The following is a 72089-nucleotide window of genomic DNA, read 5'->3' as shown; positions in this document are numbered from 1 at the left end:
TAAGAGTTTGGAGGTGGGGAGCAGGTCATACAAAAAATGAGACACACAAAGAAATTGGGACGAGAATCAGGGAGAGTGAGGTCAAACAGGGGGAAGGACAGACTAGTCAGATGGGAGGGGAGGAAACTCCTGGTTCAGACTGACCATGTATGAGGTAACAGGAGAAGCAAGAGAAGGATACTGAGTTCAAATAAGTAGCCTGGTTAGAAACGCCAGCAAGAGGCACCTTAAATGAAGAGTCATGTACCCGCTTAGAGGTGTCCCACAGGAGCAGCTGGATGAAATTTATAGCTCGGTGATACACAAGAAGTCATGTTAAATAATGATAGTTCTTTGGTTTTAAAACATGGAAAATGGAAGCCAGGCTATTCTCTGTGGTACATGGTGGGAGGATGAGAGATAATCATCATAAATGGAAGACAGAGAAGTTCAGACTTGCAAGGAGAAACTTCCAGAGCAAGGACAGTCAAGCACAGGTTGCCCAGAGAGGCTGTGGAATCTCTGCCTTGGGCGTTTTCAAGACCCAAATGGAGAAAGCCCTGAGGAACCTGGTCTGACCACAGACACTGTCTGAACAGAGCTTTGGGAAGGGAATAGTTCCTGCTCTTTCACTAACCATTTAATTCCCCCAAGTTAAAAGCAAACAAGAGGGTAGCATGGGAAAGCAATTCAAAAAACTTGCCATCGGCAGGCATGGGATAACGGAGGGTTAAGTGGGAAACAATCTCCTCCTGCCTGGGGAGTCAGAAGCTCGCTCCAAGGTCACTTATTTGCTTCAAAAATTTTCCGGGAAGCTCACTTGCTATCATATGATTCATTTTTGCAACGTGGTTTAGTGGGCATGGTGGTGTTGGGTCGACGGTTGGATTTGATGATCTTAAAGGTCTTTTCCAACCTTAATCATTCTATGACTCTATGATTCTATTTCCTTTCCTACCAAACTGTTCAGAAGATAACCTTCCTCTCTCTCGCTCTGTTAGCTCAAACGCCAGTTTTTTTAGACAGATCCAAAGTTTCCAGTCCTTCTAGATACTGATAAACTATCAGCACAAAAAAACACCTCTGCTTCTCCCTGTTGCCTTTCATTAAAATCCAGAAAGCTACAAACCAACCTCAGTGAGTATTATCAAGTTTGTAATGTCAACCACGCAAAGCGTAGAAATGGCAGGAAAGCAATCTTCATCCAGCCTCCTGGTGCATGTGCAATAACACCCACATGTTTGGACTGAAGCCAATGTAGCACGTGAAGACCTTAAACAACCACAGCAGCCTCAAGATATGTATGTTGTTTTAAACCCTGGTGACTACCCCATAGCCTGGTGGGCTAAGTGCTCCATCAGCTGGGGTCTCCTGCTGCTGAAGAGTTCACGTTGCAAACTTATGCCCAAGTCTTAAATTCTAGGCTCCCCTTAAACCTGTCTGATGAGCTGGCAGGCAAGCAAACAGACTCTGCTCTGCAGCTGTTTCACCACAAATTGGTGAATGACATTCCCACAAAGCATTTCAGTTTTCACAACTCACTGATTTCTGGCAAAATTATCTTTGCTGGAAATTCCTACCCAGTTGTAGCTCCGAAGACACAACTGCATAAGTACAACAGGTGCTGTCCCTCTTCAGAAAGCACTGTACCCCACTATCGGATTTTACCCTGGCCCTTGACGGCTTTGATGATCTCCATTCTGTCAACTCTAATTGGAGAGAGACGGATGGGATTTGAGAAAGTTTAGGCACATTCCACCGGCGCTCTGAAGGCCAGGAGTAGCACGATGGATCTGAGCCAGTAACTTACTGGAAGCCAGCACAGGGCTCAGAGCGCGGGGTGTTGCGTTTGCTGTGACGAGTGCTGCCTGGTAGGTGGCCCACTGCATGCTCAACAAGCTGGAACTCCTTCAAAGCTCTCTCCTGCAACCCCACTGTTTGCCCAAGCAAATTGCTGGATTTCATTTTTGACACCGAAAGAAAAACAAGTTTCAACAGAACTAGATTCCCTCTTCTCACAAAGCGGCTCGTGCAGCCCTGCTTTTAGAAGCATGTATCACTGACATGAACGCAACTGCTTTTCCGCACAACAGCACTCTAAACAAAAAAAAAAACCCTAGTACACCGTTAATCATGACATAGTTAGTCATAGTGATGACAAATATTTAGCACACACCGTATGCGGCGTTGCCTTGGGAGGACTGGTGTTTGAATCCAGTGGCAGAGCGTAGTGTTCTTCCTCCCGCAAGGCAGCCAGAGCCGCACCTGGAGCCCAGGTAACAGGGCGTCCTGGCAGCACCGCCTGCTCCCTCCAGTCAGCACCGCTTGGGAGGCACTGAAGGCAAGTCCCAGGGTGAACCTTCCATTGCCTTTTCATAAAATCATGGATTTGGAGAAATCTGTTCCATAACCACAGTGTTTTCAGTTTGCCTTGTTCTTGAGTAATACGGGACACCACCAGCCACAGTTTGTATGGAATTGAGTACACACAGTATGTATAGTGCCAGTATTCCTCTTTCTTTACCAAGCAACAGGAACACCAGATTTAGTTTTTATTCTGAGGGATCTTTGAAAAGAGCACAAGACAGGCATTAGGGAAAGGCCAATATTTACATCCAGCAACTGAAGCATGATTTACAAAACAAAACCCCCAACGCCTCCGGTTAGCCAACCATTCTGTCGCTCAGAATTGCACTTCATTAAATCAGGATCATCATAAATGTTTATTTCAGTATTTTATGAAAGACATACAAAGTTTCACAGAATTACATGTACATATTTATATAAATATGTAATTTAGTTTATTACATATCACAGAAGGGGGCTTTTCCTCTCAAATAGCATGTATGCTTATCAAAACCAAAAAACCTAAGGTCAACAGTATAAGAAAACAGAATAAGCACAGTTGTCCAAGTATCATTAATTCTGTTCTGAAAATTTAAAATTATATATATAATGAGAACTATTAGTGAACTGTGAATGAACTAATCATACCTATGGTTGACTGAATTCATCAACTCAGTTTTAGTCTGAAACACATTCACTTGAGTTTATAAAGGAATCCAAATTTACTGTGAATGTTCTCTGCAAGCCCCAAATATCTGAAGGTATCTGAAGCAGACTAGATTAAATTCTGGTGAAAGATTTGTGCAATTAACTGAGCACAGTAAGGTTATGAGCAAAGACTGTTTTCAAAAAACGAAAGAAGATAGAGCTTCTCTCCCACATTTAGTATGGGAAAGCTCTTGCTGTTGTTATTAGTATTTCTGTATGAATAGTAACTTACTGGAAGCCAAGTCATATTAACAAGTCAGTTAATCATCCACAAACACAAATCTCTGCGCACATAGGTTTGAATATGCTATGCTATTATGCCACACTTAGAACATTCCTAACATTTTGACCATTGCTATTACTAGCTCCAGTGATTTTAAGAAAACTAGGATTTAATAATGAAAAAAATTCTTTTCAATTATATGGAACTGTAGATTTTCACCAATCCATGAGATGGATTCTTTACCTTATGTGAAACTACTGAAAACTTCTATTAATAAGTCAGGCCAAAATTGCCAACTCTATGTAAAAAGTTAGGCTTCTGATGCTGTATTAGGCATTTACATTAAAATGACCTTTCCAAAGACACTGAGATTGTGTAGCTCCTTTTCATTTTAGGGGACTTTTACTGTTAACGCTGAAAAGATATTCAGAAGACAAGTAGAATTTTAAATCATATTGAGACGATTAGCTTCAGGCACTTGTGTTTCAAAAGTTTCTGTTTTTAAATACACAGCCTGTTTTCCAGTATAAAAGCAGCCGTTTGAAAACATCCGTATTTAGATACTGCAGAGTCGAAGCATTAGCATGTCTACATTCAGCTTACATTTGCACAAGTATGTCAAAATGTTTTTTTAATTCCTCCTCGCACTTTAGCAGAAACATTCAAGAACTGACAGATTTGTGGGAAAAAACTCTCAAGTTGGCCATTAGCAAGAGTCAGTGATTTACATATAATTATCTAGACATCCACAACAGACCAATCTGCCAAATAAATGGAATGCTAATGTGACAGCTGACTTCTAATCTCCACATCTTTCTTACTATAATTTAAAAAATAACAGCAACAATGGGAAACAAGCATTGATATAAGGAGACTTAGAACTTTAATCCACCTAATTTAACAATCTATGAGAAGTATTTCAGTAAATTATTACTCACAAAACATCAAATTTTCAATGAAAAACATCTCCAGCCTCCAAGTCCATTGCTTACAGAATGGGAAAAACGCTTCATTACCTTTAATTTCACCAGAAAAGTTATTTGCATTGAATCAGCATCTCCAAGACGATGCTCAGGGAGAGCTGTTGCTTCCTGAGGGCCCATATGCTCTTACAGAGAACCTGGAGGTTTGTTCTCTCATATTCAAGACCACAAACTTTCAGCACTCCTTGTTTCTGCAGGAATTACTACGGATTTTGCACCATACTATCTTTGGTCCTTATTGACAAAGGTATTTAAAATACATAGCTCCTATTAAATCTAATGATTAATTGGATTTTTTTAATCGCTCTGCATGCTAAACCATACAATGTTATCCAGCCCTTGAGGGAACTAAACGGAGAATGCAGTGCTGCTCTTAGTAGTTACATAAATAGCCATGGATCATCAAGAAGCTTTCTATCCATGCCCTGCCAGCAATGGAAATTGGAGTCAGATCATGGTTTAATGAGATAATCTTCATGAGCAGATGCTAAATGCCCCTCAGTTAGAAACCACCGAACACAGCAAGTTAGAACAAGGATGACTTGAATATAAAAACCACCAAGGATATGCCTAAGTCCTAGAAGTTGCTGTACCTGTTGCACACAAGTGCAAGAGCAGGCAACCAGTTTATGCAGCCTTCTACCCGGTCTTACCTCTAATTTTGAAAGGAATCTTTTATAAGACAGAAATTTTATGTGCATTTTGTATAGGCAGCTGCAACGCTAGACTACAGCGGAGTAAGGGGCAGGCGGGGTGGGGTGCTCCAGGGAAGGTTTGTGGCAGCTCTTTGAAACACATTTTCTCGAAGAGGAACACCGAAGTGGGACTGGATTATTCAGGACTCTGGAGAATGACACTCAGTGTCCCCATAAACCCAAGATTTCTCTTTTTTGGGACACATGGCATACGTGTTTTCATATTATTCCTTCTCCATTTCCAAAATGGAAGTGGGTATTTGTGCAGTTAAAGATAAATATTCACGTGCTGTAACTATTATCACGGGTACATTCTTTATGGAAGACTTCCATTGAATGAACAGCCGTGTCTTCTGATGTATGTAGATGTATCTGACATACAGCATAGACACCAGGAGCTGCCATTTTTTGGACATGCAGGCTCACAGTGCAGGCTGTTAATCTGTATAACACAGCCTGCCCCAATCACCCTGCACAAACAGCTTTTTCTTTTTTTTTCTTTTTTTTTTTTTTTGCTTCCAGTCTGGTAGGATGGTCACTGTTTTTAGATTTCAAGGCTCTGGGGCTTTTTTCATTTCACTCTAATCCTTATTAATAAGCTTTCAGTATGCTAGTTAGTTTTATTTTTAAAAGTTACCAAATCTGGCCAAAAGCAGCGTTTCACTGCTTTGTATTCTTTAACAATTACTGTTACTCACAGAAGTACAAAGTTATCATGCGTTGTATTTTTTATAAATGCCCAAGTTCTTTTTTCCTTTCCCCCCCCAAAATAAATATTATCTTGCACACAATCCCATAATGAAGACAGACAAAAAACAGTTTAGGAACTATAGTCTCTTTTGTCTCATTTCTCCTCTGTTGAATTACACATTTTTCTATATGTAATATATAGAAAAAAAGAGACTAATTGGTGTTGTGGTATATGTGTGGAACATACTTCTTGAGCTCAACTTACAGTCCCTCCTCCGAACACTCTGCAAATCAGAAAAAGTTACCAGAATTTTAGGGCAAACAAAAAGTGAGCAAATACACAGCCTATACATATCAAAATTGGATCTTCAAAATGGTCTCCCTTTTATCCCCAAAAAATGAAATGAAACGGAGCAGTAGCCAATCTTGGAGCCTTGCGTATGCACAGCAAGTATGGTCCTTGTCCTCTTTTTTCTCTAGATATTCACTGAAGGTTCTTGGCTGCTCTGCAAGACTTGGGTCCTGCTAGAATACACTGGGATTGGCAAACAGTGATACCTCCTTGGTATGTAGCTCCTAACAGGTCTTAACACAACCTGCTATTCATTCTCATAGGTCTCTGTGTAACATCACCATGCCTCCACACTGAACTCTAAGAAAACTCAAAAATAATCTGAAGGGTATCTTCTATAAAACAAACATTTCCTTTCTCAAATATATGTTTCTGGTTCTGTCACAACCTTAGGAAGAAACATTATCTTTCAGAGTCTCCTTAGAAAGAGGAAGAAAGGGGTACCACCAAGGTTGTACTTGTTCAATCCCATGACTCCAAAATTTTTTTTATGTTGATTGAAGAGTACTTTCACCAGAGAGGTATGAGGATTAGAAGACAAAAAGCTCCAGCTATTTTCAGTGCAGAAATCTTAACCATTGATCTCATCTCTGAAATACAACTCAGTAATTTAGCAAACACTGCCTGTAGCTGCTTATCAGCAGTCCTCCTCAACATGGAAGATGCAGCGAGAAGACTGACATGACCTAACATTAGGATAATCAGCTTCTAGAAACACAAATAAATGTGCACGCATGAAAGTATGCAACTCGAGCTGAATGTCGTTAGCACATCTCATGAGAGCTGATTAAAACAGCCACTACTATAAAGCAACATTAGTGAAATAGAGTTGAAATAACGTAATGCTCACAGCTCAAAAGCAGTTATCTGTATCAACTTGCGTTATGATGTGATGACATTCAAATTCTGAACAGCCAAAAATTTGACAGCAGTTTAGATTTTTAGGCATCCATGGATATCGAATCACTTAATAATATAGCATACTAATAAAATATTTGGAGAACTTTGATTTTTTTCTAACTTAAAATCAGTAACAGAAAATAAAAAAATGAATCCTAGTGAATAGCTGAAAATGCACTGTAGATCAGACCATTAAAAGATTATATTCCATTTGATTGACATATAAGCATAAATTGTTTCTGGAGGAGCACTCATTAATACAATCTTATCAACCTCAAGAATTTGCGTACACATGGAAATTTCAAATATAGGCTTAAATAGCAAATCAAACACACACACACAGGCAAGACTCTTTAATAAATAACAAAAGCCTAGAATGGCAGGATGTTTTGAGCACCCTCTCAATTCCCCAAACACCAGAAATCTGCATTAGATGTAACATTTTATCTTTTAAGAAATGCTGCTTTTATATCTAGCATGTTAGTAAGTAACCGTAAAATCACTTCTTTGTATTCTCTGACAGATCCTGCTGTGCATTTTCTCTCCTGGATTACATAACCTGCGGAATGCAGATCAAGGACACGACTGATGATCTTTCGGTAATTAAAGCTCCCTAATGCTGCCAACACGAGTTCTACAGAGAGCGCGACGTAGAAAGTACCTTGCCCTTTTCTGAGCCCTTGCAATCTCTTATGCAGGCAGCAATCACAAGCCATTAGATTAGAGGGAAACAGAGAATACAATTTCTTTGTACTTTTGGGAAGAAACTGGAGGATATTACCGAGTTCATTTCAAAACTGGTGATGCCTGCAAACAATCCTCCTTATATACCCAACAAGTCCCTCCAAAGGGATTCATTAACCATAATAGCAGATTCTTAGGTTTAGCTTAAAAATTAAATCATTTTAATAAAAAAATAAAAAGGTAAGAGGCAGACAATTTTGAAGACATTTTTGAATACAGAAAGAACCAAAGAAAGTTCTGCCTCACCACACTTTATCGTTCAAACTGAAAAGAACAGATTCCAGAGATCTCTGTATTTAAAAGATGAAGCCTATGTTTGTTTGCATGGTAGTTGACTTGCATAGTTCATTTATAACAATCAATCAGTAGCAAAGCTGCTGCAAATGAACAACCCTTGAATACAGATTATGTAGAATATTAATTTCAATAATAATTGAGTACTTGGAGGCTGGCATGTAAAGAGACTAATGCATTATACATCTCACGCTATGCTGTGAGAGGTTAGAGGACTGTGAAGCCTTACAAGGCAGAAACCATAAAATGTGCATATTGCATTATCAAGAGGGGAAAAAAAAAAGGCTGAATTTCTAAGACATACGAACTTAACGATCAACCTAGCCAAATGCAGGGGGGAAAGTGGACAGCTAATGCTGTAAAGCCACTCTTTGAAAGCAAATAAACCGTATCTGGATTATTTAAACTTTAGAATAAAGTCACAAAAGTATCTGCAGTGTGATACTGCAGCCCACAGCTTATTAACATGTACTGAAATGAAGTTTTCTCCTCTTACGGATAAAGGGAACTGAAGAGATACATGTGCTGCTGGTTTAATCTATGAATAGTTTCAAATAACTGCTCTCAGGCAACTTAAAACAAACAAACAAAAAACACCACCACAAACAAACCCAAAACACCCAAACAAACAAACCAACCAACCAACCACCCAACCCTTCCTGGCATCCTCAGTTGTTGATGAGTTTTCAACACTTTCAAACAGCTCCCACTCTCAGTCTTTCAGCCGAAGCCCATTTCAGCCCTTGAACAAAGTCAGCAGTTAAACAGAAAAAAAGATGTCACCTCTTCATGTGTACAAAGTAGACAAAACTTTGCGTGTAAGAGAATTCATCCCTGTTCTTTTAATAATCCATGGTGTGGAGGTATAGTATGCTAAGGGACAACTACTCATTTTGAATGAACAGTTATGAAGAAAGTTATGAGGAAAGTTACGAGGATCTGTTTGACATTAACTGTACACAGTTAAGATTTTTCTGGTAAGGGAAAGTGGAAATTTCTGTAGAAAAAGCTAAGAAGAAACAAAACAAAGTATGTTCTGGTGAATGAGGACTGCTGAAGATTTCACATATCAAGATTTCTTTTAGTTACAAGGATGAGCTTAATAGCAAGATTATACAGGATCATCTTAAACCTACAGCTGAGAGACCAGACCAAATAGAAGATGATAAAGTTCCTTTAATTTTAATAACATAAATATGAAAGTAAGCAGAGGCCTCAGGTACTTCAGGATTTAAACTTCATAAACATCACCACAAAAAAGTGACCAAGCAATACAGACTTCCATCTGCATATGATCCAAATAGTGCATATGCAATAGTGCTTGTGGAAACACCGAGACAGAGACACAGGGAACAAGCCAGGATATCCTGTCTGGCTTCAAGATGCTGCTCCAGAAGGATGAAGATCTTCTGTGGATCTTGTCTTATACCTGCCAGTCCTATGCAGATGTCGAAGGGTATGGCAGAAGATCTGCAGCGGCATCAGATCCCTATGTGCTAACATCTAAATGTCACCTAGAGATATGCAATCTGATTTATGACAAACTTCTGTAATACAGTTCAATTTAACCATTTATAAATGGTACCTGAGCACCTAGAAGTCACTACAAAGACTATGGATGTGGTCATCACAAGTACAAATATAGCAGAGTATGAACTGTTTGTAAAACCAGAAGTACATATATTCATTACAAACAGTAGCGTATACTCTGAGTGAAGACTGACTTGATCGCAAATTATACATGGATACTGTAACCAGCTGCATCTTTATCTTCTGATGCTGGACTCCCGTTCTTTGGTCAGTCTCTCTCCTATGTTAGTGCTGTATTTTTCTTTCTTCTCCTATTTTTCTTTCCTTCTGTTTTCCATCGCACAAGGTGGGGATCCAAGAAATCCCTTAGATAACTCAGATGCATATTTTATAGCAAGGTACAGATTTTTTTTTGAGGAAATGGGAGTCAAGAAAGAACAGTATTTCAAAACACTGCCTTCTGTACCTCAGAAACCAACAACTTAAAAACTAATTCTAGAGAAGTACACCACCAAGAACATGGCTGCCACCAAACTATTTTCGTAACAACACATCTAGAAAGATATAGAACGCAGTGTATTTAAACACACTTCTCCCTCCATGGCTCAGGAAATTCCTTAATACAGGAAATTCCAGATACTTTTTAGGTTTGAAAACACTGAAAAGCACACAAGCAGCTGACTGACCACTCAGGCTCCACAAAGGATACAGTACTTACCTTTAGAGAACATACTTTATTTAATAGAAGTTTTTTGCTCCAATATACAAAATAGGGGACTGTAGTCCCAATTAACATTTACATAATTACACAGCAAATAATTTCCACCATTTACAACAACTGACAACTTTCCCACACTCCCCATTGTATTACAGCCAAGAAAAAAATCCTATAATGTTTTACAAACCAATCAGTTACATTTTGTACTTCCCTGCCTCTTTCCTTTTTTTTAAGTTGCAGTTTCTGATATCAGTTTAATTAAGAACTTACAATTATTTCAGCTGCACTAAAAGAAAAATGAAATATATAATTTGGAATACTATCTCAAAAACCCTATACAAAATAATAGTCAGTATCTTATAAAAATACATTGCAGGAGTAAAACCAGTGAAAGAACAAAAATGTTTTAAATTTTGTTAGGGTATAAAATATTCAGCAACTACCCTCAGCTTTTAACTACGCACAAAAAAAAAAAAAAAGAAAAAAAAAGACCAAACATTTTCAATCAGCAGAAAGTAATGTGACAGTTCTTTAACAATACTGTACCTTTTGTATGCAAAGGACTTCATCCTTCTAACATGCACCATTATCCAACTGATTCATCCCTTAACCTTTTTCTTACTGAAAGCTGAAAATTTTTAAATTATTTGAATCTTTTAAGAAAAATCCAATCATATTTTCTGCATCTCCCACAATATTTCAGCTTTACTTTACAATGCTGGTAGTTTAATCATGATACATCATTTTATATAAAAGAATTCTAGCCAAACCAAGGCTTTAGAAACTTTGCATTTTACAAAAGCAGTTTGTTACAGTATGACAGTTGCTAAATAGCCCAATTTATTTAGTGACCCTGTTAAAGATTTGTTCAACTGAGTGAATAGATGAAGTAATTTCCTGAGCTAAAAGATACAGGTAAGTAAATAATCGGTTATAGCAGCAGACAGGAAACATTCTTTTTTAAAAGTTGTAACAGTATCAATAAAATAACCTTAGAAAATTACAATAATGTAAAAGTCATCAGGTGAAGAGGGAGTGACAAGGACATCCAAGACCTGATTGCCATAATCTGGAATGTACATTCCATGACTTGCCAGAAATTACATTCAGCTACTGTCAGACAACATACTGGGAAGTGGAAGAATGTCAAACCAAAATAGTTCACATTTCTTACAGATCAGGTGTTTTCTCAAGATTTAATTCTTAATGCTATTGTTTCATAAACCTAAAGCAAGGTAAACTGCTTACTTTCAGAAATTTTCACTCTACAGGACTTAAGTATTATTACTTTTAAAGAAATGTGGTATCTTCAGTCTCATGAAATTCCAAGCCTAGTTCTTCTTATTACTCAGACTAATTTATACTTGAGACCTTGAGAGATAGTCACCCATGCCCTTGGGAACAGAAGTGGATCCATTTTGAGGAGAGGGAATAATATTCTTAAAATGGTTTACTTTGACTCAAATCATTCTGATTTGCTTAGAGTATGAACCATTAACAAATTCTTGAAGAACTATAAAGACCAGTATATCACCACTGCACTATCATTTTCTTATGATATGCATTCTTAAAGTCTTCTGTGTAATAGTTCGATCACTTTTTTTTCACTCATTAATGGAAAGAGGATATTCTAATTTAATTAAATAAAGTACCTCACTTAGATACCAGTTCCTCCAGAAGGAAATCTCTCTGGTGTTATTCATTTTTTATAGATATTGTAGGCATTGTTTTTAGAATTTATATTGGCTCTTCTTTAACATCTAAACATAATCAGTTTTAATTCAAATTAATATATAAAATTTCCAATACTTGTTAGAATAAAGGACAATACACAAGATCCTAAGTTACAATAATTTATAAATAAAAATAAACTATTACAAACCAAATCTTTCCCCATACGGAGACTAAAAGCCATAATCTTGACTGATTGTTCCCGATCATACATTATAAATAACGTAAGCTTCTTCAGAGAAGCAAAACATACTTGCCTCCCTGACACCAGTTTATATCTTCAATTAAACTACTACCATCAAGAAGGCAATTGTGTTGGGCCCAGATATATCTTCTTGCTTGCATGTTAACCCTCCCAATCTCATTCTTTTAAACTTAAGCACAGGAAACTAAGTTCACAAAGAGTCCTTTACCTTTTATACACAAAGTCTGTATAAAATACAGATTTCTAATGCTCCTATTGCACCAATCTGGCAGTGCAGTTAGAACCTGATTCAAATTCCACTGAAGTCCATGAAAGGTTCTCCAGTGACCTTAATGGGCTTTGAATTAGGACCACAGAGATAGTATTACCTAATGGAAAGCTCCTGCAAGAGTGGCTGGTATCTCTCTTTTTGCTTATGGGATGCAGTGGAGATGTGTAGTCAGCATGATACCTGAGCAAATAAAATGAAAATGATACAAAGGTTTTAAGAATCCCAAACTCTTTGCTTAGTTGTGTGCAAACTGTGCTACTGCCCCTGGAGCTCCCTGCTTTCCTTTTTTTCAGTGCTTGCTCCATTCCAAGATAGAGATGTGAGGCATAAAAATCTCTCTTCACCACAGATCCCCCTCAATCCCGAGACTGATAGAAGAGGATGTAACCAGACTCAGAGTTCTTTGAGATGTCTGACGTCAACCCGTAGAATTCTTCAATAGCTTGTGCATCAATTTTCTGTATGTAAAAGCCCAAAAAATTTAAAGTAAGAATATCTTGCATACACGTAACATTAAGCTCCACCCTAAAAACTACTGTCAAACAAAAATAACTTTATGTTAAAGTAATAAAATCCGAAGTGTTATGTTTTGGTTTCCCGTCTGCTATCAACTGCAGAGGGTAGCAGCTATATATATTTTATATATAAATTTTTACGTATTAAATGAACCTACTATGAGTGCAATCTTATGTGCATTGCTTGTGCACATTTCACGCAGAAAATTTTTAGACAATGTTATCCCATTGAGACTTTATTATCAATGTGAAGAATGTAAGTACAAACTATAATTTCTAAATCTAAGCAGTGTAAGCCAATCAAGTGCAGAAGAGAATAACGAGAAGGCAGAGAAAGAAGGCTAACTTTTTCCATGTTTTTCACACAGAATGTTTGCTTGTGATCCTGTTAGCTCAGAAAGCCTCCTATAACCAAGATTTTGGGGGAAAGATGCAAAACTTCTCTTGAGAAGGTCAAAAGAGTGTTGCCTGGTTTTCATTGTCATAATTTTCAGCTTCAAAAGAAACTGAAACTGAAAGCAAGCTCTCTTGCCACGTTTTATATCAAAGGCAATTAGGCTACAAACAACACAAAGGTAGAAAGATACATTTTCCTTCTCTCAGGAAAATTTTATTTCATCTCATTCCCATTATTTGGAATAAAACCTCTGTCAGGAAGGAGTGAGCCATTCCAACTTGATGAACCATGGGCCTAAAACTCAATGAGATGTTTTAGATTTAAGAACAAAAAGATTCTTTCCTTCCTCTTTAGAAGGGCTAAGAGAACAAAAAGATAAATTACTGCCAGGTGTTACTGCTTTGGAACTGGAGAGATTGTCCCTCATGTTTGTGAAATAAAATGAGATCTACTACAGCGCGCTCTGTTTTTCCGGGAGGAAAGTAAACTTTTCACCCTATCCAGACATTTCATTTTACTGTGTATCTTGATAATACACAGAGGCAATCCTTTTACTTTCCCAACAGCTCTGTATTTTCCATGTTTATAATTTCCTGTGTGAAAAAACATCCATATTGTGGCTTGGAGAGAACTCTTCAATACCCTTGACTCATCCTGCCAATTAACAATGTAAGTCCAATACTTGTCTCACTCATTTTTCTTCTTTTTAATTCTGCATTTCTTGTGTATTGTAAGGAAAATGTAAACTATTCATTTTATAGTTTTAATTAATTCAGATAAAGTTAGGAAAAGGACTTGGGCAGCACAACCATATTTCTGTTCATCCATAAGCACAGACAAGGGGAAAGAAGGGAAGATGACAGAATAAGCAAAAAACCTGAGATGATATAAGGACACCAGCAGTTTCTACTTTTTCTCTCAATAAAGAATAAAAGATAACTGATGAAACAAAAAGATGACAAAGTGAAACCTGGTGAAGGGAATTATGCTGTTTCAAGAAATTCGTTAGAAACTTTTTTTTTCTTTTAAATAAGAATAATGCCTGGAAGCATAGCTAATATTAGCAAGAATACCACCAAAAGCAAAAGGCTCCTGTTTCAGGGATTAACTTTTAAATTTTAGGGTGAAGTCTCAAAAATCTGAAGTTTCTGCCTATTTTGATATTTGTTGCACCTTCATCTGAAACAATCCAGGATACTCAAAAATAGACTACCAGACTGATCCATTCCATTAAATCATAAGTTCCTAGAAAATATGAACAAATGTCTTGCTCCAGGGAATTGCCCTCAGAAAAGAACTGCAGTAGAACAAATTTATCTGCATCTTTACTTGCCATGTCTTCTGGCCACAGAACAGCTTACTAAACAAGGGTGAAAGACAGTGGTCATAAACAAAGAAGCTTCTTTTAAGAAGTATAAAAACCAAAATGCAATTCAAAGTATTGTACAGTCAAATTGCAAGGCGCAGCTCTGCACTCACAGTTGTTGCTCATTTAGACTGGGCTTGAACCACCTTTTCATTAGCATACCAGTCCTTTTACTTTAAGTAATCATATACACAAGGGGGCTGCATGCGCTCTGGTTGGTATGAGAAAAAAGTCCAGAGCTACACAAAGCTTACCTCAACAATATCATCATCAAAAAGCAACCAAAAATCATGACTCTTCACTATTGCAATATAATGTCCTCTGTTAGGGCCACTGTAAAACAAAATTAGAAAAGAACACAGACAATAACACGCATGTATGCATAAATGTATTTCATTGAACTGTTTTTTTCTTGTAGAAAAGCAATACTTAACAGTAATTAAAATGGCTACCGCTACAATTTCTGCATGGACGTTTCTTTTTTTTTTTCCCCTCCACTTATATCGTCTTTGTAATAAGGTCTTACTTATCTCTACATCTAATATCATGCTAAAAACCAGACTATAATTTCAAATTATGAATAACCAGCACAGGCACTGAAAATACAAATGAAATTTTTTTAAAAAAGAGAGAGACGGAGAAATGAAATCAAGAAAACATTCTAGTGTTTCATAGGGACAGAACAGATCTCAAACTATTTCTGATCTTGAGAAAGAAAAAGCTGTAGAGCTGCTGTTCATCTACAGCCTTAATCAGGAATAATCTCTTTATTTGGTCCCCTATAAACAAAAACTGAATTAAGATGACGGTTTGGAAGTCTCAAGAATCCTCACAGCAATGAGAAGGGCTTCCAATTAAATTAAAAATGTTGTAATGCAGAGCTCTTCTCCACAACTATGACAGAAAAAAACAACTTTAGAAGTGTCCTATTTCTAATCAAATTTTAACTAAGGAAATAATACACTTTCTGAAATAGCTGACCCTTACAACTGAAAGCAGACCACTAATTAAAGCACTTCGGGAACTGCCTTAACCAGCTAACAGGACTCATACAATTTTTATGTCTAGATTAGGGAGGTAAGGTTGCCATCTGTGAGGGACATGTCTGTGTACCAAATCACATAACCCAATGAAAACAGGGTTCACCTCCTGCCATGGCACTGAGAATGGGCAAGTTCCCAAGACCACGGCTTGAATGAAGGAGACAGAAATGGCCAGAATTGGACAGAATGGTCAGAAACGGGACAGAATGGATTTTCCCTAAAATCCAGAACAAGAGTGTCCCAGAAAACCATGGATGGCCAAAGGTTTATTTTCCAAAACTGTCCTGGCCAACTTGAGATCTAGTCATCTTAACTGTACTATAATCCTAGGTCTATCCAGGGAGGAATGGGGGCGTGGGTGCAACAAAGGGCAGTAACTGGCAACCAGAGTCTGCCATTTTGAGGGACATCAAAAAGTTGGAAGAATGGGCTGATAAGAACCTCATGAAGTTTAACAAGTACGAATGCAAAGTCTTGTGCCAGACTAACTCCATCCAACAGCACGAGCTGCAAACTGGCTAGGTGGGCCCAGGAGGTCAACAAAGATGAGCTGTTAGCCAGCAGCACATCATTTTGGTGACAGGGCTGAGAGTATGTGGGGCTGTACTGTAAGAGTAGAGCCAGCAGTGAAGTGATAACTCCTGCCACTCTGCATTCTGGGACCCAGAACTGGACACAGGATTCCAGACATGACTTTGCCAGTTTAAGGGAGAGACTGATAAACTGGAGGAAGTCCAGTGGCAGGCCACTACATTTGTCAGAGGGCTACAGCACCACATGGATGAAGAGAGGCTGAGGGAACTGGCTTTATTCAGCCTGGAGAAGACTAAATGAGGAATCCAACTGCTGTCTTCCACTACCCAAAAAGGAAGAGTTATAAAGAAATCAGACCCAGGCTTTTCTCAGAAACGCACAGTGAAAGGGCAAGAGGCAGTGGTGACAAACTGCAGCAAGGGAAATTCTGACTGATGGCGGGGGGGAGCGGGCCGGAAATCACTGTGAGAACACTGATGGACTGTAACAAATTGCCCAAAGAGGCAGTGAAATCAGCATTCCTAGTAATGCAACTGAGCCCAGCGCAACCTCATCTAATGTCAGAGTTAGCCCTACTTTGAGCTTTAAGTAGCTGACCTCACAAAGTAAATAATTCTGTAATTCTAGATGTTTCTAGAATCATCATTCTGAACTTCGGGGCTTTTATCTGCTCAATTAGCAGTTTGTAGAGCATCTCTCATTTTAAGACTTGAAGCCACAAGAACATTTGTTGAATACAACAAAAGCAAATACAAATCTAACAATCATATTTTGAAAGCAAGGAAACAGTGTGATGAACAAAACTCATAATATATGGCTATATTTCAGAAAATGTTGCTCAAACCTTAAAAAAAATCCACCCTAAAGGAAATGCTTTATAAAGGAATCTGTTTTATAATGCTTTCCTTCCTAAGAAACTTTTTAAAAAATGATCTTTAAATATTATTAGAGTTATATGATACTGTGTGTTTTGTGGGTCTTTTTTAAACATAGGGGAGATCATACAAAGATCTGTGAAATACACTATTATCACTTTTCACAATGAACTATCACAGCAACAAAGCCACATGTTCTGTCAGGATTGGTAGCATCTTCCCACAGTGCTTTCTTCCCTAAGAAACTTTTATTTTAAGAGGTTTTTAAATGCTATTAGAGTTCTGTGATACCAGGTGTTTTATTTTTTAAATATAGTTACGTTTATACAAAAATCCCACGTGTAAAATAAGAGTTATTACCTTCCACAATGAACTACCACAGCAACAAGGTCATACATTCTGTCAGGATTGGTGGCATCTCCTGAGGTGTTAAATAAACGAAGCTCTAAAGGAAAAACTACTCTATAAGAGAGTTTTGTGTATCGATGCAGCTGATCCATGTATTTAAATCTCTTCAAATGGAGAGCTAGAATCATAGGCAGCTTTTTTACTTTCATCCTGAAAAAAAACAAACAAAAAAAAATCAGTATTTCCAATATTCACCCAAAACATTGTTGCTATCAACAAACAGGAAACCTGTCTTACTGAAGTCTTTAAAAAATTTTGCAGGCATTAGAAGAAGGTCAGATAATCTGCTGTTTAACAAATATGTCCCATCTTGCTAAACTAAAGGTGGGTTTTAAAAACTGAGAGAATTGCAAATGTATTTAAAATAAAAATCTCTAATACATAGCAACAACTACAGCCATGATGAACCCATATAAAAATTTAGACATAATGATGGCATAGCACAGAATTCAATTTTTAAACATACCAACCCATAGCCTTCCTGAATTCCCAAAAGCAAAACCTAGATCCCACTTGGTATACACTGGAGGTATTGCAACGAAGTTGTTCCAGAGATCCCGTTCCAGTTGAATTTCTCAGTAAACCAGCCAAGTCAAACAAGCTTTTTAAAACGAGCTTTGTTACACCGCTTTGTTACATATGTATTACTCGAAGTTTTCTTATCAAGCCATTCATTTAACACTGCCAAGGGATACAAATAGCCCACTGTTTATTCACCTTACCTCACACTACCCAAAGAAGATAATGCTGTGCTCTAGCACAATAATTTTGTACCAATATTGCAGCATTCTTTTATGGCAGTCAAAGCCAGAAAGTGATAATCTAGTTTTACTGAGGGCTCACTGTCCCCTTTCCCTAGTTTGAGGTATTGAGATCTTGCATCAGTGCCTACAAATTCCCATCAGCCAACACAGGTGGCCTGGCAGCAAACACAGCCTTCCACTCTCTGGGCAATACATCTGCCCACGCTAACAGAGCGACCAAGCCAGACTGCTCTGCTTCTTGGCACAGCCTTAGGTCACCACTGTGCTGAATTTTTCAAACTTCCTTCAGCCCCAAAAGGTAGCTCTGAAGTCTCAACAATACAGCGCAGGTTTCAGACATGTCTACTAAGACTGTATTTGCAGAGTGTCAGGAAAGATGGTTGTACAAGACGATCCTTTTTCAAAAGATAGGGGGCTGGGGACAAAATCCTTGAAAACTCACCTTCCTTTCCTTTTTCTCATTAAACTTAAGACTGATAGTAACCTGTAAGAAAACCTGCTAGACTAAAATTTTCTCCATGGCCTGCAAGGGAACTAGGAAATGAAAAAAGCAGACGAAGGGCAGAAAGATGACAGAAGCAACTATTTTTAGGGAGAGATAAATTTTTGTTATGCTACTGAGATATGGATATAACTTCTGCTCTATTTCTTTTTTCAAAATGAAGTCCTTTTCTTATAATGCAACTGTGTTTGTTAATATGTTAACCATGTTTCACTGGTGAAGAAATTCAGTACACCATCCTTGCTAGTTGAGTAGACACTATTACAGCTAAGCCCCATGTTATAGGGACGAAAGAAAATTATGACTGTAGTGAAACTGAACTTAAGCCCCACAAGAAAAGCAAAATATAAACAATAAAAGGTGTGTTTTGCCAATATGGCAGTATCTACAGTACAGGTTCATGTCAACACAGCTTATATTGGTCATGGATCACACTACCTCCCACACAGAAAAAGGGCTAAGGCAACAGAAAACAACAGGACAGACCTGGCTTCACAACCCTCTGATACACACCAATTAGTAAGCTTAGGCAATGTGTGAAGGCAGACTTTGCATACGAGATATGCCAAAAGCCATGTGCTGTATCTATGGTAAACCAAATAACCAGAATCAGTGGTATAACCAGTAGAGCACGTCAGTGTTCCCACCCCTACACAAAACCAAAGGTTTTTCAAAGGTGTAAACAAGACTAGAAGAATTATTAGGCAGACAAGAATTGGTTTTAAACACAATGAATTTCAGGCTTCCACGGAGCTTCTGATGCTTTTCAGGAGCACTGTCAAGCAGAAGTTTAGCACAACTAACTATGCGCTTTTAAGAAACCAGGAACTCAGTTAAACAAAAAAAGCCACAAGCTTTGAATGAATCTGAAAAAATCCTGAATCAGGAAAAAAGTGCTGTCAAACTCATTCTTATAGCAATCAGAACAAATATTTTATTATCAAGAAAAAAACAAGTTTAAAAAGTCACATGAAATCGATGACTTTTTATCATTACCCATAATTTTGATTAGTTGCTGGCAGTTTGTTTTAACTTGTCTTTTTAAATTATTTTTGGTCTTAAGACCATTCTTTACCTCGTTCATAAAATAAATAACGATGAAAGGAGTCACAAAATGCTTTTGCATGGATTCTGGTTGCTCATGGAAGTAGGCTCATTGAATTCAAGCAAGAGGAATGCAGCCAACTTACTCTTAGGTGGAAGAAAAGTGAGAAAAATTAAGGGAAAAAGACACACACAAGGAAATACAACAGTATTTTCATGAAATGTAAGGGTTATTTTTTTCCCCTCCCTAAGTCTGATGTACCTTTTATGTGCTTCTTGTTTACTGCGACATTCTTCACAGTAATATTTGTATTCACTGCACAGAGTTTCTGTATTGCTGAAACCCCTGAATAAAAAGAAAAAAAAGAAATGCTATAGATACTAGTTTCTTATCTGAAATATACATATAAACATGTAAAACAGAAACATAAATTTATATTCTTAAGTCTATACAAGCTAGAATTTTCTCAGCTTGTGAGCTTTTAGTTTTACTTCCTGCTTTCCAGGTAACAGATAAAAGACAAATTATGAAAATTCAGATTTTCACATGTACCTTAAACAATGAGTAATTGAAGTATTCTGCTCCACATCAACTGAAAGGTCTAAGAAGTCTTCATCTTTGCTGCTTATCTGCATGAAAAAAGAACCAACAGATTATAGTTAAAACAAGTTCTACTAATTTACCTCTGTTTTTCAGTACCATTTTATATTGACAGAATGCATCTTTTACCTTCTAACAGCCTTTTAAACATTGTTACAAGTGGCTTTTCAGAGATTTGCTAGATCTCTTATTTCCGATTTTGTTCGGGAACAGGGAAGTGTATATGTGTCTGTGAGGGTATATAATGCCAGTTGTCATTATGCTGTGATTTCAGCTTAACAATATTAATGCCAAGTTCCTTCTAGACCTCAGTCTCTTCAAAAGAATACAATCACTGGGAATCTTCTATTTAGTGATCTCACCTCTGTTCTTCCCCTATGATTCCCTCCAACTGAAAGTTATGTATTTGCATATTACAGTGTCCCTAACAAAGAGCACAAATATTTTGAAGCCTCTTCCTGGTTAGATTCATACTCTTAAATGAGCAGCAGAGAGAGCAAATTTGTTGGTAAATGAGAGCCTGGGACTTGGTCTGATAGAGGCAGAACAGTGCATAGCCATTTCTTACAAAAATGCAAGAATAACAACTAAAGTAAAAAAGAAATTCCTAGAAGCAGAGAATAAATTCCACCACAAATCCTGAAAAATGGTGATGGACAAAATCTGCAGCTGCCCTGAAAATTAGTTGTGTTATTAAAAGGTTTAGGAAATAGCCACCTGCAACCTTAACTTTTCTCTGCTAGTGTTTCCTCTCTGTATCTAGAGATACTCAGTGCCACTGATGAGAATGTCCTCTGTCTATCTTTTATGACTCCTAGGTACCAAAGTAAATGCTTTTAGAAAAGATGCCTGTTTCTTGATTGAAAGCAGGAAAAGTTAAACAGCTACAGGAGAACTAATGTACGTTGATCTTTAAAACATATGAGATTTATGTTCCCTTTTCAACTCAGAATAAAAATAAATTTGGAAGTTGTTCTCTGATTATCAAGAGATGAGAAACACACAGTTCCTAAGGGCAGCATACATAGAGAATAAAAACAGAGGTGGTCAAGACAACTATTTTTGAGAATTAATACCATAGGGCAAATCCAAAAACTTATGAAAGTAAGTTAAAAGCTACTTTTAATATTTGTGAGTGGACTGGGCAAGGATTCCTCCCGCTCTTCTGTACCTAATCTTTCAAAGAGTAAGTGTACATGTACAAAAAAAGCCACTATGTCAGTATATATCACATGTAGTACAACATTTAGATGCTGAAGTGTAATGTTTATACTTTTAAAGAGATCACAGAACATATATGGAAAAATTCCAATATGTTTTTAGGGTTGGAAAAAAAAGCCACCTGCATCTTCAGCGTGCTGCACATTTCCTGTCTCTGGGGATGTACTACGGTTTAGTTGTGTGAACAATTCTTCAAAATATACCATTGCAACGACTTTTGGAATTATCAAACTTGAATTCACAACATTAAGAACTCTGGTGGAAATCATCTTAGCCTAGGGATCAATAATGGCTCAGAAAGAAAAAAAAATCAGTTCTAGAAAAGAGTCTGCTACAGTCTTCAGCTAGGACAGCTGGAATTAAGGAGTCATGTGATCAGTGTTATTCAGACATGCAATTAGATAATTCTTCCTCTCTTGGTCTAATCAAAGAAAATTCCATCAAACAATAAAGATTTCACAGGCAGCTTTATCTCACACAGAAGCTGTAAGGGCAGGCAGGAGGCAGAGAAGAGGAAAGGGATGTGTTGTACTTGGTTAAAAAGAGATTGGTGCTGAAACCAGAAGTTCGCAAATGGAATTCTTCCATTTTTACTGATAATACTGCCTTAAAGAACCTCTCTCAGGTTAGCCAGTCCATTGTGCACCAGTCCATTGTGCACTTACTATCAGGAGGAACCGTTAAAGGTTTTACTGAAAGAATAGCCAAGTGTATTTTTTCCATCTATGTTGATGATTTATAAATTGCTATTTTTCATTTTTTAGATACTTTGAACATTAGTATTTGAACAGTACTTCTTTTTCAAACATTAACTCATACTGTTTTAATTAAAAATAAAAATGAAAAATGATAAAAAAGTCACCCTCCACTCTAACCAGCCCCACCCCCTACGTCTCTTGTAGAGGTTCTGTTTCAAATAAACATCACTAAGTTCCTTAGACTAAAGTAGCCCATGCTACGTATTTCAATCATCTACATAATGAAAAAAAGATGGACATGGTCAGAAAACCTCATCACTTGCAGAATCAAAGCCCTGACGTGTTCAAAAAGCCATCTGAGTGCCCTTAACAGGAGCATCTGAATAACAGTGAAGCATTTGGGTGTTCCAGCATTCTGGCTAAAGGTGATGGTATGTTGTTCTCACATCAAGGACATAATCTGCACTTGAACAGCTCAGCTGTAATCTGACAACCAATGCCACACAGAACAAAAAACTCAGAAGGCTAACACTCATGGAATCTGTATTTTGTTCAGTTTGGAATTTCACTAGCAATGTGAGTCAGCTCACTGACAAAAAAGCTTTTGCAACTGTAGGCTCCCATGTGTGCTAAGACAGAAACTATTTTTAAAAGAAGCTGCAAGAAAGGGCATGATTTATCTTGGCTTAAAAAAAAAAAAAAGAGGGGAAAAAAAAGTAGGGCATAGATAAGGCTTCTATTGTACCCCTGTAAGAGACCACTGAGATTTTCCATATTGCCTTCTCTCAGTCCAAAGTAGAATTGAGCCAAAGAATTTTATGCCTTGTAGAGTCATTTGAACACAAGAGCAAGACCATCAGCTGGAGAAAAACATTATTGATATGTTTGGTGCTTTTGACCCAAGACAATTTCCTGTTTTTCACTGTAGAAGTACTGCCCACATTTGTCTTTTCAAATTTAATCTTAATGAAGTCAATTACATTATTTTCTAGCTTACTGTTATTCTTTCCTTAAATTGTGAAAGAAATCTGTAAAACCAATGAGCTTCTAGATAGTTTCTATCAATTAGCCACAAAAATTTGTAACATTCACTTCATCATATTGCCTCTATCAAGGAAGCAGGAAAGTATCATAACAAGAAATCACATTAAAAGCAGTAAAGACAACTTACAACCTGTTTTGGAACTTGTTCATTTTGTAGTGTGGCTTGACCCACAACACAGACCTTTGTTAAAGAATCATACATACATTCCTTATATTCCACTGTCCATACTTAAACCGAGGAAAAATCTTCAGTCAGTTACTTTTTTATCTTAAAGATGGGCTAATGGGACAGTGTGTCCTGGAAAGAAGATCTTTTCTACAATCAGGACAATTGAAATTAGAATAAAATGCTATGCTGATTTTAGGAACATTGAGTAGGTTTGGCCAGTTAGAAGAGGAGCATTTTCACTTAGAGCAAAGATATATTATGCTTTATATTTAAGTATGCATTAAATTCCAACTTTAAATAAAAAAAATACTAAAGTTATTGCCTTATCATTAAGAAGCACTGATTCATCCTCTATTGCTGTACAATCTTCTACATGAGCTATATTCAAGTATTGATGACATTTTAACTTATATTTCTAAATACAAAAAGACTCTAAATGGCAACAGCTCCCAAAAACATTGAAGCAATCATGTATGCTCACTATATTTGAAAATAAGACACTATTCACAGTAATATTACTTATTTAATGAGTCTAAGTGTGTTTCTAAGTGCCCGTTTTCAGGTCACTGTGTTTTAATTAGACACAAGCTGATATATTGAATAGACAGAAGCTGGTAGTTTCCAGATTATCAAGGCTTGGAAAACAAAGGCCCTAATATACTAAAAACCAACGAGTATTAGAACAGTGAATTTAAAATTCAAGTGTCCAAGGAGGCACAATGGCAAACAGACATGGTGTATCCTGTTCAGCAGTAGCTAACAGAAAAACAGAACTGAGTAAAACCCTCAAAATTGTGATAGGCCTGATAACTAATAAAATATGCCGGCAAAGAGCGTATCAGCATTTTAAAATGGTATTAGGGACTATACCTAGATATACATTATGCCATAGTGAGGTAAGGTAATGATGTCAGTCATGTTGAGAGATTAAGATAAACTCATGTTTCAAGAAGAAAAAAAAAAAAACGTTCAAGAACTAAAAGAGAAGCAATTAAGAGTTGCCATGAAATTTTTATTAGGATGGGGCAATCTATCAGGAAAGAAAATACAGTAGCTATAAATCAGCACCTAAATTACTCAAAATACCATGATCTACTGAAGTCTGCAGTTACATTACATACGACATTAGGAAGCTATTTTCTTTGAAATAAGAGAGAGGTCGGTATTTCTAGAAGGCAAAGAAAATTACATGTGAAAAATATAGATTTAATCCAACTAATTCCCTCTTTCTAACGTCATGCTGAAATATGTGCATTACCTAGTTAAGGAAAATAGGTATTAAGAGTCATACCAAAAATACAGTCATTTAACTTTTTACAATATCTAAGGCATCGACCATGACAGAATTACTGTAATTTTCAAATTGTGCTGCTCTTTCTCTTTCTCAAGCTGGTAAAATTCAATTATAAGTTTTTCTGAAATACATGCTTTGTCCTATTTTAGAACTATTCTCAAAGAAAATTTTAGTATAGCTTACTCAAAGAAGGAGTCTCAGGGTCTAGTATTAGAAGAATCCCTGCAGACAGACATTTAAGAAAGGATTACTTTTCCTGCACATTATGTTCTTTGAGAAACCCAGTCTACTGTCTCAGCGCCAAAAGCCAACCATAGTATCTTCATTTCAATGGCTTTAAATTTAAAAACTAGAAATCGGTGGAAACTGATTCAGAATACTTATTTATGAAATGTATCACTAAGCATGACATTAAGTTATTAAGACTTTAAACTTGAGAACTCTACATCCCCAAGTAGCAGGTTTCATTGCTCTTAGGAACACAACAACTTAGAATTGTCTAATCTAAATTTTGAAGTTGATTATCATCACACTGACAAAAATTCAATTCAGCATTTTCCTAATGTTGACGTTTTCCTAGAATTCATGCATCAGCTGGTGAAATTTTCTCACTAACAAAGAAAAAAACCAAATGTTCATACAAACGTAAGATTTCTATCAAATCAACTAATCTAGTATGTTAGTCTGTTGAGATAAATCAATCGTGAAACATGAAGTTCTGAAACATGGAAGAATTCATTTTATGAAAATACATAGACTTACAGTTTCACATGTAAGACATCTGGTTTCATTAGTTAATGTTCCCTGAAAGATTTCATGAACCCAGGTTGGGTCTGGTGGGCTGTTATTTTCATTGTCGATGTTGCCATTAGGTAGGCGACCATTTTGTTTCTCTTGTTTTCTTTCCTCTTGCAAGATATCCGCAATTGTATTTAATAGATAGTTTAAGAACTCATGTGCATCCTGCTGCATGTAGTTATCAAAAAGTTCTACAAGATGAAACAACAGAAGATTTTTTAATTAATTGGCTAGTGCTATACTACAAAAAAGTTTTTAAAAGAAGTTGAATTCCAAACCCAGTCTTTATTTCACGTCTTGAATCATTCATGACAATACAACACTAACCCAAAACGCGTACTTCATAAACTAAGCCAAACTATAGGGGGTGGGAAGAGGGGAGGGCAAGTCAGCTTACATTCACAGAAATCTCTCAGCCGACAGAATTAACAGAAGAGTGAACAATTCTACAAAAAAACTACGGCATGATTCAACTCTCTAAACATAGTGCCACCTAAAATATCCTGTCCAGCCTCCAGATGCCAGTCCATGATGATTTGGATCTCCTACAGGGGCTATGCTATCTCTGCCAAGCTTAGGTCGATATCTTGGATAACACAGGGCATCTCAAATGGCATTAGATGTCATTTTCCAGAAATTAACTGAGAACTTATGACAGGAAATGTTTAATTGTCTGTATGTTCTATCTCAGGAAGAACATAAACAATAAATGCTCAAACGATTGCTTTATTTATTTTCACCTTTAGAGTTTTAAGTCCACTGCTGCTCTGTCATAAGCACAGTGTCATCAATACTAGAAGTGAAAATAAGATTAAGACTAAAAACTTACAGATACTGATATTTTTAAACAACTATTTTCTTTCTCAAAGCTCCTTAAGTATTCATAGAAGCCATGTCAAATTAGCCTAAAGTTTTAGCCACAGAAAGAGCAAACAGGTTTCAAATTAGGAGTTCAAGTAATAAATAGAACTGTCTTTCAAGTTCTGAAATATTGCTTCTGGAGATTGGTATATGTGGCACCTTTATTACTGGTGGATTTGTTGGATAGATAATAATGGATTTCACTATGCTTTCCACTTCATGTCCTCAGTTTGTCAACATTTAGAAGCATAATAGTTTCAGGATGAATTCAGTGGAAGGGGAATAGTTTTATTGGCACATACTTTCGATGTATAGCAATGATACAGTTTAAAGAATAAAGCTGAACTCTCTTAACGAGTCTGCTCTCTTGTTTATGTTCAAATTTGTACTACCCTGAAAACATCATTTATTGTAGTCCCCTGGGATATCAACTTGAGAAATCCTCTGCTGCTACAAATCCTCACATTAAGAATGGGACTAAGAAAACCATAAAGGGATTGAACCAGTTATAGTAATAGTTACTTCTCTCTCTGACAGGAATTGTTACAATAGCCGCTCATTTAAAAAGCATTCTATATCACTGGCTAATATCATACAAGTCTCTTAATGTGCAATTAATTCAACTAATTATAGCTTGCAATTTGCTTGTAGTCCAAGAATATACTAAGAAACTGGCCTTCAGTGGAGGGATAGTCCCCAGGACTGGAAAGGCAAATGAAAAAGATACTCAGTGAAGCTTAAGTTTTGAAGTGCATACAGGGACTACATGGAAGCTTTACTACCGTTCACCTGATGACACCCAGGAGTAAACTTCAAATAGAAAAAAAAATATTCCTGAGTTATTAGCAGAGTAGGGAGAATGTGATGCTAATCTAGATCATTTGGAGAGGTTAAGTAGTGCAATAGGTCAGCCAAGAGTATGAACAGAGTAGTTTATTTAATGAACTACTACACTATTTTTGAGAATTAAGTTCAATTCTGAACCTAGCCAACTGTAAGGTCTTTCTTTAATCAAGTAAGTCAAGGCAGAACAAGAGCTATAAGTCTCTTGAGGCAAAACACTTCAGAGATTCTTCACAGTGTTACATCATGGACCTCTCAGGGTTATGTACCCAGTCTGTAAATTAGCATTACATATAACAGAATGAAAGCTACGCATTGTTCATTTTACGATTACAGGTATTTTAAGCAAACATAACAGTATACCTTTCAGCTGACTTCAACCCAGCAGTTGCTTCCCAGTCAGTTAAACTTTAAGGTCATTAATATATTTATGTTGTATTCAGACTTTGAAAATAAAGATGGAATAGCAGCACTGCAGTCTGGAATACATTAAGATTATGTTCTCGGTCATCACCCTGGTATAGCTGGATACTGAATGGAACAGAATCTAGATAGGTGTTGCATACCTACCTGATTCTTTAACTTTCTTTAAAGCTCCAAATTATATATTTTTGTGCTTTACACTAAGCACTTAATAGAATATATGAAGTCCATGTAATTGCTGCCTGACAATTTCTATTTGTAGAAAATATAAGAGTATCGTCATTAAAAGAGACCCCAAAAGGCAGCAAGAGCTGAACTTCCACATCTGATTTCTCTAAAGAAAATTCTCCAATTGACGACTTCTGCTTAGAATTTTAGTGTCATGACTCAAAAGAACACTTTCTAAAAAGAACTTAATGGGTCCTGTGGTTTACTTTCTGCTTTCCATTTGAACCATTCTCCGTGTCTGTCATAGTTGGTCAACATTCACTGACATAATGAACTATTTCTGTAAATGCACCAACATACAAGCACACCTACTCAAGTATACTTCCCGAAGAATTGAATGACAATTTTCTATTCTGCATAGGTATGAGACTGTACATTACCTGAGTGCGTTTTTTAAACAATATTATTACAACTCATAGTGTGCATTTGCTAGAGGGGTCACTTCAAATTAGTAATGTCATAATATTTTATTTCTTGTTTTTACTATAGAGATGGTCATCATAACATTTAAACACTTTTTTAGTCTGCTTATTGTCCTGGTTTCAGCTGGGATAGAGTTAATTTTCTTCTTAGAAGCTAGTGTGAGGCTGTGTTTTGGATTTGGGATGAAAAAATGTTGATAACATACTGATGTTTTCAGTTGTTGCTAAGCAGTCAGGGACTGTTCAGCTTCTCATGCTGGCCTGACAGCAAGTAGACTAGGGATACACAATAAGCTGGGAGAGGACACAGCCAGGACAGTTGATCCAGGCTGGCCAAAGGGATATTCCATACCATCCTCAGTATATAAAGCTGGGGGAAGAAGAAGGAAGGGGGGGACGTTTGGAGTGATGGGATTTGTCTTCCCAAGTAACCGTTATGTGTGACGGAGCCCTGCTTCCCTGGAGATGGCTGAACACCTGCCTGCTGATGATGTGGTGAATGAACTCCTTGTTTTGCTTTGCTTGCATGTGCAGCTTTTGCTTTACCTATTAAACTGTCTTTATCTCAGACCATGACTTTTCTCACTTTTACCCATCTGATTTCTCTCCCCCATCCCACCGGGGGGAGTGAGCGAGCGGCTGCGTGGGGCTTAGTTGCTGGCTGGGCTTAAACCACGACATTATATAGTCTTGGAGAGATTACAACAGTATGAACATGTGTATTGCAGCAGTGTTAAATACGGTACCTCATAGAGTTTATTTAAATCTAGTGCTTACTCTTTAGAAAAATTTTGTTATATTTTTATAAAAGTGTATCCAAGCTGAGTAGTAGATTAAAAGGTTTCATTTGTATTTTTAACATTGAATTATTTTCTAAAACATTTTGAGCAATTAGCCCTGTAGATAAGAAACAAGAAATGTTAAAAATCTCTGGAAATCTCTTGAAATTTAGGATATCAATTACACTTTAAAAATTAGCCAAAACTACTCAGTGATTTTAAAATTCGTTAATCCTTTAAAAAGCAGGTCAAGCTAAGTATTGCATAAATTCTAAATGAATTAAAAAATGTGTGGGTTTTTAAGCTACATTCTTGGAGGAAAGTGTTTTAACAGCTCAGTTTGGGAGTGATTCCTGTATTCAAAAAGTAATGTTTTTTTAAACACAGAACAAAAGCTTTACAGTGAATTTTGATTATAAAAATACAATTCATAGAGACGCAAAATCAGCAAGCGATTTCATAAGCAGCCACTGACAATACACTCAGTTCTACATGAAGAGAGACAGACAAGGATTCTCTCTCAAAACAGCTCTAGGGTTACACCCTTATTCTAGGGTCACCTCTTCTTTACACTGCAGGACCAAGAACACTTTCTATGCATAACAAATATGTAGGTATTCCACTACGTCAACTTCAGAATGAAAGCATAATTGCTATGATTATTACACAAGGAAAAAATTACCATTTTCTTTTCGCAATCTTGTTATAAATTTCTTGGGAGGTATTACTCCAACTTTTTTCTTCTGGGTGGCTATACTGTGGAAGAGATCAGCTAAGCATGTAAGGAGATTCTCTTTTTTTCTTGGTTGACTCTTGTATGCTAAGACTTTGTCTCGAAATGGTCGACAGAAATAAAGTGCCTGAAGAACTGAATTGCAGTAGCATGTATTCCCAAACTAAAAAAATAAGAGAGAGATTTATTGAGAGATTTATTAGCTTGCATTGTATCACTGTAGAGAGGTAAAATTAAATCCGAAGTGTAAGAGAATGCATAAGCAGGAGCAAATTTTCTGCAAGTCATTTCTACTTGACTTTAAGATAGTAAAGCTTATTTCTGTTTCACAGAGAATTAATAAGTACACTGTAAGTAAATGCAAGAAAAACCTAGGTAAATTTGAACAATACTGTATGATTTTGTCTCACTTGTAAATTTCATTTATTAGTGATATTTTGCATTTACTTGGATCAAAATGTTCAACAAATACCACTGATTTCCCAGTTCCCAAAATATGCCCAGGTGAAAATATCTACCCATCTACCATAAGTCAGTCACAACAGTAAAGAATAGGCACAGTATGACCTTGTACTGTGAAGAAATCCAGCTGCAAATTGAGAGCTTCTCAGACACCTCAGAAATTGGATTCTCCAAATCTTATTAGTTGTGATCAAAGTCAGAAATAACTACTTTAGCCTGTTCCTACATTTTCAGTTCTGATTTTAGGGTGACAGGATTGGCATTTAGGAGTTTTCTTAAAAGACTGCAACATGGCTTGTTCAGGATTCAAAGCTATGGCACAGGTGGTAGTTTCAAATTGAGACCGAAAGGAAAAGAACGCACAATTCGGACACGTGCATTTTGAAGGAGGCAGGCCACTAAATTGTAATGAGGCAGCTAGAAAAGCATCCATAACCCCCCTTTGTACCAAGACGCTCCAGATGTCCCTCTTCCCCAGACTCTTTCCAGCTCTTAGGCACTTGAGTCTTGTATCACTGACACCATCTCCAGCTCACCCCAACACTGCAAACCTCCCCATCACCTCAGAGAAGGCACCATGAGCTGTCAGTGGGTAGAGCCACTCATTTTATGCTGCCCTCCTCCAGTGAAACCTATTATCTAACACTGCAAGTGTGAGAAAAATCTTTACAAGGCCCTCAGCAAGTAATCCAACCTTTCAGCTGCAGCCACTCAACCTGCAAATTGAAGCCTAGACCTACTACACACATTCTGTAAAATGTGAAAATAATCTTCATATTTCTATTTTATATAAAGACAGTAGCACATACAGGTAGCAAATTGTAAGACTATATTGTGACTGGGAGACTGTTACATAGAAGAGTGCATTTGGAGATATTTTAAGAGTAGGTTCTTTCAACAGAGAAAAAGAACTAAAAGCTTTTACATCTTAGGAATAACAGGGAAGTAACTGCTTTTTGCTCTCTCCCGATTAAGACGATGACAAACAAAAGCACCGTGCAATTTAATCACAAAACTGGAAAGCAAATTGTTTTCCTTTATTTTAAATTAATGAAATATGAAGAACTACTTTCTAAATACCGAAGACACACTCAAAGAATTAGTAAGCGTATTTTTTAAAAAGGTATTAATAAGTCTTAAGATCTCCATATTAAAAAGTGAAGAAATTAACACGCATTATTTTTATTTCTTTAACCTAGGGAAAATGCTTGTATTAGCTTCTTTGTGGTCCAAATCTGCACTCAAGTAGGTCAATGAACTTAAGAGGAAAATAGGGACTTTTTTCCTTAAAGGAAGTAGACGAAATCACACAGTAGTTTATGCCAAAACACTTAATATTTTAAGCTAACTATTTTTAAGTTTATAATTAGAAATAGCCATAAAATGAGAACTACATTAAAATGTTAAGAAATTCTTAAAACTAAATCAAATAGGAAAAGTGCTAACATTTCTACAGCAAGTGTCAAAAGATGAAAAGGCAGCAAATTAGAAATTTCATAACATTCCAGTTTTAAAAAGGAACAGTCTGATGACATATTAATTAGAATGGCAAACATGCAGTGAGAGATGACCAAAATATAAAGCAACAGAGAACTCAGAACGCTGAACAAAATTCAGGACATTAATTTAATATGAATGTATGTTAACCTACATGCCTGTAGATAGGAAATAAAAGCAAGCTGATTAAGCTCAGAAAAGGTTTTCTTCAACCAAATTCAGAAAGACAGTAGGCAACAGAAGAGTTTGAAAACAAACTCCTGAAGAAAATGTAATTAGTTCACCTTTGTTTTATATCTAAAGCATCAATCTTCATCGCTTCAAAACCTAAAATCTTTTTAAAATAAAAGCTTCCAATCATTAAAAAATTATAATGATACACGTCCTAAGCTACAAGGGAGAAAACGTGGGGAGGTTTCCAGACTACTACTATTTGTTACACGAATAAATGCTGGTCTTACCACCATCATTACTTCACTTCCCATCTTTGACTCCAATCCAAAAGCACACCTCTCATTTAGAAAACACCCAAGACCTTGCTCCAGCCTCCCCATCCTCCCACTTCCTACTGAACACTTACACTTCACTTTCTAATTCTGCTTCTTCAATACTCAGCTCTCCTGCTAACCTGGCCAACAGACACCTTCCTTCTCCCCTCACTTCACCGTTGGCACTGCCTCAGAAGCACAACACTCGTGAGAAGATGTGCAAACGCTGCACTGTATTATAAGAACTTTGCAACCATAATCTGTCTGTTTTGTAGTGACAATGTAAACACTTTAACACCACTCTGAAATATGAAAATGCACAGCACTGGAAGCCCATCAAACTCTTCAAAACAAGGATATTTAGCTAGCTTTAGAACAATTAGTTAGCTTTATTCAAAATATAATTGTAGGAAAACAAAACGCTTGTGAAGTCTGCCTCAGAATAAGAGTAGAAAACTCTAAGACCAACCCTCATTGTAATTTTATACCTTAAGCTGTCAGCCTGTACAGGCTACTGAAACTCCTCTATCTCATTCAGGGGAAGGTAACAGAGACTATATAGAGTTATGTTAACCTATGTTTCCAACTGGTTTATTGCTTGCCTCCTTGTTTCTGAGAGGCCCACCTTAAGATGTGTATATATAGGAAAACTAAAAAACAAAATTTATCTTTTGTTCAGTTCATATTGTCCTTCTGCTCTAAATTCTGAGAAATCAGATTATTTCCTTTCACAAAAATACTGCACTCTGTATCTTTCCCACACACTTTTTTTTTTTTTTTTTTTAATTCCAAAATCAAAGTTATAGCACTCAAACCTGTGTGGAAATAAAAAGACAATCAGGAAAGATGCAACAAAAACACCATGCACTCACTAAGCCTTATAGTTTACTCTTCTGATGCAACATTCAACTAAGAAGAAACTTTGTTGTTGAACCCCACAGATCTACAAAAACGAACATGAGATCTAGATCTCAGATCTGCTTAAAACACTGTCCTTGTACAGTATTAGGGTTCCTCCCAGCTCTGATGCATTGGCAGCTCTGACAACTTTTATCTGTTGCAATGGGGCATGCCTGTAAATAGGATTTCTCCAAGACACAGAGATCCATTGCAAGAGACTGAATAACCACACTTTCTACTCTAGAAGTCTTGGAAAACTGCTGAAGTGCTACCAGAGTAGCTCTTACGAGATTATAAATGTTCATTATTTCATACTCATTAGATAAAATAATTGATTTAATTTGTGAAGCACATAGATTTGAACAGTTTGCATTACTGCATTGTAGAGGGAAAGAAGAATGATAGGCAGGCTTGGTGTTCCTGACTCCGCGTGTGCATGGGACGTCATACTAATAACATTTTCATCTTACCACGCATCTTAAATATTTCCTGCTGATTTAGTGAATGGTATTGTCCTTTCAAGCCTAAGATGAATTTTCCATTTAGAGCTTTCATTGACAGAATCAAACAACCCATCAACCATCTGGTCTTCCATATGCTTCCCATAATTGCCCTTTCTTAATTCTTCTTTTACTTCTCAAATTGTTCTTTCAGACATCCTCTGAATAATCCCTAGATTCCGCCATAAAGCTGGAGAGAAGATAAGATAATGCTTCTACCTTCTCTTCCACTACCTCTGGACAAATGCTATGTTTACCATTGATATATCTCTCTCTCAGAATTGTCATCTTTATCTAAATTCCTGTCCTGCATTCCAGACACCTCAAATGGCTAGCTATCACACAGCTAGAAGACAGTATTGATTTCCACATTATCTCCATTACCGTGGACAAAGTTAGGACAAACAAAATCAATAAACAAATTAGAAAAATTCAGCAGTAAATGTTAATGAACCTCTAAGAGCTTCACTTCTTGTAACTGCTATAAAACAATTAGAGAAATCAATGAAGGCAAAAATTGTTATTTCTACCATTTCTCAATCTAAGAGTGCTCTTATTTATCTAGTTATCTCATTTTTCATTTAATTATCATTAGCTCTGTTATTCTTTCTGAATGGCCATTGGCCATAGTTTGCTAATGAAGAGGTCACTGCCTTTCCTTTTCCTGATAAGATTTAAATTCTGCAAACTTGTTACACATTTATGGCATATATATACTGTGTTAGTAAACACAATCTGTGTAACAGATTTGAAAACCATCCAAGCAACAATATGACTGAATTTCCTTGGCCAGCCACTGTAAAACACAGCACCAGTGTTCTGTAGATGTAATGGAAACCCATTTTACTATTTGACCAAAGTTGTTTGAATTGTAACAATGAAACTTTATTGTTTGAAGCTAAAACAGGCAACACTCAGGTGCTACACAGAAAGTTAAGAGCACTCTGAGATACCTCAGCTGCCTACCTCTTATGTGTATGGTTGAGGGCAATGACTTAAAGACAGATCTCCCCTCAAATTTCCTACTCCCTCTAGAGTACACAAAGCCAGAATTTGTTGGTATTCATTATATATTAGTAAGATTGTCCTTTATTGAAACTTTTCTTAAGGGTACAAAGTATGTAAAACTTCAAGATTAGGCATGCTGTTAAGTCTTAAATCCTCTCTGGACTTGGACAAGAAATTAGGAAAACTGGTTATCTGTCAACAGAATAACAGATTTAAGAAAGGATAAGAACAGCTTTGATGGAAAGTCTAAGCTCTGCTACAGAACTAACCACAAGTATTAACAGTTAAACTACTGTGTTTCCTCTTTTCAGTGAAACAACATGTCATTGAAGGTATTTCAACTTTCATGAGAAAGGAAAAAAATTACAATTTAAGTCATGGCATCTGAGATGCATGTAAGTCAGCTTATCAGTAAGAGTGTTTACTGACTGCACAGTGTATACTGGGATTGCAGACTCTTGAACCACGTCAGTGCTAAAAACACAGAGTTAGAAACATATGTTATAGTAGCAGGACAGTATTGGAAGTAATTTGTTTCATTAAGAAAACCAAGAAAATAGCTCTTGTTAAATCACCTTGATTTAAATATGTACTTTCTGAAGCCCCAATAAAGAAAACCATTTAATATTTCATCTCAGAATAATGCAATTCCTAACAAGAGATACTTTTCATGGGTAATACCAGAAATTAAAATTTAAATTATTCCTTAAAACTAATGATTGAATCGAACAATTTGGTATGTTTTTTTCACTACTGCTTTTACCTTTGGGCTCAATATTTTTTAAACTCTTAATACAAACAGTAGATGTGAACAGTTCATATCACCAACAGTCTTTCACAGATTCTTTTCTTTTACTGTATTTATCCACTTAGACTGAACTACAAGCTACATATTTTAAACAGGTTTTTTTTTTTAAGACTTATACCTTTTAATAGCAAGGAAATTATTTTAAATATACCCTACGATTAGTAAAATGAAATGAAGTATTAAATACACAGTCCAATTTCAACAATTATTTCAGTAGCAAATACACTGACTATTGAAATACATTTCAATAACTATGTATATTCAATGACTGTATCTTTCAGTGTTTTAATTATGCACTCAGTCGCAGTCTGGTAATTTAACAAATCCACTCATGGCGTTTCAAAGCAATGAAGTTATGGACTGAAACTTACATTAACCAACCCAAAATAGTGCTCATTGACTGGAAATTGTTCCGGACCAATCTCTTTCTCCAAAGCTGAGGCATTGGCGCCCTAGAAAAATCAAAAGCAGTAAAATATTAGTGTTTCAACTACGTACACACTGAATTTAACTAGTTGAGAAAACAAAAAAAAAAATTTGGCAAGGATAAATGACTTGTCTCTGACAATTATAAAATTAGTAATACAGCCATGGGTGGCAGCTCATACACATCACAGGCATCTAAAACACAGTCACAACTATGAGTCTGGCCACAGCACACATCTGCTGCAAAGAGCAAGATCAAGAACCAGCTATGTTTTGTATCATTCGTACTGAGATACAGTAATGCTTTTCACTTTGTATTTCAGTCCTGATTCTTGTGTTTGCACACTGCCCAGTTAGCTCAATGAAATATTTCTATATCCCAGAAAACACTTGTTGATTTATTTCAATTTACCTACAGGGTAAAACAAAAGAAAACAAAAAAAAACCCAAACCCACCCAAACAAACAAACAAACAAAAAACCAAAAAAAACCCCCCACAAAACCAAAAAAACAAAAACCCTGGTCAAAACTATAGACCTTGCTAACACCAAACCAGTATCTTCAGTTCTCAGACCATAAGACTTCAGGTTTATTAAACTTACTTACGCTGAATCTCCCTCCAGTCAGGAGGGATGAAAGCAAAAATAAACGGAGACTAAATAGTGAAAACAGATGAAACATTTTCCTGTCTGTACTCTGGAGAGGGGGATAAACTGGAGTTTGTGACCCAGTTCAACAATCATACTTGGCAAATCAACCAAATTTGTTTAGTTAGTCTATTGCTTAATGCAAAGACAAACTCATAGGCAGGATAATATCAGCCATGAATGCAGAAAAATCAGTCCTTTTGAGTTCTCTGTTCATTTGCACTCTCAGGATGTTTAGATTGTCCACAAAATCATTTCACATAGGTCTTAAAGCAGACAGCAAGTCTTCTCTGCCAGAACTTAATACTTACATACGTATAATAAAGAACCCAAAACTCTTCCAGCACCAGAAAATTATTTCAACATAATCCAAAATACCTTAGAGATATGTTTCCAAATACCTTCTGTTCAAAAATATCTCAAAGTAAGTTGTATAATTTTCATGTATTTTCATGCAATTACACTGTTTTGATGTACTGCATTTATTAATTTCAGAGTGGAGCTTCTTTAATCACAATTGCATTAATACAGTATTGCAAAGCATGTGATGTAAGGCCAAATGGTGAGCTCCTCTTAGCAAGTGTAATTCTCATAGTGTAGCACATTTGAGAAAAAGTTAAGAAACGCAGATTGTTCATAAGAAGCAAAGAGACTGGTCTGTTCCACTTACACTGAAAATATAAAATGTTCAAAGTGCTTTGTTAAATACCTTGAACTTTGTAAAATTAAAAGATAGCAGCTCACTACAGCTAGTGCTGGTGCGCATTATAAATGCTGCAGCCTTTGCCCAACAAATCTGTTGGGTTTGATCCTCAAAAAGAAGTCAGAGAAGCTAACTGTGGTCACTCCGTGTTTCCAGCCAGTGCCTGTTGACTGAACTGGTGCAATAAACATTGAGTTTCAAAGGAAAGAGAGGTTTTTTAATTTGGAGACAGAAAAACCTCTACTCCGGAAAATTCAGGGAACAAAAAACCCTAGCTTTCTATGAGCTCTTACACTGATTGCTTTTAGAAAAAAAGCAAATGTATCCAACCCTAAATCCCTTTTGCTGCACACAATGACACTGAGACAGATAGATAGATAGATAGATATCTCCTCTATGAAACAAATACATGAACATGAATACTCCAGTCTAAAATCAGGCATAAGTGAAGATAAAATAGCACATAGTATAGAGCAAAGAATCTTAAAAACAGACACAACTCCTTCCCAACAAGTTCTTTCTTTACAGCAAAGATATAGCAAATAGCCCTTTACAAGAACAAAATTAAATCAAAATCACAAAAATAATTCAAAACAGCATGCAGGATTTCACAGTTTAATTACAGATAGGGGGAAGTGGGACAGAATTAAAATTAGGACTGTATCAAAATGTATAAAACTACAGTGAAACCATTATGTGGCATCTGTCATGACATGACTGTGGCACTGCAGAACTTGAGTGGTTACAAAATCCAGCCTAGTAGTTCTGAAACTGGAAACACAGGGTCAAAGGCCCATTAGGAGGTAACAGAACAGAGAAAAAGATAGTGTAGCTCCACACTTGAGACAGCACAGCTCTGCTCCATTCACAACATGGCCCCAGCTGCTTTTACATCAGTCCTGAAATTATCCAGTATGATAAAGCCTCACCTTTGCTGGGAATTTGGCTGCAGGGCTTACTACTTTAAAAGCTGTTCTCAAATAGTGATGTTGGTGGTAAGGAAAAGGGGTATAAAGCCTCATCATTTAAGATTAAAGCATTCCATGACTTTTGAATATTTAGTTTTGCAGCCTTATTGAAATACTCCCACGAGCTCTGGCAAGGTGGGTATTATTTACAAATAAACTAGGGAAAAAAAAGGAACTGAGGAGGCTTTTTAATCCTATTGTTAAAATCTCTACTTCATTAAAAATAAATAAATTCAAGAGACGGCTTTTAGGAAATTCTTTCTCTTTTCGAAGCTAGGGTGGAGTAGCTACTTTATTCTGTCTTTGGAAGGAAGAATATTACGGTGTGGACTTTGATGCTTCTGGTTTGCAGAGACCTGAACACTGTATTTAGTTTTCTAGCACAATAAAGATCCTGACTTGGCAATAAGAACGACATGCTAAGATACTCCAGTATTGTTGTGGTGTATTGTTATGGTTTTCTGATTATTCAAGGCTGTTTCATTCAAGGCTTAGCCTTTCATATGATTTCAAAGCACAGCATTACCTGTAGCTGAATGCAGTTGTTTATGAATGTTTTATTACTACAAACCAGCATAGATGGTTTACACCAATATAAAAAACCCCAAGCTACTTAGATTTCCGTCCACAACTCTCTTTTTGTCTGTCATAAAGGATGTTATTCCTCCCCACAACGTAATCATTTATACTGTGCAAAGGGTGTTGGTTGCACAGTGACAACATCGTATGCAGCAGGGGCTTGAAAGAGTACGCTAAAATGCATGTTCACATCTCACCCACAGAAGCTATTTAGAAACCTAACTATCCCTCGCTGCAAAACATTTCCCGTTCATTATTACAGTACACATTATCGGTCCCAGCTGACTCTGCCATTATGCAAATACAGACGCAGAGGAGAAGCACTGCGACACCACCAGCGGTTATGGTACCATATGAGCTTTTGGACAAGAGGTCAGCAGAGGATTAAGGCAGAAGAGGAGTCCATCTCTTTCCATCAGCCAAGATGGATTTACTGGGCTTGGGATCTAGACTTGGGAGATTTCAGCCTGTGATGTATGCTGCAGAGTATAGAATTTCTCCCTCTGCCACTTAATTAGGATTGTGGGAAGATCCCAAAATGAACCTCTTTTTTTCGGGCCTCTCTGAACAACCCATACAATAGGTGCTTGGTCCCCACACAGCAACTTGGTTTTGACACTGTGCAGGGGACAGAAAGGAACATCATCAACTTTGGTTAGTACACCCACCTCCAGTTTCCCTACCCTTCTGAGTGGAAGCACACAAGGTCACTACCCAGCAGTGGGAAGGAACAGAGGCACAACAGAAATAGAAAAAAAAAAAACTAGTATTGCAATAGTACTGGCATTCACCGGAGCGGAATCAAAGCCCAGAAAACACAATGGGAGAGGAAAATGTAGTATCTTTTAATTAAGTACAGTTGAATTTTCCTGATTTTCAAGTTTTACAGATACACATTCTCCAAAGTTCTAAAACAAACTGAAAAAAAACCCCCACACCCTGATATTGTATTTCAATCGAAAAGGGAGGGGAAAAAACATGCAGACATATGATAGGATTTTTCGTTTGTTTGTTTAGTTTTTCACTTGCCAAAGCAGTAATGTTGTTAAACGCCATTTCTGCTTTTATTATTGCCTTTTCTCACTGCCTCAGAGGTCACGCTATTGTGGTGCTACATGTCGAACTAGTACTCCTGAGACACACTACCAGCTAACATATGGATAAGCTAATTGGAGCCAATGTGTAAAGCAAATCTTTATAATCCGTGCTTATAATCCGACATACACACTTTGGGGTTTAGGAGGGTTTTGCCAGGTTACTTCGAGGCTGGCTCAGTGACTGAACACCCAGCTGCAGCTGAACTATGTTGTTTGATTTAGTTTCCTCCAAAAGGAAGCTAATTTGTGCACTCTAAGACCACTCCAAGATGCAAACCGAAGTATGGCAAATTGGGATACCTGAGACAGTCACTTCAGAATTGCACACACCTTATCTGAACTAAAACACTAACAAAAATGCACCCAGCACTTGCCTAAAGAAAAAAAAAACCAAACACCCTATATTAAAAATACTGTCTAAAAACATGTCAGCAAGCAGGCCAACAATTGAAGTTTTAAAGCATCCTACCTTGTTATCATCCAACACAGTAGGCAGCATTTATCTTACAAAGACTTGATTCATAACTAGCCTTATGTGCTTTGAAGATTACACTGCTGTTAGTCTTACTGGGGTGGCATTAAGGAGGGTGGATCATCCCTTTCTAGAATAAATATCAGTTGATAACTTTTCAGTAATTTGCTGTAACAGCTTTATCGAGTTGTAAATTTCCCAATTCAAACAAAAAATTTCACCTTTAAAGGTGAAATCAAAGAAATTGCTTATCTCAAAACTTATTTTTGTTGTCAAAATTCTGTAGATCCATTTCTCCCTTCACACATCACTGTGCAACATCCTTCCCTACAATGCCCTCCACCTCTCTTAAGAAGCAAGGAACAATAAATATAAGAGGTGACTCACATAACTAAACCATGTTGCATAGGTATATGTAAGTCAAATTTTTTAAACATGACCTTAGCTACAGGTAAGTGAACAACAACAAAAAACCCTACAAACCAGAACCTTTATTCTTCCTAGTGACAGAAAGGCATTACAAGTAAAAGGGAAAATGAGTAACGAGGAATAGCAATGTTTTCCTGAACAAGAATAAAGCATTACAAGTATAAAATTAATTTAATTATTTATAATTTGCAAAAATAAATCTCAGTATAGAAGCATCCATTTACCAGTGCTTTCACTTTTTTTTTTTTTGCACATATTAGAAGATTTTTCCTTGTCTGTGCCACTAGTGAAGGTGTACAGAATTTCATAGCCTACACTAATTAATGCACTGTGACTGATGGAATCCCCCGTTAAAGAAGAATTACATAATTCTACTCTTCCAGTTATGTTTTATCAGAATATGTGAATCCATACTTTTCCATGTGAATAGTCTGTTGTTTCAACTGCAATCAAAATGCAAACACATTTCTTCTAGCCCAGGAAGCGGAAGTGAAATATGCTGAGTGGGATTCAATAATCCTTGCTGTTCATTTATTTGCAAAAGAACACGTGTTAGTAATACACAACTTTATAATCTAACTATGAGATATTTGGATAGTTTCAGTTCATATTTTTAAATACTTACAAATAATGCTTTTTTCTTAACTAATTAGTTTAAGACACAGTCCTGCTTACTCTAATCATGTGCAGCTAAGACAGAAGGGGTTTTATTGAGTAGAAAGGGCAAGGAAAAGGATAGCATAGCACAAAATTACCTTCTCTTCACATTTGGTATGTCTACCACACCCATCTTTTTGAGCCCCACTGAGCATACACAATGTACTTTACAGCAACTAGAGATAGTCATACCTCCTTCTGTTTTGAATACTGAAGTCAAAGATAAGTTACTCTCACATATGAAGCTGAGACTCAGAGAATTAGGGCTCTGGGCTGGGCTCATTCGTGGAATGGATCTTCAAAACATGAAAAGATGTAATGACGCTTCTACAATTCTTCTGCAGTTGCTGCCAGACTTGAAATGGACTTTGTCTACTATCCCCAATACAGAATGAAATCATATTGCTAAAAACTAAAATACTGCCAACAAGATAAGTCATATTTATATTGTATAATTCCAGAAAATTCCTGGAGTAACGCTGCTCATGGTATCAGGTGCCTTTGCTTCAGTTTCCTCCAATCAGATGGATTTTCAATAGCATCGGTGCAATACATCTCATAATGACACTTATTAATTGGGGTCCCAAAAGATCAAACTATTACCTTCAAAGACTTTTAGTTACAGGTTGAATTACACCAGCAGACAAGATAGGAAGTCTGTGAGATGTATTTAAAAGAGGATCTGATGGTGACCTTAGAAATCTTTCACTGCCTAAAAAGTACCGACAGTTATAAGCATTATATTAATCTTCTAGGAAAATGAGACTTACGTAATCACCCAAAATGCAGGGGTGGGGGGAAGAAAAAAAAAACAACAACACATTTGCTCAACCACTTGTTGATAAACTGCACACCGTGGTGTGTTTTACATGCTTTTTTAACCCACATAATTCCTGTTTCATAAAAACAAGTATGTTACTTTTATAATTTCCCATTTTCATGGAATTATAAAAAGAATTTGAGTTTATGAAAAATGGTAAAAATGTTTTCCAGTTCCAGTCTACTTATAGATTAATAAGTTAATACAAACATTCTGGTTCTATGCTACAAAATCATCTAGGTTGGTTTTATGTCCCCTCAACTGAAAAATCAGATAGACCATATTGAAATAAATAATTTGTTAAAAGCATTTAGCTTTAGCAAACTTCCTACCCTAGGAAAACAAAAGTTACTCCCTGTACAGGGCTTTTATACACCTCTTTCCTTCAACAAATTTGAAGGAGAAAAGTAGACAATTCCAATTAATGGACAGGCATCCTTTTACGACATTTTTACAGAATCATTCCTAGAAGTTTTAATGCAATTTAGTTGCTTCAGTAGTTTAAAAAGTAAATACAAAGACTATATAAACAACCCATCTAAATATTCCAGCTTTGTCTAGTAATAGGATCAATTATTCCTACTGACACAGCTAAAAATTCTGTTGGCAAGACCGGAGTCCAAGTTTGTATTTCATTGTTTCTTTGTGTTTAGAACTTGCAAGATGAATATACATATACATACAGGTCAAAAGAAAAAGGACATTTATATAATTGAAGTTATCCAACTAAGTAGTATGCCAACCAAATAATTCTCTGTGCTGGTATAAATATTACTTTACAGCTACAAAACTTCGGGAGTTTTTATTTTGTGTCGCGTATCTGAAATTTGTTATATATTAATTTAGAGTCAAATTCATATTTTGATGTAAATTTAATACTAATGAATTTAGACAAATTTGTTTATTAAGCAGTGTCACAAGCCCAGTATTTTAAAGAGCAAATGTACAGACTCATCTTTTATTACCATATTGTAACATGTTACATCAAGAAAAATGATGATGACGAATGCCAGAATCATGCTTGAATCTTAAGTGTCGTATTTATCATGAAGTAGTCTCCTGATAAGAAGTCCAACAGATGAGTGGAACTCCCGACTGTGGTTTAAGCTCTTACCCCAACTGCCTCACAAATACTTCTCCAAAATTTAATGCTCTTGCAACAGAATCACCACAACAGAACACGTGCCCGAACACTCCAGTCCACTGATCAAGGCGGATTCAGGTCATGATGCCAGAGTGAAATGCAGTGGCTGAGACGCAGCACATGTTCCTTCTTGCCAACCCTGCTACATGAGCAAGTCCGACAGCTGGATAAAGGAATACCGTAACACTGCTATTTTCTCTGTGTTACTTTAGTCCTCTCCTCTTCTGCTTTCTTTTCTATCACCTCCTCACTTTGAAGCTATGGTTTTCAACAACTTTTCTTTCCTTGCTATAAATCTCAATTCTCACTTCTTCTCACAGCATGAGACTTCTGTACGCTTTCCTGTGGAATCTGTTAACCTTTGCATTTTTATAAAGCCCCTCTGCTACGACACCCGAGGTAGGTGCACTGCAACCTTCCCTCAGGTGGGCACTTCCAGGGTCCATTTCCTCTAAGCTTCCTTTTTTTCCCCACATGCTTATTTGAACTTAAGTACCTCCGAGACCTCTTCATCCTTGCCAAATGTAACTGAAATGGCAAAAGGGTACTGGTGACTCTGCCCTGAGACAGGAGACAGGCAAGGAAAGGATAACAGCCAGCCATTCAGCGTGACTCCACAAGTCTTACTCCTTTTCAAAAACAAACAAAAATTTGGATTGTAAGATAGATACAGACTTCTCATGCAGAACACACTGTTACATCATCCAGTTGACATCTAGCTACAAACTATGTATTTGATGTCAGTGTTGGGGAGCTGAATCAATCACTGAAGACATTCAGTGACACTGTCTTATCTACAGATATAAGATGCTAAACTGGCAGATAGTGAAGGGAACAGAGAGACAAATACTTGAAACATGAAGAAAAGATTTTAATGTCTAATGCTACAGCTTCTAGCATCATTTTTAAATCCCATTCAACTTTTTCAGGCTGTGCTAACATAATCAAACAGTTTCTAGAACACTGAAAAACAAGTACTACTACCATTACAACTCCCTGCTGTATGTCTGAGACTGACGTCTTTGTAGCTTTTAAGCTACAAAGATAATTTCTATCTACTCTTTACTTCAGCTACTACAAGACTTGATACCTTTCAACTGCTGGCAAGTGTTTGCTGGATTCTAGACAACAGAAGAAAAAGTCAGAAGTACTAGATTCAATCTCTATTTCATGGCGAGTATAGCTCGGGGCACATCTTCACTGCAGTTAGCATGGGTTACTTTACCACTTCTCAGCCGTGCATAAAAACCCCATATAATTCAGTCCGGTAAGACTTTGACTGCAGTTTAATGTATGGATGAGGGTAAAAGACCAAGTTCTACTTTTACTGCAAAGACATTAGTAAAAAAAGACCACATACTTTTAACCTCATCCATTTTGTTACAAGAACAGTGGCTAAACCACTCAAGGGCAAATGGATTTTCCAGTGCTTTTCCACAATCTCCAGCCATGTAATTAAGACTTACTGCAGCACAAGGAAGTGGTGCTGTAGAGCAAAGAAGTCCAAGGAAGCTCAAAGGGGACGCAACACTAGCAGGCAGTACTACAGGAAAAGCTCTACCATGTGTGAACACTGGAGCATGGATCAGTGAACTAACAAAGTGTACAAAAGAACCAACTCTTTGTAGACAGAATGTGCTCTTCTAAGATCATCTTAAAAAGCACCATGGCCAACAAACTAAAAATACTGGCTATCACTCTTCACTCACTCTTCACTGCACCCACACAACCTACCAGTACTGTAAAACATAGTACATCGCTTTCTAATATTCAGAGCTTGAATAACAAGGATAAGATGCATAAAATATAAGTGAGTCAGCAGAAGTGAAACTTGAATTTGGATACAAAAAAGGCAGTCATGAAATGCACGACTGTGATAGAAGAGCTTCTTCAACATAGTTCCACACTGCTCTGTTACGGATTGTAAGTGTATGGGCATGTTAGGTTTGTGTAGGCACAGACTGTCTCTTGACAAAAATTGCCTGTTATGAGCTTTGTACTAACCAAACACAGGAAGAGAAGCAACAGCCAGAGAGTTCTTGTAAGAAGCATGGAGAAAGGTAAGAAGACCTTGTAATAATTTTTAGGAAGTTGTCTGGCAGTTTATCAAACAGTGGGTTGACACAAAGAACTGCCAGGGGAAAAAAAAAAGTATTGCTCAGCAATTATACTCCTTTTTGTTTTTGCAAAATATACGCTTAAACATGAGTATGTGACTCTTGTTAAAATTAAAAAGATCTGCCTGACCGTAACCACATTGTTCTAAACAACTCCACAGTAAATACCAAGTGCTTCCTCCCACTATCTTTACTAAAATACTTTTAATAGATAATGTAAGGTTGTGCTTAAGTGTTGAAAAAAACTTTTACAGCAGGTATCCTATGCTAGTTGTCACATCTCACTGTACTGTTAAAGCTCATGCATCAGGAAGGCACAGGAAAAAAATCTTATGCCCAGAGTTTATCCACCCCAGTGCACATGATTATTATTGGACAGGTAATACCTAACTGCCATCAGAATTTCAGCTTCATGGATATAGGCACTTCAGTCAATCATAAGAACATTTTCAGTTGAAAAAATTGTTTCAGGATTGATTCAAATGTCAATGACATAATGTCAATAACTTAATGTCATTTCTAATAACCATACATACAGAATGACCTTAAACTAGCTGCTTGGCCAGTCCAGACCTTCAACTTCTATGCTGTCCAGAAGAAGAAAAATGAGGTCCCATCCCGGACCTGAATGAAGAGGCCAGCACTGACTTCATGTTGACACAAAGGCTAGCAGTCAACTGTGGGTGAAAAAATGTTTGCTAGAATTGCAATAAAATGAGACAATCGTCTAACTACTTCAGAGAATGAAAACTCCTGAAGTACATGGTATATGTCCTACCACGTTTGGCTGTATAAAGACCCTGGTATACAGCTCATGAATTAAAGAAGTCAGACTCTCCAAGTCCAAACAAAAAGATATGATCTCCCACATCACAAAAAAACATTATTCCAGCTGATCAACCACCACCCAAGCAATCTCATCCTATGGGTTTACAGAGCTTCATTCAAAATTCTCATGGGCCACCTCCGATGTGTCTGAGATGTTAAAGCCTCTTTGCAGTAAGATTTATGAAAATTATAAATCAGTTTCCAATAATATAAAATGTAAGCATTTCCCACTGCTTGAAATGCTTACATTTTATATTATTGGAAACTGATTTATGGTTTTCATATGTTATGAGACATTATAATCCCAATTCAGCAAATTAACAAAGCAGATGACAGAGTGCATTTTTCCCCTTAACCATCACTTCCCTTCCCCCGTGGAAACAGATTTGGGAACAAGAACTTTCATTTGGCCATGGAATAGGTCGAAAAGAGCACAAACGCTATGGACCATCAGTACATCTCTTCCAGGGCAAGTAGTAACTTCTACTGCCCAAGGGATATTTCCTTCCTTAAATTCAGCATTCCTCCATCAATGAACCCACTGAGCTCCCCACCACCCTAAAAAACCCCAAGAGAGCCCTCTCACACCTGTGTATCCACTTATAGTTCTGACTTATCGAGAGGGAGAGTAATGAAAAAGCGATCACTGGAAGAAGCCTCCTAACAGGGCCCGGATCGATGCAAACAAGTCACGCCAGCGCGTGGAGCGTGCGTGGCTGGGGGGCTCACGCGGGTGCTAACACTGTTGGGGTGACCCGCGGGGCGCCCGGCGACCCCAGCCCCCGAACTCGCAGAGCTGGGGACGGCTGCGAGGTGGATCGGGAGGAAGGAGGGCGCTTCCAGAAACCCTGCCCGGAACACGTACCCGCGGCAAGCAACCTCGACCTCGAGGCGATGCCCTGACGCTTGCTGCCCGCGGCCCCCGCCCGCCGCTTTCGGCACACTTCGGGGAAAAGCCGTGCTCAAACCCCACGCACTTTCATCCCGCTCACGGCCAGGGTTCCCCCCTCGCCCCCAGCCCAATCCCATCAGTGTCTGCATCCAGGTTGAGTCTCCCAAAGCCGATTAACCCCGCTCCGCTCTCGCTCCCGCTCCCGCCAGGGACGCCGCTCCCCACCGCCCCGTCCCCACGCCGCCGCACCACCCACCGCCGGGGCGCCGCGCAAACCCAGCCTCCCCCGCTGCCCGTCCCTCGCACGCCTGCCCGCAGCCCCTTCCACCGCCCCGCGTCCCCTCCCCCGGGCACCCGGCCGGGCAGGAGAGGGCCGCCCGGCCCCGGCCGCGGCCCCTCACTCACCATGGTACAGATGGAGGCGATTTTGGAGACTGTCATTAGGATTTCCATCCGCCCAGCGCCATCTTCCGCCCAATCACAGCGCCGAGCGGAGCGGAGCCGCGCTGGGCCGGGTGGCAGTGGGAGGGGAAGGGGAAGGGGAGGCCGGCGGCGGGGCAGCCCCGAACCGCCCCCGCCAGCCCCGACGGCCGGGCGCGCGGCTCCCAGCCGGCACCGCACAGTTTCGCTCCCCCTCGCCCCGCGCGCGACCAGCACCGCGCGAGCCCGCCCCGCCCCTCGCGGCCCCGCCTCTCTCCGGGACCTAGCGCCGCCGGGTCACCAGCCGGCTCGCCTCCCGCCCCTCAGCCTCGGCACTGCCTCGCGTGCCGCTCCCGCGCCCCGCCCCCGGGCAGGCCAGCTCCTCTCCGGGCCTGGCTCCGCCCCCCCGCCGCCTCCCGCGGCGCCTGGCGCTGCCGAAATAGGCATGCGCGACACGGAGGGGGCGGGGCGAGGGTGCGCGCAGGACCGTTTGTAGGGGCGGGGGCGGTCGCTCGCTCTCCTCGGGCGGGCCGTCGCGCCCCGCCGTGGCGGGGGGCGGGGGCTGGCGCTGGGTGTGAGAGCCCCTCCTGGCTGCTCAGGCTTTACTTTTCTTTTACCTCGCTTGTGTGGCCCAAGAGTTGAAATCTAACGGGCGGGCGCCGGGTGAGCGCTGGCAGGGGGAGAGCTGGTGGGGGGCTTAACTGGGTGTTTCCATAATGCAAGTGCTGAGCCGCTCCCGGGGAAAGGGTTCCCTTGCGGCCTGGAGAGGTGAGGAGAGCGAATAGGCAGAACTAGCTAAACGATAAAAGCAAATTTAAAAATAGAACTGAGAAGATTTTTTACTTCTATCAACCTGCTCACTCTGATGCCAAATTAACCTCAAAGTGTTATCAAAGCCGTTCCTCTAGTGCCCCTCCCAGGAGAGGGGGATGTGGAGAGGCACACACCTATGAATTCCTCTTTTTCTCATTTCGTCTCTAGATTACCAGCTCTTTGGTTTCCTTGAGTTTCAGATTTGCATGCCCCAGCCTCAGCCATCGTGGAAAATAAAGCTGATTTGTAGAGTAGTCATTTATGTCAACTACTTGAGGTGTCGACTTGGGAATGAGCTGAATCATCTAGATGCGCCTGTTCGTCTGCAGACTATAACAGAAGTCTGGATGACTCGTTCAAGCTGTTAATACCTGCAATAAAGAAGCATAAAGCCAGCTAAGATATGTCCCTGTCTTTTTTTTTTTGTATATGGGAAACATCTAGCAGACGTTTATTATTAGCAGATTATTATTAAGAATAATGTCTATGCACATAAGGCCTAGATCATAAATGCATCCTTTCACTGTAAAAAAGCTATTTTAATATCTATAATCATGATACTTGCTATGATCTTCAGAAGTAAACATTCTTTAGCAACTAAATTAATGGAAACAGTAAATGTTCTTTCAGCTGAAACGTAAAGAATGTGACTTTAGAAAGTCTAATAGCTGAACTCTATTGCAACCTGAAATAGCCTCAAGCAATTCTTTTATATAATATCTGTGATCTAGAAGTGTATATTTCAAAAGGATAGTATTTGAGAAAATGAATGCTTCTTGGATGACTACATTCAGAAACTGTTGCCACAGAAACCATGGGGGAGGACAGCATCATGGGAATGAGAAAGAATAGAAACAAAAGAAGTGGATTGGCCATTTATGTGCAAAAGAGCAAGAACGGATATTTGGTCGGCTAGAAGTGTCAAACCTTCAGACATCCAGCAGTTCATCTACTGAAATACAACGCTGCAAGATACAGCTCTAATATGATTCCTTACAGTATTAATCATCCATGCTATAAGAGATACTCCTGTATAATCCTGAGTGGACGAAGTCTTCAAAAAATGACATGAGGAAAAAATGACAATATGCTGTCTCCCCAAAGCAAAAACACAAAAAGCGATTGCAGTATTGCAGAAGCTTGTAAGATTATCTGGGAGATAATTCAGTTTGGAACCAATTACGTGGCGTCAAGTGGAACCGTACAGGCCATGGAAAACTGCAGGAGTCTTGAAAGGCGCTCAAACAGAAAGTCAGAGATTGCCTTGAAGTTTCTTCCTACCCATAAATTAGAGAAAGAAGGCAAAATACACTTGGTGTGAAGTGCTCTTTCTCTCTGTAATTCCAAGGGAAAATTTAGATATTGTGGAACATTTCAAGAGTGGGGATGTATGGCTATGCTGGCCTGCATCTGACAGGTGTGGGCTAATCGTGGCTGGCGACTAAGCAGAGAAGCTGGGAAGACGCTGAATTAGTAACATACAGAGCGACTGATTTTTTTTTTTTAAATGCCACGTAAACCGAGGTGCTGTGTTAGGAGCCAACTGAACTCATGCTGCATAGAATGAGGGGAAATACAGAAACACTTTCTATACCATCGACTATTAAAATGAGGTAAAATATGAGGAATCAAGTAAGAGAATTTGAAATTATCACTTAATTGTCATCATTAAGCCCCTTGGGATGATTGGAATTATTGACAAGTTAAGTATTCCACGTGTTTGACCAGCTAAGGAAAAACAGGGTGGGTAGACCAGGACTGTGCGTGTGTTTGTGTACAGTCGAGGAGACAGAGCTTTGAAAGCAGTTACAGTCACTGTAACGCATACGGATCAGTACGGTAACTAACCCTGTCTGAGACAAGACACCGGTCATATCTTGTATCACTGGGGAGAGACAAGATCCACCTGACAAAACGCGACAAGAGCATCTTTGCCAACTGGGCATCCAACGTGCTGAGAACTTTCACTAGGAACAAGGAAGTCTCTTGATCACAGACCCTGGATTTTGGGGGAATTTCAGCCTGCTCAACATCTGCTACAAGCACCACACATCAGAATGCAAGCAGTCAAGGAGATTTCTGAAAGGCATCAAGGATAACTTCTTGATACTGGCTGGGCCAACCAGAGGTAATTCACAGCTGGATCTGCTCTTCACTAACAAGGAAGAACTGGGGGATGTGGTAATCGATGGCTTGGCTATCAAAGCCTGGACTGTAGTGACTGAGTGGAGTTCATGATGCTGTGGCGGCTAAGGAAGCAGAGCAGGAGACTACAGACTCTGGCTTTAGGGGCACAGACCGGTTTATTCAGGAAACTGGGAGGTGGGATCTACTGAACAGCAGCTCTGAAGAGTAAAGTTCAGGAAAGCCGTCAGGAAAGCACAAGGATCCCAATACTGAGATAAACAAGTAAATGTGTAAGTATTTTCAGCAATCAGAAAGCAAAACTGATGTGCTGTGAAGACAAAAAGAGTGGCTAAATAGGAAATTAAATTAAGGCTGGGGTTATCATGAGATCTGTATTGTTTGTTAAATTCATCCCATTCAGATACAGTGTGTTTTAATATAGGCACAAGTAGAGTTACTTAAAAATACAGTAAGCAGGTCATGTCTGCAGAGATGAGGGGCTGTGTTGTAGAGAGCAGTGACTGAAAAGAAGTGAAAAGTTGACAGTGCCCAAGCCAGCAAAAATTAATTTCCAGTCTAATGCTATGGTATAAGCAAATAATGGAATCCTTGACTATGTAACCAGAGATGTGGCAAGTAGGAAAAAACTTTCTTTTCCTTCTACGTATGGCACTGGAAAGATTTTTGTGGTAATACTGCACTGGCCTCTGGTGTCCTTGTTGTCAAAAGAATGCTGAGAAATTATTTAAGGCTGGAGAAAACTCTTCCCATGGAGAGACTTAAACAGCATAATCTGTTTGGCTTATCAAAAAGAAGTCTGGAAGGTGGCTACAATGATCTTTAATCTTGCATAGTGAGAGGCGTAACAAGAAAATATAACTATAAACTGAAATCAAACAAATTTGAATTAGAAATCATGTACATTTTTTAACAGTGGAAGACATTAATGGTTGGAATATGCTGCCAAGAGAAATGGCACATCCAGTATGTCCTAAGGGCTTCAGTTAAAGAATAGATGCTTTTCTCACAGAAGTACATCGGTTGAACAGATAGAATTAATTCCCTGCCCTGCAAGTCTCTCAGAGAGTGTAGTTGTTGTTATTACATAGTATTTGAATTACCATAACACCTAGAAATGCAAGTCAGAGGCCAGAGCCCTTTGCCTCCTTAGTCACTACATAAGACATTAAAAGAAAACCCCATTCTATCTTCTGAAGAACTTATATTCCAAATGTAGAGAGGCACCAACAGGCACAGAGGAGCAAACAGAAAATACAAGTGTAAACTGCTGCTGCTCATCCTGTGCCTCTCCTTGTTTCATAATCTTGTGGTTTGGCAGGAGCCCAGCTTACTCTGGGGTGTGTGGGTAGGTTGGCTTTAGAAATTGAAGAGTAGGCATGGTACAGGTATGTTTGTGCCTGTATCATCTATCTGTGACTACAGATGGTTTTGCTGAGTCTGAGGCATGTCGGGTTTTTATTAGTGTTGCTTGACAACAGAATTGGTCCCATGAAGCTGTTTACCCACTCCACTAACCAGTCAAACCACCAACTGGTCAGACAATTGCTGCAGTACTGGAATGCAGACATGTCACACCTGTTGTTGGACTAATATACAATAGGACTGCAAGATCGTAGCATAATAGGACCATAGGATCTCTCCTCTGAGGTCTCTAGTCCAACCTTCTGCTCATAGCAGTGTCAGATCTGAGGTCAGAGCAGGTTGCTTTGTGTCTATATGCCTCTTTACTCATTCTGGAAACTCTTACATTTGGATCCAGACATAATAGCAGGGGTTTTTGGTTCTTGCAAGAAAACCATCTGAATTGACCATCTGTATTTTTATTGACACATACCTCAGTGAAGGTCATCCACCATTCTCATGATAAATTAACCAGCCTTGCTATGGAAGTGCACCTTACCTTGTGGGCAACGGGTATTGCAGGATTTGTGCTATGAGGTAATAGAGAGTAAGACATAAATTTTCCCCAATGTCTATTTCATAATGGCAGGGAAACCTGAAGCTGCATCAAATTATAAAGAACTGGAATCTTAACACATTACATGAGTGAAATTGGATCCTTCTGGGGAGCAGAAGAGACAAACAGGAAATATATTTGGAAAGTCATGTCATATCAAACCATCTTGTACTGACTGACAGGTAGTTAAACATCCGTATTTGTAGATTAATCTCTGTAAATTATGCTGATTGTACATTTTCAGAAAATACAACTACTTTTCGTAACAGTTGTACATGCTTTCTGGAAGCCATGACAAGGGGGTGATGGTAGACTGACTGGGTATGGGAGGATCTAAGCAAGTAGTTAAACAAATGATAAATTGTATTCATTGGTTCAAAAGAATAAATTCAGTCTTAGTTGTAATTATAAGCAAGACATTAAAAAAATTATTATCCCAGGAAACATAACAAACTGTAAAAATTTTGATACTGTAATTGTATAGGAATAACTTTAGCACTTTCCATCAGTAAATCTCAGAATACTCTACAAAGAAGTGTCAGAAATAATCATTATTAGATCAAATCTGTAAACAGAATAAATTAGGTGAGAATTCTCTGACAGGATAAAATTCGGTTATGATGATTTTTCCCTTACACTCATTTTGGAAGACCAGAGCTTTCCTCAGTAAGGGTGTTGGGGTTTTTTTGGTTTGTGGTTTGTGTTTGGTTTTTTTTAAGCAGAGGGTTAATATTTGTTTCTTGCAGAGTTCACACATGGGGATATTTTGATACTTTAATTTTCACAGCTCAGCTGATACTAGGCATCTTGCCTTATATATTGCATTAAGAAGAGTGTGACCAGCAGGTCGAGAGAGGTTATCCTCTCCCTCTACTCTGCGCTGGTGAGGCCTCATCTGAAGTATTGTGTCCAGTTCTGGGCTCCCCAGTTCAAGAGAGACAGGGAATTTTTGGAGAGAGTCCAACGGAGGGCTACAAGGATGATTAAGGGACTGGAACATCTCTCATATGAGGAAAGGCTGAGAGACCTGGAGCTGTTTAGTCTGGAGAAGAGAAGGCTGAGAGGGGACCTTATCAATGTCTATAAATATCTGAAGGGTGGCTGTCAGGAGGATGGAGCTGGTCTCTTTTCAGTAGTGCCCAGTGATAGGACGAGGGGCAATGGGCATAAACTGCAGCACAGGAAGTTCCACCTCAACATGAGGAAGAACTTCTCTACTGTGAGGGTGACGGAGCACTGGAACAGGCTGCCCAGAGAGGTTGTGGAGTCTCCTTCTCCGGAGACCTTCAAAACCCAACTGGGCGTGTTCCTGTGCAACCTGCCCTAGGTGATCCTGCCTTGTCAGGGGGGTTGGACCAGATGATCTTCAGAGGTCACTTCCAACCCCTACCATTCTGTGATTCTGTGATATATCACTGGCAAACAATTAACCTGTTATTACACAAAGGACTACCAGCATCTGAAAAGTGAAATGAGAAAATAAAAAATTTTATGCTACTAAACTGAATACAGATTTCTACCAACAGCACATAAAATATCATCAGTTAAGAGAGGTGTCCTATAAGACTGTAAAATACAAGAATTTAGTTGTGTTGAAACAGTAGATTTCTAAACTGTTATCACTGTTTGAGTCTTTAGACTCCTAAAAACAAGTGGAATTCTAACTGAAAATAAAGTCACAGTTCTTAGACAAATAGTCCATTTATAAAATGGTAACTCTTTTGAAAGATGTCATTGTATTCTGCAAAAGAAATGTGTATAGTTTGGGTGTCTAATCTCGATATGAAAGGACATGAGCTAGGGATGAAAACAATAACTATGTGCTTTTTGACATTGTTTTAAACAGAATCCTTTGGAGAAATAGGGCCACAACTATATTCACAAATAAGGTTGTTTAATATTGGAATTAAAGACTTTCAATAATAGAAACTTTTCTTGAAAAATTAATGGCTTTGGTCCTTGACACAGGCACTAGGGAAACCATTATCTCAGTAACTCCAGTTTCTCTTTAGTACGAAAACCTGAGGAGTCAGTGACAGTGCTGTAATGCTAACTTGGAAAATCCATTACTAGAAGTGAGAAGTACAAGACACTTCTTCAGTCTCTGTGTTCTCTACCAGAATACCAAGCAAAGCTTCCCACTGCAGTCAGCAAGATTAGCTGTCATATAATAACAACAGTGATGCGCAATGTGACAACAGGCAGCCTCCAGGTGAAGAGTCTTTGTATCACTACAGTCTCCCCCGCTAATCAGTTCGCTATGGTACCAAGATATAAAGGAAGCTGAGGAGGAATATGTAAAATAGCATGCAGATAGCTAAGCAGTGGAAAAAATTATCGATAAGAGGTAGAAAAAATACTGGAAGCAGCTTTGTGGAAATGATAAAATTGCTAAAGAGCATTTACTGTTAATAGCCTGTGTTTTTTGTGACACTAATGGCTGGTTAATTATTTTTGTTTTAATTGAAACATATGTCACAGTTAGCAATATTTTGTGCTTCCGCTGATCTAAAGCTATTGTTCAAGTGGATGTTGCAATCAGTTCTCAAACAATGGTCTCTTTGCCAGCAATACAGAAGCAGAATGATTTTCACTTCTTCTCTTGGAAGATTTATACCCTGGAAAATCCAGAGTTCCCCTCTGTATTTGCAGATGGTCAGTTAAATACTCCCATCTGGTTATACTTGTTTTTCTCTGGTTATACTTATTTTTTTCTAAAAAAAAAAAAAAAAAAAAGAAAAAAACCCAAACCAAACAACTCAAAACAACAAAACAACCACCCACAGGTTACTGCGTGAGCAGCAGCAGTAATAAAGCTCAATTTCACATAGATTTGTCCCCTGTGTCTTTATACGGCAGTAACCCAGGCATCATTTCTTCATCCTGTATGGCCTCATTTCCTCCTTCCATTTCCCCTGCGGTTTCATTTCCTCTTCTCCCCCTGCAGCACTTCTTCTTGCCATTTGCCCTGTGCTTGTTTTTGCCTGTTTTGTCCCTTCAGCTGCACTGCCTCTCTCCCTTGGATAAGGGGCGGCTGCAGCACATATGCTAATTAGCTCACATTATTATTTTGCATATTCCAGATGGACTCCACAGCATCTCACAAATATTAATGAACTGATCCTTAACAGTAACCCTGCTCCATAAATGTGCGCTATTATTCCTATTATATATATGGGAAAGTTAGTCTAGTTTATCCTTGGCTGGTCGTAGCTTGGTCAAGTTTATCCTTTGCTAATTCTCCGTTTCACTTCTTGACTGACCATTAATTTGTTCTTTTCTGGCTGCGGTATTTGTTCAGAGCAGCTGTTCTTGTCTCATTGACAGGGGTTGTCAGAGCATAGCCAACTCTCATTATTTTATCGCAAGCCTTGTGATATTTGATAGTTACCTTGCAACCACAGTTCCTGGGTTCAGGTGATGAAGATTACTTGAGAAATCCACCTTTTGCTTATTATAACAAGTTTCCAGCTCAATAAGCTAGAAAACTGAAAAATGTGATGGCAGGACTGAAAATGTTCAAAACAGGGTGAAAATAAAAAACACAAAGTCTTTTTAAAAAATACAACTATTTTAAAGCATCTGTACCTTGTGATGTCATGGGGTCTGTCTCAGGTTCACCATTTAAGATACTGATACGTGTACGAGTGCAGAAGCTAATGATCTTTGGAAAGGAGGCTGGCCTGCAAAAAGCAGATCACTCAGCGAGGGCTGACATTTTCTGACCACAAATTCAAACTCTGCTAAACTACCTAGGAAAGAATATATAATTGGAATTATAATCACATGTGAAGTGCTTTAATGCAGACAACAGTGTGCTTTTCAGTCCTGTAGTTTCTATATTTGATTCTTCTTTGCTCTTCTTTCAAGAAGAGGCTGTGGACACAGAATAGTATTTTCTTTTAGCATCCAGAAGATACGTAGAACTAGAGTAAGACAATAATGTTTACTGAAAGATTGTTACAATCTGCTCAGTACTTGAGTTTGCAATAACTCTGGTTACTTCATGCATTATTAAAAAGAGCATTTTATAGCACTATTAAAATCATAAACATGCTACTTTATGTACTCATACAGAAAAACAAATTTACTTTGGCATAGTTTGAAGATAAATATAAATTCGTGCTTACTGGAATTCAGCTAACACTAAGTAGAAAACATTCCTTGAAATAAAACTAGCAATATTTTATGTAGCCCTTTCCTTCCAGCAACGTTCTTTGCCATGTCATAAGCAATTAAAAACAGTTATGTTAATGGCTCTGATTAGAACAATTAATGAGAAATACAAATGGTTACCTCAGATACCAGCATGCTAATACAATGCCATAGAGTATTTACAGAATAGAGCATGATTCCGCATTTTTACTTTATGCTGTTGCATTCATCAGGCATGTTGTCTTTTTAAATTACAGCACCTGATGTTGAGAAGTTGGAATCATGGACTCAAAACAATCTCTGGCACCTATGGAGGTCTTCAGTCCAATCCCCTGCTCAAAGCAGGTCCAGCTAGATCAGGTTATTCAGGGCCATGTTGAGTTTTAAATAGGTCTAAGGATGTAAATTCCACCATCTCTCCAAGCAACCTGGTTGATTTTCTGAACACCTTTACATTAAAAATGTTTTCATTATCTTGAGTCAGAAATTTCCCATGTTCTAACTTAGGTCCATTGGCTCTTGTCTTTCTACTGTGCAGCCCTGAGAGGAGCCTGTATCCCTCTTCTCTGCACCCTCCCATGAGGTAGCAGAAGAGACATGTTCCTCTGACAGTTGAGCAAACCCAGTTCTTCCAACTCCTTCTTATATGTCCCTGTGCTTCAGCCCCGTGACCCTCTTGGTGGCCCTCCACTGGGCTTGCTCCAGTATGTCCATGTCTTTTGTGCCCTGGGGAGCCCATTACAGGACACACACTCCAGATGCGGTCTCACAAGTGCCAAATGGAGAGGAAGAATCCCTTGCCTCAGCCTTCAGTCTGTCCTTTTGCATGGAGTTATTCCAACCCAAGTGCAGGACTTTGTGTTGCCTGTCCTGAACTTCAAGGTTCCTGTCAGCCCATTGCTTCAGCTTGTCTCGGCCCCTCTCAGTAGCAGCCCTGCCCTCCAGTGATTTGACCGCTCTCAACAATGAAGTATCATCTACAAACTCACCTGAGAATTAACACCAAAAAATTATTTTGTAATATAGTTTCAGTGAGATTTCATCAGTTCAAACACAGTGTGCCATTACAATAGACTGTTCTTCTATGTGATACTTACTTTACATTAGGTATTACATTTCAGCAGCGAAGCTCATATTCAGGTCTACCTAAAGGTAAATCTCTTTGCCCTCCAAAGTTAAGCCTGTCTAGAAAGAACAATTGGCATAGGTTGAGCTTCTGTTAAAATTATACTTTATAGTGAATAAAATAGTCACATGCTAGAAATCAGATAAGGAAAAGGTCAACTAAGTCTGGCCCTCACCAGTCTGCAGTTTTTTCCTAGAGTATATTTGTTTTGGCCTATCTAATTTAAAATTATTAAAGGCCAATTTTCTCCTGTTTATTCCTTATAGACAAACTCCAAAAATTCTTTGAAGACACTGAAACTTTTGCCTGAGCAAAATCATCAATATGCAAAAACTGCCTTTGTGACACCGAAATCCCTGAGAGGCCTGCCATTGCACAAGTGTGAGATTAAAAAATTGTCTCCTAGTTCCTGGCTAGCAAGTTAAGAACAAGCACTGAAACATTTACAGCCAGAAATTCAACCTCAGGAGCTTCATGTTTCATGAATTGTGATTGTCTTTAGTAATAACAGGAAGTATCTCAGAAATAATTGGTGCACGGTAAGTAAGGTAATGGGACTGTTGTGTACAAGTCTGATCAATGATACCCAAGAGAGAGGTGTGGGAATGGGAGCAAATGCGCAGAGCCTGCGAAGTGACTGAAGGCTCCAAGAGCCTGGTTTATTTAGCTTAGCAAAATGAAAGTGTGAAAGGGTTATCAGTCTTCTGTGTAAATAATTACAGAAAAAGGGCAAGCATTGTTGTTCTTCCAGCTAGAAGTACACATAAGCTCAGACATAAACAAATGAACAGAAAATAGCAGTATGTTCCTAATCATTAAGCAAGTTATTTCTTAAACTGTAGTTAAGAGCTCCCAAGAAGACTAGCAAAGGGCTTAAGAGGAATTGTGAAAGATCAGGTTTTTTAAAGATATGTATTTTACTATTAATTCTATACTTATATTCAGTACATTATCAAAAGAAAATCCCCACCCAAAAAACCACATTATGCAGGTTTACTGCTGGCAGCAGCTCCGTTCCTCCAAGACAGGAGCAAAAAGTATCTACCTACCAGCTGTGCCAGCCAACAGGTGGCTAATTACCTTTGCTCAAAAAACTTAAATATACAGTGAAGCTGATGCTGACAATATGAGGAGTTGCTTGTTCCTAGCTAGATGGTTGGACTCAGGGGAGGTTACATAGAGAAGGTGACCTCAAAAAAGCAGTAACACAAGAAGTTTGAGAAAACACTACATTAATGAAATCAGTTTCCTGAGAAGCCACTCTGTTAGTAAGGGAGGAAAGGGACATTAATTGCTTTTGAAATGAAGTTTGATGAATGGATTATATTATTTGGTACCTGTGAGAAGCTGGTCACAGTTATAACTTCCTTGCAAGTTCTTGATGGTTAATGTATGGTCAGTAATGCAGTATTCACTGACGTATATATACAAGTAGAATGCTGTGTTATTCACAGTTGAATGGCAGAACTTGTTCAGTATTTCAGATTTTATGTGGCAGTCAAGATAATGATGGAAAAAAGGCCATTTGTTTGGCTTCAGTGTCAATCTACCTGCATCTAGTTAACATTTCGAATTAACAATTAATGTTTAAGTAACATTAGTGTAATAAAAACTTTCACCCAGGTGTGATGTGCTGGGCCCCATCACAATTCTTGGTCTATACAGTTTTTGCCTTTTCATTTCTCTCAAAAGCACACCGTCACTATTTTCCATTCCTCTCTCCATGAAATGCCTCATGGCTAATGCAGCTGAGTACAGCTACCTGTACTGGCACTTGTGTGATCCCACAGTGAGACTGGTCAAGAAGCTTCTCTCTACAGTCATTTTGGGGAGGTGACTGGTTGCTTAGACACAAATTTTATTGATTTTAACTCCCATGAAACTAGGCTCAGGCTTATGTTTACAGAATGGGTTTTGTGGATGAGGAGTTGAACTGACTACCAGAAATAAAAAGGTTGTTAGAGCTGGAATCATTGGGGAGCCAAAGAGAACATGAAAGGGGACAGAAGCAGGACTCTCAGATGCCACATAGCACGGTGCTTTTGGAAAGAGTGAACAATGGAACAAAGGGTCAGCTTAAGAGGTGACACAGATGACTTTGGTCAGTACCTTTTTGATCAAAAGCACAGGGTAGATGCTGCACCTCTGTGGATGGGAGCCTGCCATGCAGTATCCAATTAACTTTACAATCTTGATTTTCAATTTAGACTCGGTTTTGCAGCTTTGTAACGAGAGGAACTGTAGACTTCAATCCTCTTTATCTAATACCTGTTCTCAGTTATTTCTGTTAAGATTTTGCTCCAGTCATAATCAGCTATCTTTTTTTTTTCATGTAATGAATGCATTATGTGAGACACAGGAGACCTACACCCTACTGAAGAGGAGTATTTTTCATTTTTCACCTCGAAGTCCTTTACAAACTCTCATTAATTTAAATTCTTTCCACACCCCTGGTGAATAACCTAACACAAATGGAATGTCACACTCCAGATCTCTGTGTGTATCACTTGGTCCTCTGAGCTTACGAGTGAGCCAGATCCCACTGTGCATTAAAATTTCAGTGAAGGATTCCTGACAACCCCATGTGCAGAATCGTCATAGCGCATTTATTCTTTAGAGAGAGCTGTTGTCCAGACAGATGCTACAGGGTAGTGTCAGAAACAAAATGAGGCTCTCCCAAAGAAGATACCAGAATCCTGCCTATGGGAGCTTGGGGACTGGAATTTTTTTTTTTTGGCATAGTACTTTCCACTCTGAAAAACAAAGTGATGTTTATCTAGTCCCCACTCCTTGGACTTCTAATGAGCCCTGCCATTCAAGCTCCTTTCCCCAGCAACTTTTGAACTGGCTCCCATTAAAGCTGCTTTCCCCGTCTTGCTCTATCTCCAAGCCAGGAAGGGTAAGAAGGAAACTAAGTCTATCATGGTGTAGTAAGGTTTCCAGAGTACATTAATGGGTGGAGCACCAGCCTGGGACCTTCATGCGGTTTTAGATCTTCACATTAAGCTGGGCGTTGCTACTCGCATTCACCCCAGTCTTGAGGACGTGGCATTTCTGAAGCAGAACCAGATACGGTGTTTGCTCTACAGCCTACGAGATATTGGAACCTGGATTCTACCACTGCAGTTTGATCACAGAAGAGCAGTTTAGCCTGGGTTTCTGAGGGGATGAGGCAGGGCAGTAAGGGAAGCACCTGTAGTCTGGAATGTAGAGCTGCAAGTCTCCCCCCACATCTGCTTGGCTGCTAGCTCCAGTTTCCAGACCAGAACTCACCCCACAACTTGTGCACCTTTACCTGCTGGCAACAGCCATTATTAAGAAATCCTTTTGTGAGCAACTTACAAAGGCTCTGCAGTCTTCAAGTGCTCAGTAGGCCACAGATTTGGGAAACCATGTATCAAATGTTGGTAGATAGGAGGGACTTCTGGATCAGATCCAGACAGCATGCCCAGTGAATGGTTCAATGGAGACAAACTGTGAAACATGATTGTTTCTTGGAATGTGGAGCTTAAGAAAAATAGTGGGAATGTGCTAATCAAGGTGAATTTTATGAATAAAAACATTATTGAACTTTTGAATAAACCAATTGTGCAATTTATTCAACAAAAAAATATAGCTAATTGTGAACATCTAACTTGGCCCCAAATAAAGAAGAGTTCAATTAAGTTCACAGTTACTGCTCCCTTATGAATTACACTTATATGTTCTATATGTGGACATGAGTTTCAACATGTGGTTTCTTCCCTATTTTTTCCTGCTTGATGTAGAGATTTGCCCTCTATATAAATCACTGGCAAGAGTAAAGAGTTTAGCTCACTGAAAATGCCTATCTTCCTTTATTCAATAATGCCTTTTAGGATTTGGCTTCCTGTCTTTACTTTGCTTGATATCCTCCCTGAAATCTCCTATTTGTTGCCAATATGCTTCGCCACCTAAGAGCTGTTCAGGCTTATAACTATCTTCACACTTGGAAAAGTTTCATGGTACCTAGGCTGAATGCATGTTAAGTGATATAGATTTTCTCCGCGTAGGTATCAGGTGCTGTAAATTCTAGATTTTTCATGGTGCAGAGCTGGAATAAATACATGTTTTTCTAAATGTAACACTTTACTCCAAAAGTTTTTGTGTGTAGATGGGGCCTCCGTCTGTCATAACATGCCCTGCCAGCTAGCTTTGCAGGCAGAACCTGATAGTGTATTTAATCCTCCATATCCACCCTTGCCATCCATAAATATTAAACTAGCTTTAAAATTATGATAGGGCTTAAGCCTATGTTTTGCAAGACAACAATAGAATAACTGTGAAGTTAGTCAGAGGATCAAGTAAGTTTTTATATGCCACTTTAAGTAATCATCCCTCACCTAAATTAAATAAGTGCTTCTTTAAATCAAATAAAAAATTCCTGCAGTAGGGCAACTTCTCGCCGAGACAAGTTTAGAACTGCCACTGCATGTTTGGCTCAGGGGAGGGAGGCCCTCTTTTGACTCGCTTCTGCCTGCAGTCAGCTTCCCGTGATGATTCCTGTCTGCTCTAATATTGACGGTGCACAAACACAATGAATCACACCCTCAGCTCTGGAGGCTGCTCACCAGTCCGCTTCATTTTCAGGCACCACACAACTGATGTAACCTGTGGCTGTATAAAGGCTGTTCAACATCTGTACTTTATTTATCTTCGTGGAAACATCTGCGACACAAATTGGAGATTATGGCATTTAGTAATAAAAAAAAAAAATCCCCAAACCTGAGCAGCATCTTTGCTTCTGCTGTTCGTTTGCTTCTCCCACCATGCTTTCCTGCCCAGGACTACCTGGATCTCCAGTCAGGCAGCTGTGACTGACACACAATAGCGGAAGGCTCACCTTACTGCAAATTTAAATTTCATCGCACTTTAATGTCATAAAACAACTTCTTGGATGCTTATATTTTAAATTACCAAACACAATTCCTTATGGACGGCAGGCCAGCCACTCCGCCACAGAACTCACTCAGGATCCCTGACAGAGACTTGGCTCGTTTTCCCGCTTTCCCACCACCCGCACTGTCAAACCTCTTCTAGCCCCGTCTCGCGGGCCACCTATAAAAAAACCTCATAATTTGTCCCTGCTTTAGCGAAAGGCTCAAACTTTTGCTGGAGGAATTTTGTGGTTGTTTATCAGGATCAGCGTACAAGGGCTTCCTTCAGCACATTCTATAATTTACCTCACGCAGACTAACGGGCAGGCAGGCTGATGGGCGACTCCCCGGGACTTTCGCTCAGGCGCGGCGCGGGCAGCCCCGAGAAGGCCCCGCTGTTAAGGGCGGCCGCGGCACCGCCTCTTTCTTTTCGCCCCGAGCCGCCATTTTGTAGGAGAACACTTGAGGTGTGCCGAGTCAGCTTGCTGGCCTCAGGTGCCTCTGCGGCTCCGGGTGGCGGCGGGGGGAAGGCGGGGGAGCCGCGCTGGCGATGGGGGCGGGTGGCCGCCGGCTCCGGCTGGGCGCGGCGGGGCCTTGCTGGGGGGGGGGGGGAGCTGAGGGAGTGAGGAGGCCACGGCCTGCAGGCCGTGGGGCGTCGGGCCGGGCCGGGAGGGGAGGCTGCTGAGGATGGAGGGAGAAGGAAGAGGGCCGCCGCCGAGGCCGGCGGAGGAGTGGGCCGCCGCCGAGGCCGGCGGAGGAGTGGCGGCGGGCCCGGTCAGCCCCGTGGCCGCCGGCGGGATGTCGGGGGCTGGGGAACGGCCCCGCGCAATCCAGGCGGCTGGGGCAGCGCCCCGGAGCGGGAACCACCGGGTGCGGCGGGAACCACCGGGTGCGGCGGGAACCACCGGGTGCGGCGGGAACCACCGGGTGCGGCGGGAACCACCGGGTGCGGCGGGAACCACCGGGTGCGGCGGGATCCGGGCTTCGCTAACGTGCCTGGTAGCTGGCGTCCCTGTCGGCCTGCGGAGTGTGCGCGCCTCGTGTCAGATGTAACAGTGGCCGATAGTAGTGGCGGTTTTGCCTTTTGGATGCCTTGTGAGGAGAGGCTGAGGGAACTGGGCCTGGAGCAGAGGTGTTTTTGGGGAGTACCTGACAGTGTCATGGTGAAGAAGAGGGATCCTGGTGCTTGAGAGGGGCACATGGCAGGAGCACGAGGCAACGGGCTTAAGTCGAAATGATAAACTCAAGCTGCATCTAAGAGAAAAGGTTTCATCATGAGAACAGCTAGACCTCCCAGCAGGCTGCCCAGGGAGGCTGTGCAGTAGTCTCTCCGTCCTGAAGGGTTTCAAGACCTCACTAGACAAAACCCTGAGCAACCTGATGTGATCTCATAGTAGACCTTACTTTAAGCAGGAGGTTAAGCTAGGTGATTTGCTAGCAGCCATTCTAACCTGAGTTATCATGTGGTCCTATAAATACTGTTTTCTGTTAATGACTAAGCTAATAACATTGGTTGAATTGATCCAGCAATTTGGAAGTGGTGTCGTTCTGAACAGGCATAAAGACTTACTTTTCTGAAATGTCTGAAAATGCCATCAGCCAAACTTCTAGTGAATGAATTAGTGGTTCTGAATAATTTGCATTCGTTTTTGCAGTAATCAGCCAAAATGACGAACACAAAGGGAAAGAGGAGGGGGACACGTTATATGTTCTCGAGGCCGTTTCGCAAGCATGGTGAGTATACCTTGTAAGAACACTGCATTAAGTTACTGACCTGTTAGATGTCAACAGTCCCTAAGTAACATTTGTGGAACAGTGGCTTGTGTCAAACAATTTCTGACGACTTGGGCTGAACACTGTGGAATGGTATGCAAGTAAACTCTCAGGTCTTGTACATTGGTATTGTGGTTGCTTGACACTAGTAACAATGATAATTCTCTCAGTACTTGAAAATTAATTTAAAGGTGAAGAAAATATTTCAACAGTGACACTTGCAAAAACTCTGCATTTTAAGTCTCTTAACAATGAGCAGTGGTAACAGCTGTGTTCACAATGAGGTAGTAAATAGTTTAATGCCTTTTCAACTTCTGTGTTATGAATGAGATTAAAGCTGTAACTTTTCCTGAGTTAGTTGGGTTTTTTTAAAATTGAGAGAGTGTAAAGAGATAATTACTGCTTTAAAAACAATGGTTTGATTTCTCAGTTTTATGTTTTTGAAATTGAATTTAAATTTGAGGTATTTAAGAAGACATTATTAAATGCATGATGTGTCACCCACTCCATTTTGTGTGTGTATGATATTGTGGGCTTCATAAGTATACAAATTTGTATCTCTTAACAGGAGTTGTCCCTCTGGCTACCTATATGCGCATCTACAAGAAGGGTGATATAGTTGATATTAAGGTACTTTCTACAATACTATGTAATTAGAAGCTAAAGCAGTATAATCCTTTTCAGCCTCCAGTTTCTTGAGGTAGTCTTTTTTTTTATTATTATTATTAGGTTGTGTGTCAACACAAGTACCCACCTGCTGCTCACTTTTGAAGCAGTACTGGAATGATAATGCTACTGAACCAATAGTAATGCTTTAGTGTCACATAACATGTTACGTGCGTTTTTGTGTATATAAAAATAACATATTTGGCTGTGCTTTGTTACTGTGTGTTCAGCTGAAAACAGTGAGTGAAAGATGCCACATCTAATACTGGGGTTGCTGTATGGTGCTTGCTAGCACTACTTTGATAGGAATCTCAGCTGGTGTTCTTCCTAGTAGATGTTTTGCCTGACTTGCACCTGCTATTCAGAAGAGACATTTTTTATGGTGATGGGGCTGCTCGTTATGTGTGTGTCTCTGTATCATTGTAGGACTATACTTAAAATAAGTATGTAGAGGGATGGTGATTGCAAATCCCCATTAAAACTAGAAACCAAGAAATAATATACATCATATATATTAATACGGGGGGGGGGAGGTGAAGCAACATTTCCCATCACTTGGTATTTCCTAGAACTTGTCCTTTAAATTCAACTGTATTATCCAAAATTAATTTGTAGTGAATCTGAAAGCCTTTCAACAAAAATTCCTGTTGAATCCTTTAGTTTCATTTGAAATGCAGAGTTTTCATAACAGCCTTTCATACACGGAAGGTGGGGTGTAATTTGCTTGTTTGTTGTTTGACTTTTGGAGAACTGTTGAGAATTAACACCTCTTGACACACTGGAGCTTGATGATGATTGTCTCCTGTGATTGCTTGCTTAAAGCAACGTGATCAGTCATTTCACCGACACTGAAAGCAGCCAGAATTGTCATAGCAAAATTTGGTAGTCCTCGTATACAAAATGCATGGTTATAAATTCTAATGTACGAATATATTAAGAGTATTTTAAAATCAATCTCAAGTAATTTGAAATGTGTACTTTAAATAACTTCTGAAAGAAAGGTCCTTGATGTGGCAATTTTTCTTTTCCCCCACGTTAAAGTTTACATTTTATTCTTGTTTTACCTCTTAACAGGGTATGGGTACTGTTCAAAAAGGTATGCCTCACAAGTGTTACCATGGCAAGACTGGAAGAGTATATAATGTTACTCAGCACGCTGTGGGCATTATTGTTAACAAGCAGGTTAAGTAAGTAATGAAATTCTGTTTATTGAAACTTTGTATTTGGGAAAGTTGATCTGTAATTGCACCCTCCTTTCACTTTGCCAGTTAGACAGTTATTGTCTTGATTGGTCATTCAAGGTGGGTAAAGTGTATATCCTTTTTAAAACCCAAGCAAATGATGGTCATTTGACTTGGATCCTGTCAGAGGAAACAGTTTTTATTTTTCTGAGCAGCACTTAAAGTGACATTACCTAATGGGGATTTTCCACCAACTTGGTACTGAAGCCCTTTTTAAGTACTAATTTGTAGCTGTGTCCAGCTGTATTCAGCTGGATTTTGTGCAGTTTAGTCAGAAAAGGACAAGTTGGTGGCTTCTTTGTTTTTTTTCAGGAACTGGAGTACGGAGGTAATATAATTCTTTGTATGCTACAAGGTTAAAATTATGTGTTCTTCACAACCTTATTCCTAAACTGTCAGCACACTGTTATATATTAAGTTTTCAGTTATGTAAGTCATATCTGATGTGTATCTCAGCAGTGTATTTTGAGTGATTGCCCTCTAAAGAAAAATTATCTGTAAATTGAGCTTATGGAGTTACTCATTTAAAGGCTGTAAAACTACCTTTGAAGTAGCCTTTTTTCAAGTGCAGTAGATTAAAAACTGATTTCTTTTCTTAGGGGCAAGATTCTTGCCAAGAGAATTAATGTGCGTATTGAGCATATTAAACATTCCAAGAGCAGAGACAGCTTTCTGCAGCGTGTGAAGGAGAATGAAAAGAAAAAAAAGGAAGCAAAAGAAAAAGGCATTTGGGTTCAGCTGAAACGTCAGGTAATATTTTTACTGTAGTCGATACATTGTTGATTCAGTTCACCACAAAAGCCCAGCTAGAACCAAACCACTTGAGTGAAGTGTTGTTTTCTTCCAAAACAAGTGTGTTATGCTGTAAACTTTGATCTTTTTGTCTGTCTTAAATGCGAGGTGGGTTTATTTTTTGGGTTTTTTTAATGAAACTGCTTACAGCATTCTGAAAAATTCGGGTCTCTGGCAGATTGTGTTGGAAGTGTCCAATGCTGTCACCTTCACTTGTGTTCACAATCCTTTTGTGGGAGGCTACCTGTTGTCTTTTTTTTAAAAAAGAGTAGAGTGGCAGCATCAATGTGTCTGCATCTGACCTGTCTGGTACGTTTAGTGCCTGAACAGAACTGTACTGTTCCTGGACAGGAACTGTAGCCCTGGCTGTGAATGAAGGGATGGATGTTTCCTCTTCTGTTGCTGATCGGCAGCAGAAGCTCTGGCTGATTTCTAGAATCAGTGTTTTCTGGTTTAGCTGAATTTAGCTGCAACAGTTTCTGATGTAACCTTTAAGAAAATAATGAATAACTAGACTTTAGAGAGGAGATAATGGGTGTTGCTTCTGGAGCCCTGGGGTATATCACTTCATGATAATTTGTATATAGCAAATTGCAGCAAGTAAACGGTAGGTTTTTTCATTCAGCAGTGAAAGTCAAGCGCTCTTTCTAGCAGATCATTTTACTGCTGTTCTTTGAATCAAATTTTAAAGAGACTAAGGATGGTAAGATTGCTGTAATGTTTATATAATAATGTGTTAAGTGGTTGTCAGAACGAATTTTCTGTAAGGTTGCTTTTGAGTTTTAGTGCCATAAGTTTTCTTTTTTCTTTTTCCTTTTTTCTGTTTACAGCCTGCTCCACCAAGAGAAGCACACTTTGTGAGAACTAATGGCAAAGATCCAGAGCTGCTGGAGCCAATTCCCTATGAATTCATGGCATAATGCACATTTAAAAAAAATAAACTAAAGATCTGGTTTTGGACAAGTGTATGTGATTGTGGCTGATTCCTTTTTTTTTTTAACAGATGCTTTAAAAAACTTTTCTTGAAGTTTGTTTATTTAACTTGCCTTACATGGTGCTTGGTCATCTAAATCATCTGCAGCTTTTGCTGGTCAGTTTAGTCATTTATATAGACCATAAATTCTGGGAACACTGAAATTTGCTAATGCTTAGTGATGATCATGAGGTAATATGAGAGAACATGGAATATTTTGCCAGCAAACTAAGAGCGTGTACCAAGAATTCTACAGTGTCACTTGAAGGTTTAATTTTTTTTTTATGAGAAAAGAGGTAATGGGCTTCAGATTTCATTGATACAAGCTTTTGGTTAAGGGGCCTCAGATTAATACCGAAGAATTGTGGAAACCGTTTTTGAAAACAGCCTCTTAAGAAATGGCTGTGGGTGGATTTTGGAGTTTCACCATTGTAACATGCAAAAGAAAGATTTTTAGAATGTCTGCAGGCCAATAAGTGTTCATAGGAAATAGTAGTAGTTTAGAAACAAGCCTTTAATTCCCAAACTGCCAGCCTTTGTAATTTGATTTTTATCATTTTAATTGCCTGGCATAGCTGAATGCTTACATTTTGTACATTTATTGCGTGTCTCTTTAATCGAAACACCTACCTGGAACCTACTCTGTTCCTCTCATCCCATTGATCTACTGATACTTCACAAAAACCCAGTGCTACATGCCCAGTGTTTGTTGAATGGAAGAACATCTTTAGCCAACTAGTTACTAACTGGTGCTGTCTTTGTGAGCTTTGTTTGGAACAGTGTGAAGCTTGTTAAAGAAGAAACTGCGGAAGTTAACCTGCTTAGTTAGCTTTGAACATGCATAAACTGAAGCTTAACTGTGTTACAGGTATGGATAAATAATATTTTTACCTTTCTAAGTGTGATGTAAGGCATTGCTTAGCTGCCTCAAGTAAGGTATGTAAAACTGATGTCTACATGTAGAGAGAGTGAGGTACTAGAGAAGGTAGTGACCTCAAGCAATTTGTAGATGTTGACTGTTGAAAATTACTGATGACTAGTCAATTGTAGGACAGCTAGTAAGTTTGGGAGTAAGGAATGGACAGGTAATGAGGTTTGCTTTTTCTCTTAATTCTGAAGTGCCTTAAGCAGAGGTGTCAAACTGTACAGATTGTTTGTAAGTTAAGGGATTAATGCCTGTTTGCATTTACCTGACATTCAGCTGTGGGTGTTCCCATTCTCATGGAATGGAGTTTTGGATGTTGAAGTCATTGTCTGGCTTGGCCTGGTACTGAAGGGTGACAGGTTTTAGCCACTGGAGGCTCAAAGTCACAGTGAGCGGGTACTGCGTTCGAAGTTTCTCCAAGCTCCCATCGCAGGAGATGGAGCAGGGTGTATAGTTGGAATGACTTTGGAAATGCCTTGTTGATGGAACAAAGCTTACTCATCAACAGATATGTGATATTAGTACTGTATTTTGACACTGCATGTATTGGGCATGGAGTACACCACCATCTCCTGAAGCAAGGTTGATGAATCTATCTTAATTTTCACTGTTGCAGCTTAGGCACTTAGCTTTTATGATGACGTGGGGTTTTCTTGGAGCAGCTAGATCCATATACTATGCCTCACAACTTTATTATATTTATTTTATGTTGTGGCTTAGCCCCAGCCGGCAACTAAGCACCATGCAGCTGCTCGTTCACTCCCCCCCTGCCCGGTGGGATGGGGGAGAGAATCTGAAGAGTAAAAGTGAGAAAACTCTTGGGTTGAGATAAAGGCAGTTTAATAGGTAAAGCAAAAGAAGGAATTCATTCACCACTTCCCATCGGCAGGCAGGTGTTCAGCCATCTCCAGCAACGCAGGGCTCTGTCACGCGTAATGGTTACTTGGGAAGACAAATGCTGTTGCTCCAAACACACTCTCCTCCTTCCCCCAGCATCATATGCTGAGCATGATGTCATACGGTATGGAACATCCCTTTGGTCAGTTGGGGTCAGCTGTCCGAGCTGTGTCCCCTCCCAACATCTTGTGCCCCTGCAGCCGCCTCACAGGTGGGATGGGGTGAGAAGCAGAAAAGGCCTTGACTCTGTGCCCAGCAATAATGAAAACATCCATGTATTACCCTGTTTTCAGCACAAATCCAAAACATAGCCCCATACTAGCTGCTATGAAGAAAACGAATTCTATCCCAGTCAAAACCAGCACAATTATCTGCTTTGGCTTGTGGATTTCCACAGCAATTGAAAATTGGTATTTGACTCACAAGATAAGCATCGTTTTGCATTAGGCTTTCTGTCTGAAGGAGTTCAGTGGGAGGTTTTACTGGGTATGGTCTTTGGTGATGGTATTCTAAATTTTCTTCATATGTATGCTTGTGTAAGTTACTTTGGTTCTGTGTTTGTTTTGTACCCACCTGTCAAGATTCAAGTGGATTAGCTTGTAGCATGATGAAACGGGGTCAACAGTAGCTATAAGTGGTGGATAGTTCTAAACTTTTGAATTTATTTTCTACAATTTGGAATAATAAGACTAGACAGTGTGCAGTGGTCTCATGTGAGAGCTGTGCTTCCAGAGGTGCTGCGCATTGCAACAGTTTTCAATTTATTTAGTCTCAATATTTTTAAGGTCACCATGCCGACAATAGATGCTCTTAAATGCATATTTGGAAGCTGTGTGTGGACTGGGAGGAGGAGCGAATGCTTTCCTTGGTCAGAATTCCCAGAAATGACTGAAAATGAACCTGGGTTTGTGTAGGAAGAGAATAACCTTTTTTGGGTTTTTTAATGTTTGAAAACAGGACAAATTAAGTAAGATACAACTTGTCCTGGGTTTATAGACACTACCTGTTAGGTGCTCTCAGTGCAGTGGTGGTTTTCCTGGTACTCTCAGGTTTGCAGAAGCAGAGCTCAGATATCTACAGACCTCTGCATCTGCTGTTGAAGTTTGCTTCCCATGCGTTCAGCTGCCCTGTTTTTGCATCGTCCTGACAAAAGAGGGAGATCTGTGAATTGAGCAAAGTTGTTGAACTGCCTGTCAGGACATCCTCAGTCATGAAATCAGTGTCTAAATTCAAATGCGTCCTTCTTGATGAAGGATGAGGAAAACAGAAAATGATGAGGAAATAGTTTTAGGTGTATGCAGAACTTGTGGAAGATTTGGGACAGAAGGGGGAGTGACTCTGCCCCTCGGGGTGGAGGAAGCCTGTTTCTTTACGGTGTTTGGAGTTGCAAGTTCTTCTCTTTGACTTGCTCTAGAAGGGGTTTTACACGCTAGACCCATAATCTGTAACCAGAACCTCCTGTTCTGAGGCTGTGCCTAGCACACAAAACCTTGCAGTGAGTGTGCCAGCTACAGGCTAGGTGTTTCCTCTCTCTTCGTACCGTGACAGGGTTGAATTTTGTTCATTCCACAATTTTTTGAATTGTGGAGAACTTCTGTGAAATCTGTGAAGCTGTAGGTTTTCCATAGAATTGGACACACCTTGAGCTAGCAGAATTCAGGAATCCCTAGTTTAAAATCTAGTTCCGCAGAAGTTCATTATTGTGCGTTGCCCGTCTTCCAGTCCCCCTCTAGCACAGGGACTTCATTATTCCAGGGCTGGTGGACAGGCTGTCCCTATGAAGCATGTGGAGAGTAAAGTGCATAGGGATTAGCACGAGCCCTTACACTTTGGAGTAGTGCTTTGTCTCTGTTCCACAGAGTGTATTTAGGAGGTGGGGACTGAGCTGTCTCCTCCTTACCAGGTTTTACTGCCTCGAACCATTGCAGCTGGTTC

The 72089-nt window shown here is 39.0% G+C and overlaps 2 protein-coding genes across 3 annotated transcripts; one reads left to right on the top strand and one right to left on the bottom strand.

Annotated features, from left to right (window-relative positions):
* Nucleotides 1-12725: 12725 nt before the first annotated feature.
* Nucleotides 12726-47826, bottom strand: USP12 (ubiquitin specific peptidase 12; the record flags this gene model as incomplete). The annotated part of the gene is made up of 9 exons (XM_082009586.1): nucleotides 12726-12827; nucleotides 14902-14980; nucleotides 17460-17657; nucleotides 20080-20163; nucleotides 20371-20447; nucleotides 25607-25833; nucleotides 29881-30094; nucleotides 35966-36046; nucleotides 47779-47826. 9 exons carry the CDS (start codon nucleotides 47824-47826, stop codon nucleotides 12726-12728), a joined length of 1110 nt encoding a protein of 369 aa, XP_081865712.1.
* A 15501-nt stretch (nucleotides 47827-63327) lies between these two features.
* Nucleotides 63328-68323, top strand: RPL21 (ribosomal protein L21). Of its 2 annotated transcripts, none has more exons than XM_082008278.1 (6): nucleotides 63328-63354; nucleotides 64543-64621; nucleotides 65229-65290; nucleotides 66401-66513; nucleotides 67167-67317; nucleotides 68190-68323. In XM_082008278.1, exons 2-6 carry the CDS (start codon nucleotides 64555-64557, stop codon nucleotides 68277-68279), a joined length of 483 nt encoding a protein of 160 aa, XP_081864404.1. In that variant the 5' UTR covers nucleotides 63328-63354; nucleotides 64543-64554; the 3' UTR covers nucleotides 68280-68323. The 2 variants fall into 2 exon arrangements, with proteins under 2 accessions (XP_081864404.1, XP_081864403.1); XM_082008277.1 differs by having other exon boundaries at nucleotides 63330-63382.
* The last annotated feature ends 3766 nt before the right edge of the window (nucleotides 68324-72089 follow it).

This window comes from Phaethon aethereus (genome assembly GCF_964289735.1).
Source record: "Phaethon aethereus genome assembly, chromosome: 1".
NCBI classification, from domain to species: Eukaryota; Metazoa; Chordata; class Aves; order Phaethontiformes; family Phaethontidae; genus Phaethon; species Phaethon aethereus.
This window is presented reverse-complemented; position numbering and strand designations above follow the sequence as displayed.

Bases quoted from the DNA above. Each gene is read 5' to 3' on its own strand.
- RPL21 (XM_082008278.1), top strand. From the start codon at position 64,555: ATGACGAACACAAAGGGAAAGAGGAGGGGGACACGTTATATGTTCTCG. The intron at 64,622-65,228 runs GTGAGTATACCT...ATCTCTTAACAG, and splicing joins GAGGCCGTTTCGCAAGCATG to GAGTTGTCCCTCTGGCTACC. The intron at 65,291-66,400 runs GTACTTTCTACA...ACCTCTTAACAG, and splicing joins GTGATATAGTTGATATTAAG to GGTATGGGTACTGTTCAAAA.